The following is a 72,089-nucleotide window of genomic DNA, read 5'->3' on the forward strand; positions in this document are numbered from 1 at the left end:
CAAGAACAGCAGCTGTTATGAGGTCAATTCTCACTTATTACGAATAGTTTATGCAGCCATGAACCTGCATGAAAAAGTAAGCTGAATCACTCTGTTTTCATGTGACATCCTAAATCACTTAAATTATTTCCCTCATCTTCATATTGTTATTTCCTGTTATTATTTTGTTTTGTACAATATCTGAAGTATTATAATGACATATCAAATATTTCTTGAAACATAGATTAAGTTAATTGATGAAGTAGTGAAACTTTCTGTGTTCTGACAGATTTTTGGTAAACTGAGAGACTATAAACAATGATATTGAAAGCAACGTTGAACCTATCATGTGTCTCTGTCATGTTAATACATTCACACAACTCTATAATTGTCAATGAACTTACTTTCAAATCCTACGGTGCCTATAATATATTCATTAATTGTACATCTATACTATAAATTTTGTAGATATTGTAGAATTAGGTTAATAAATGCTATGTCCAACTTTATTTGGAATGTATTCTTTCTTTCTCACCCTACACATAACGAAATGGCATATATTTTGTCTTTGGTACTAATTTATATAATTTAATATACATACTCCTATTGCCTTTCCTCTTCTGTCTCTCTCTTTGTGTTACACACACACACACACACACACACACACACACACACACACCACACACATATACATATATATATACATATATACATATATATATGTATATACATCAATGTACAAATACAAAATATAGAATCCACAAATGAAAGAAATGATCTTTAATAAATGACAGAAATTAAGTTATACATTTCTTTGAAATCAATAATCAAGTTATGATTTTCAGTTCTATACATTTTTCTCCAAAGGACAAAATTTATTTTTCTTCATGTTTTTAAACACTGCAAACATATCCATTGTGTACCTATGCTATATTTTTCAGGTGATAGGTTTCCAAACTTACCTATTATGAACAGTGCAGCAGTGAATGATAATGTAATAGTACCTCTGTGATGTTTTGACACATGAGCATTTAAACACTATGCTTAAGTGTCACAGCTTGATCATATCGTTGATCTATGTTCAATATGGATACAGTTTAATACTCATTTCCATAGAGGCTAGATTGGTTTGCATTCCACAAATTATTCTCTGTCTCTCTGTGGGTGTCTCTCTGTCTCTCATTCTCTCTGTCTCTATCTCTTTGCTCTCACCAGCATTATGTATTTCTTTTCTTTATTTTTATGTTTTCTTTATGTCTATTTGTGTATATTTTTGAGTTTATGCACATCACACGAGGTAAGGAGCCAAGGGAAGTCAGAAATGTTGATAGATACTTTTGGACATTTCTTGGAACTATGGGAACTTATTTTTAATTGCTATGTTAACACTCTATGTGCTATTTATTTTCTTAAATGACTAGAATTCACACTACAGCAAGTTAAAATCTCAGTGTAGTTTTTAATCTATGTTTCTTTGTCACAATTCAGGTTGCTTATATTACTGAATGAGAGCTGGACATCAGAATTTTATATTTTTGTAATCTCTTTTATCATTTTTTGGAAATTTTTTTATTTCATATAATTTTAAATATTTAATTAATAACTTTCTAAATTATTTGTTTGAATATATTCTATATATTTTTCCTATTCTAGACATAAACTAGCAAAGATCTCTTACGTTCTTCGGTTGATAATTTGCTATAGAGACACATTTTCATATCGTGAAAGCAATTTTCTTCTCATTTTTATAGGGTACCAATGAGAAAATTATACCCCTTTCTTGGTCTATAGTATCTTATAAATTCTTGGACATAATAATTTTGTCTTATTTTACTGATAGAATTTTAGCAAACCAATGGATCCATATAATCCCAATTCATGCCAATAAATTTACTGAATGGTACATTTTCTAGGCCCAAGGACCAGTCATTAAAGAATCTGTGCTAAATATGGTTTCAGACAGGTGGTAGCATTTAAATAAACATCAAGGTACACAATCACTCTGCATCATAAATGGAGTCAAATCTGCCTTTAAAAATTTTGTCTCTCAGGAGAAAGCATTTTCTGGAAAACCAATACTGTGCCCAATATAGACTAAGAGTTTATGGGACAGATTTATATTAACACTTTTATATTTCTGTCTTGTACTACTTATAATAAAAATTAAATTGAAATATAAAAACACAAAGAAAACAAAGAGAATTTATGAAAAGCCTATGTGACTTGCAAAAATTAGTAACCAAAGAAAACACCATTTGTGTATAGTAACACCATTCCAAAGCTGAAGGTTTCGCTTTACAGAAAAGAAGAATCAATCTTTCTAAAGGGCTTTTCAAACACTAAAATTTGCTTAAACTATAAAATGTCATTTCTCCAGAATTGGACTATGTATGCTATATTATTAGCTTGCCAGGTGAGGGATGCCCACTGTACAATAGCAGCATTACTCCCATGAGGGTAATAACTGACTTATAATTACATTTCAGACATGCTCCAGAGGAGGCAATTCATGTCTGTTACTATAAACCTGGTCAAAACCTAATGACTAAAGCAGTCATAGGCACTGGATAGGGATCATCTTGATGTTGATGATTTAAGAGATCAGGTAGCTTAACTGCCTTTTAAATGTTATGACTCTTGTGTTCCCAAAGTTGCTTAGAGTAAAACATCTTTTATAGTTTGCAAAGATTTCTTTTATTAATCTTTTTTATTGGATATTTTCTTCATTTACATTTCAAGTGCTATCCCCTTTCCTAGTTTCTTCTCTGAAATTCCCCTACAACCTCCCCCGGCTCTGCTCCCCAACCCACCCACTCCTGCTTCCTGGCCCTGGCATTCCCCTGTACTTGGGCATATAATGTTCACAAGAACAAGGACCTCTCATCCCACTTATGAATAGGCCATCCCCTGCTACATATGCAGCTAGAGACACAAGCGGTGTGTGTTGTGTGTGTGGGGGGTGTACTGATTAGTTCATAGTGTTGTTCCTACTATTGGGTTGCAGATCCCTTCAGCTCCTTGGGTACTTTCTCTAGCTCCTTCATTGGGGGCCCTGTGTTCCATCCAATAGCTGACTGTGAGCATCCACTTCTGTATTTGCCAGGAACTAGAGTAGCCTCACAAGAGATAGCTATATCAGGGTCCTGTCAGCTAAATCTTGCTAGAATATGCAATAGTGTCTGGGTTTTGTGGTTGTTTATGAGATGGATCCCCGGGTGGGGTAGTCTCTGGATGGTCCTTCCTTCTGTCTCAGCTCAGAACTCGGTCTCTATAACTCCTTCCATGGGTATTTTGTTCCCCATGCATACTTTGATCTTTCTGCTTCTTGAGTTGCATGTGTTTTACAAATTGTATCTTGGGTATGCTAAGTTTCTGGGATAATATCCATTTATCAGTGAGTGCATATCATATGTGTTCTTTTATAATTGGGTTACCTCACTCAGGATGATATCCAATATATACAAATAACTCAAGAAGCTGGACTCCAGAAAATCAAATAACCCTATTTAAAAATGGGGTACAGGCCTAAACAAAGAATTCTCAACTGAGGAAAACTGAATGGCTGAGAAGCACCTGAAAAAAATATTCATCATCCTTTATCATCAGGGAAATGAAAATCAAAACAACCCTGAGATTCCACCTCACACCAGTCAGAATGGCCAAGATCAAAAATTCAGTTGACAGAAGATGCTGGCTAGGATGTGGAGAAAGAGGAACACTCCTCCATTGTTGGTGGGATTGCAAGCTGGTACAACCACTCTGGAAATCAGTCTGGCGGTTCCTCATAAAATTGGACATAGTACTACCGGAGGATCCATCAATTCCTCCCCTGGGCATATATCCAGAGGATGTCCCAACTTGTAATAAGGACACATGCTCCACTATCTTCATAGCAGCCTTATTTATAATAGCCAGAAGCTGGAAAGAACCCAGATGTCTGTCAACAGAGGAATGAATACAAAAAGTGTGGTACATTTACATACTGGAGTACTACTCAGCTATTAAAAACAATATATTTATGGAATTCTCAGGCAAATGGATGAATCTGAAGTTTGTGATGATTAATGCAGATGCTTATCTATTAAAGTGCAAAGAGCCAGTGACTAAATGCTCAATTGCACATGTCTCATCTTTATCAACCTCCTTCATCACAACTTTCAAAGAACATCTTGAAAAAATTGATATAAAAATTAAAAAAAAAAAAGTAAAACCAGACGATGGGCAAGAGGGGTATTGAAATATTGAAATGCACTTTTTACGGACATATATGACTGCTGCATATAGCAATTCACACCAGCCATGCTGTTTACACTAGCTCAAATTATACAATTCCAGTATTGATTTGGGGAAGGATTCTTACACGCGTTCTCGCGACCGGCCAGGAAGAACGCAACAAACCAGAATCTTCTGTGGCAAAAGCTTTATTGCTTACATCTTCAGGAGCAAGAGAGCAAGAGAGCAAGAGCAAGAGAGCAAGAGAGCAAGAGCAAGAGAGCAAGAGCAAGAGCAAGAGAGCAAGAGAGAGAATGGCGAAACCCCGTCCCTTTTTAAGGAGAATTATCCTCCGCCTAGGACGTGTCGCTCCCTGATTGGCTGCAGCCCATCGGCCGAGTTGTCGTCACGGGGAAGGCAGAGGACATGGAGTGGAGAACTACCCTTGGCACATGCGCAGATTATTTGTTTACCACTTAGAACACAGGATGTCAGCGCCATCTTGTAACGGCATGTGAGGGCGGCTCCCCACAAAGGATCATAAGGCCCCACTCCAGGTAAATATAAACTAGTAGTCTATTTATGCTGCTGCTGCAGGGATAATCACTTTGTTTTAGAGATGTGCTCACTAGTACATTAACCCCAGTGGCTGTCTGTGTTCAAACCATAGAATTAGGTTGGCTCAATAGGAAAAATAAATTTTCAAAAAAAAATGACATGAAGTTGGTTTGAATGGAGCAGTGCAATTTTTAAGAAGTAGAGGATTGTCGTGAGCACTGAGTATGATCAAAAACCATGGTATACATGCATGGAAATTTCAAAGAACACCCAAAAATATGTTAAAAGGAAAACACAATACTGATCTATAAAATAACTGTCTTAACAGCTACTTACCTTTGCTTTGGTAATTGCTGTAACCCAATAATCATTTAGGCTACACCTTGGTGAATTTTTTTGCATGTTGTTGTAAAACTTCTTCATATATGTGTGTGAATATATATATATATATATATATATATATATATAATTTTATTTAAACTTTTTTACATTCCAGATTTTATCCCTCTCCAGGTCCACCTTCCGACTGTTCCACATCCCATACCACCTCCCCACACCACTCCTGTCTCCACGAGGATGTCTCCACCCTTCTACCCACCAACCCACTAGATTGCCCCAATCTCTGTGGCCTCCAGACTCTTGAGGGTTAGGTGTATCTTCTCCGACTAAACCCAAACCCGGCAGTCTGCTGTATATGTGTTGAGGGCCTCATATCAGCTGGTGTATGGTCCCCGGTTGGTGGTCGAGTGTCTGAGAGATCTCGAGGGTCCAAGTTAACTGAGATTGCTGGTCCTCCTACAGAGTCGCCTTCCTCCTCAGCTTCTTCTGCCTTTTTCCTAATTCAGCCACCAGGGCCAGCAGCTTCTATCCATTGGTTGAGTGTAAATATTTGCATCTGACACTTTCAGCTGTTTGTTGGATCTTTTGGAAGGCAGTCATGATAGGCCCCTTGTTGTGAGCACTCCATAGCCCCGAGGGACAATAGAAAAAATGAAAACAGGCAACTTTAGGAGGTATGAGGTGAGGTGAACCTCCAGAATGTACCCAAGACCTGTGAGGTGAGAGACTCTCAGGACTCAAAGGGAGGAACCTTAGATGAAATGCCCTACAGGGGGGAGAGGGAACTTGTAAAGCTTTTTCTTGATCCATCCCATAATCAGCCACCAAACCCAGACACTATTGCATATGCCAGAAAGATTTTGCTGAAGGGACCCTGTCATAGCTGTCTCATAGGAGGCTATGCCACTGCCTGGCAAATACAGAAGTTGATGCTCACAGTCATCTAGAAGATGTAACACAGGGCCCCCAATGGTGAAGCTAGAGAAAGCACCCAAGGAGCTGAAGGGGTATGAAACCCTATAGGTAGAACAACAATATGAACTAACCAGTACCCCCTGAGCTCATGTCTCTAACTGCATATGTAGCAGAAGATGGCCTACTTGGCCATCACTGGGAAGAGAGGCCCCTTGGTATTGAAAACTTTATATGCCCCAGTACAGGGGAATGTCAGAGCCAAGTAGCAGGAGGGGGGAGGGAGGGGGAGGGGGAGAGAAGGAGGGGGGAGGGGAGAGGGGGAAGGGGGAAGGGGGAGAGGGGTATATACAATGATATTCTATGACAACCAATGGAAAGCAAGGAGGTAGATGTGCTCAAAATGTTCTATAGACATGAAGAAAATCAACTTACAAAACAGCTATATTCAAGGCATATGCATGAACAGATACTTAAGATAAATTTATGAAACAATAATACAGATATTAGTTTTACTTTGGTCAGTTTCAGTGATCCAATGAAAAATATCTTTTCTATTATGAATATCAGAAAATATTACCATTGAGATTTTCGCAAAATTTTGCTCAAGCTCTTTTAAGAACTTTTGTGCTTTTGTATGAGTGTGATTCATATGTATATACATGTTGGTATGCACATAGGCAGAGATATCAGAATGGCCAAGATCAAAAATTCAGGTGACAGAAGATGCTGGTGAGGATGTGAAGAAAGAGGGACACTCCTCCATTGTTGGTGGAATTGCAAGCTTATACAACCACTCTGGAAATCAGTCTGGTAGTTCCTCATAAAATTGGACATAGTACTAGGGGAAGATCCATCAATTCCTCTCCTGGGCATATATCCAGTAGATGCCCCAACAATTAATTAGGACACATGCTCCAGTATGTTCATAGCAGCCTTATAATAGCCAGAAGCTGGAAAGAACCCAGATGTCTGTCAACAGAGGAATGGATAAAAAAATGTGGTACATTTACATACTGGAGTACTACTCAGCTATTAAAAACAATAAATTTATGGAATTCTCAGGCAAATGGATGGATCTGAAGTTTGTGATGATTAATGCAGATGCTTATTGATTAAAGTGCAAAGAGCCAGTGACTAAATGCTCAATTGCACATGTCTCATCTTTATCAACCTTCTTCACCACAATTTTCAAAGAACATCTTGAAAAAAATGCATATGTGCCTTTGTGTGTGGATGGAGATGTTGACAATGAGATGTTTTCCTTTACCACTCACCACTTTATTTGCTGATGCTGATGCTGATGCTGATCTGTCCCTATATCTGGAGCTAGTTTATCCTGCTTGCTTCAAGAATGAACTTTCTCTAACTACCTAGCACTGGGATCACAGGCAGCCTGCGATGCCCACTATGGCTTTTTGAGAGGAGTAATGGAGATAAGAGACCAGGTCTTTACATTCATGGGACATCTCAACTCTGTTCACAGTCTTTAGAATAAATTCTTAAACATTACTATATTAAAAGAAAGGTTATGTATAAGTAGAGGAAATATAGATAATGAGAAAAGAAGTTACATCATGATTTATTCATAGAGAGTGGAAATTGTGATAACAATGTTATATTATTGTTTTATGATATGTTCTGGAAAAGCTCATAAAGAGAACAAACCAAAATAACTCATTATATATTTGAGATAAAAAAATATTAATTTGCTACTGACCATTGTATTGGAGATTATGGTCTCTAATGTTAAAACACTAAAATGTTAAATATTGGAAATGAATAATTCTAACTAATGGTAGGATTAGTAACATAAAGAACATAGAATTGAAATAAAATCACTGGATTAAAAAAGATAAAACAAATGCTGTACTGTGTAGTTGGATACTTTCTTCTGGTGATAAAATGAGCATCCCTTTGATCATGGCTTTGAGTACAGAAAACTCCCTACTGACTTCTCATGCACTGCTGGAATATAACAGAGATAGAAAGTTGATTGTTACCATGCCTGACCTAAAGCTTTACTACAGAGCAATTGTGATAAAAACTGCATGGTACTGGTATAGAGACAGACAAGTAGACCAATGTAATAGAATTGAAGACCCAGAAATGAACCCACACACCTATGGTCACTTGATCTTTGACAAGGGAGCTAAAACCATCCAGTGGAAGAAAGACAGCATTTTCAACAATTGGTGCTGGCACAACTGGTTGTTATCATGTAGAAGAATGTGAATCGATCCATACTTATCTCCTTGTACTAAGGTCAAATCTAAGTGGATCAAGGAACTTCACATAAAACCAGAGACACTGAAACTTATAGAGGAGAAAGTGGGGAAAAGCCTTGAAGATATGGGCACAGGGGAAAAATTCCTGAACAGAACAGCAATGGCTTGTACTGTAAGATCGAGAATTGACAAATGGGACCTAATGAAACTCCAAAGTTTCTGCAAGGCAAAAGACACTGTCAGTAAGACAAAAAGACCACCAACAGATTGAGAAAGGATCTTTACCTATCCTAAATCAGATAGGGGACTAATATCCAACATATATAAAGAACTCAAGAAGGTGGACTTCAGAAAATCAAATAACCCCATTAAAAAATGGGGCTCAGAACTGAACAAAGAATTCTCACCTGAGGAATACCGAATGGCAGAGAAGCACCTGAAAAAATGTTCAACATCCTTAATCATCAGGGAAATGCAAATCAAAACAACCCTGAGATCCCACCTCACACCAGTCAGAATGGCTAAGATCAAAAATTCAGGTAACAGCAGATGCTGGCGTGGATGTGGAGAAACAGGAACACTCCTCCATTGTTGGTGGGATTGCAGGCTTGTACAACCACTCTGGAAATCAGTCTGGCGGTTCCTCAGAAAATTGGACATAGTACTACAGGAGGATCCAGCAATACCTCTCCTGGGCATATATCCAGAAGATGCCCCAACTGGTAAGAAGGACACATGCTCCACTATGTTCATAGCAGCCTTATTTATAATAGCCAGAAGCTGGAAAGAACCCAGATGCCCCTCAACAGAGGAATGGATACAGAAAATGTGGTACATCTACACAATGGAGTACTACTCAGCTATTAAAAAGAATGAATTTATGAAATTCCTAGCCAAATGGATGGACCTGGAGGGCATCATCCTGAGTGAGGTAACACATTCACAAAGGAACTCACACAATATGTACTCACTGATAAGTGGATATTAGCCCCAAACCTAGGATACCCAAGATATAAGATACAATTTGCTAAACACATGAAACTCAAGAAGAATGAAGACTGAAGTGTGGACACTATCCCCCTCCTTAGAATTGGGAACAAAACACCCATGGAAGGAGTTACAGAGACAAAGTTTGGAGCTGAGATGAAAGGATGGACCATGTAGGGACTGCCATATCCAGGGATCCACCCCATAATCAGCATCCAAACGCTGACACCATTGCATACATTAGCAAGATTTTATTGAAAGGACCCAGATGTAGCTGTCTCTTGTGAGACTATGCCGGGGCCTAGCAAACACAGAAGTGGATGCTCACAGTCAGCTAATGGATGGATCACAGGGCTCCCAATGGAGGAGCTAGAGAAAGTAGCCAAGGAGCTAAAGGGATCTGCAACCCCATTGGTGGAACAACATTATGAACTCACCAGTACCCCGGAGCTCTTGTCTCTAGCTGCATATGTATCAAAAGGTGGCCTAGTTGGCCATCACTGGAAAGAGAGGCCCATTGGACTTGCAAATTTTATATGCTCCAGTACAGGGGAACGCCAGGGCCAAAAAGGGGGAGTGGGTGGGTAGGGGAGTGGGGGGTGGGTGCGTATGGGGGACTTTTGGTATAGCATTGGAAATGTAAATGAGCTAAATACCTAATAAAAAATGGGAAAAAAAAAGAAAGTTGATTGTTGTGGACTCTGATACATGTTGTCATCCTCCATGATGATATAGGACTTCAAAGCTCTTTTGGGGTCATTCATCCTCAAGTAAGCCATTTTTCACTTTTGCACAGTAAGTACAGGCAAAAATATGGTTAATTTGCAAGCTGAATACTGGTATACATTTTTAAATTCAACTGTCTTTGGTTTTTTATTGGAAAATAGAACCAGATAGGTAGAGGAAGAGAAAGATAGATGAATATATATTTGCTTCTGTCACCAGACTGATTACAATAAAACTTTAGTAATATTATACATTAGGACACATAGTCTTTATCAAAATTGTACAATATATAATATTAGAGACTGGGTTAACCATATCAACTAAAAAAGAACTAGAAAAGGCAATATAAAATAAACATAGTGGAGCATGTGTCCTTGTTATACATTGGAGTATCTTTTGGGTATATGTCCAGGAGTAGTATAGCTGTGTTCTCAGTTAATAGTATGTCCAAGTTTCTGAAGAACTGACAGACTGATTTCCAGAGTGGTTGTAGCAGATTGCAGTCCCACCAGCAATGGAGGAGTGTTCCTCTTTCTCCATATTTTCTCCAGCATCTGCTGTCACCTGAGTTTTTGATCTTAACCATTCTGACTGGTGTAAGGTAGAATCTCAGCGCCATTTTTATTTGCATTTACCTGATGACTAGGAATGTTGAACATTTCTTTATGTGTTTCTAAGTCATTTGAGATTCCTCAGTTGAGAATTCTCCATTTAGCTCTGTTCCATATTTTTAATAGGGTTATTTGGTTCTCTGTAGTCTAACTTCTTGAGATCTTTGTATATATTGGGTATTAGTCCTTTATTAAATGTAGGATTGATAAAGTTCTTTTCCCAATATATTGGTTGCCATTTTGTCCTATTGACAGTGTTCTTTGCTTTATAGAAGCTTTGTAATTTTATGATATATTTTATATATTAAATATTATGTATATTACATATAACTATTACATATATATTTATATACTATATATTTATATGCATTACATATTTTATGATATATTTTATTTACAATAGCTGGAAGCTGGAAACAACCCAGATGTTCCTCAACTAAAGAAAAGATATAGAAAATGTGGTACATTTACACAATCGAGTACTGCTCAGCTATTAAAAACAATGACTTCATCTTCATGAATTTTGCAGGCAAATGGATGGACCTAAAAATATCCTGAATGTAATCTCCCAGTCACAAAAGAACACACATGGTGTGCTCTCACTGATAAGTGGATATTATGGGGGAAAAGGCTTGGAATACCAACAATATGAGTCATAGACCATATTCAGCTCAAGAAGAAGGAAGACAAATATATGGATGCTTCAGTCCTACTTTGAAGGGTGAACAAATAATCATAGGAGGTAGACGATGGGAGGGACTTGAGAGGAATAGAGGACTTGGAGGGAAAAGGGAGAGCTGATCCGGTATATATATACAGGTCAGATGTACAGAGGGTCAGGAAATTGAACAGAGGTGTGTAGCAAGGGAGAGATGGGGAACTGGGAACTGGGGGTAGCCACCAGGAAGTCCCAGATGCCAGAAAATCAAGAGGCTTCCAGGACACAATGAGGATGACATTGGCTGAAACACACAAGAAAGAAGAGAGATAACCTGTAGAGACCATATCCAGAAGTTAGGCATTGTCCCCATTTGAGGGATGGGGCCACCCACCCATCTCAAAATTTTAAATCCAGAATTGTTCCTGCCTAAAATAAATACAGGGACAAAGAGTCGAACAATTACTGAAGGAATGGCCACCCCATAGACTCTTCCACCTGGGGATCCATCTCATATGCAGCCACAAAACTGTGGCAGACACTATTGATGATGCTAGGAAATACTTGCTAAGAGGCGCCTGATAGACTCTCTCTCCTGAGAGTCTGTGCCAGAGCCTGACCAATACAGATGTGGATGCTTGCAGCCAGCCATCCGACTAAGTACAGAGACCCCATTAGGGGAGTTAGGCGAAAGACTGAAGGAGCTGAAAGAGTTTGCAACTCCATAGGTAGAACAACAAATCAACCAACTAGACCCTGGAGCACTCCCGGGGATGAAACCACCAACCAAAGAGTACACATAAAGGGACCCATGTCTCCAGCCACATATGTAGCAGAGGATGGCCTTATCTGGTATCAATCAGAGGGAACTCCCTTGGTCCTATGAAGGTTCAATGCCACAGCATTTGGGAATGCTAGGGTGGTGAGGCAGGAGTGAATGGTTGGGTAGATGATCACCCTCTCAGAAGCAGGGGAGTGGAGATGGGACAAGGAGTTTGAGGAGAGGAAACTGGGGAGCGGGGTACATTTGAAATAAAATAACTAATAAAAAACCAACAGAAGGAGACATAGAGAACAGACATTACTACAGAAATACGGGATGCTCAAATAGTTTTCTTTTAGCTTTGTTTTGGTTTTGGTTTGTTCTGTTTTGTTTTTTCCTACAGGAATTTTCTGTGTAACAGCCCTGAATGTCCTAGAACTTGCTCTACAGACCAGGCCTGCCTCAAATGCACATTGATCCACCTATATCTGCCTCCTAATTGCTGGAATTAAAGGTGTATGCCACCACTCTTGACTGTTAAAATATTTTTTAGAACATGAACCAAAGATGAGAAAATTTGGGAAATTACTAAAATGTGCTTGTATGCATAAAATAAATAGTTATAATGCATCAAAAGAAAGTATTGTAATTACTATTTATAAAGATGGAAGTGTAAAAACCTGCAGTAAATAATATAAATGTACCCAGATAATTTGAGGTTAGATGAACAAAAAATTTGACTAATTTTAGTTTCTCAGAAACTCATTATAAAGAGACTTCTGAAATTAAGTTGATGCACAAGAGAAATGAACCCCAGGGGTTTCACTGTTCCTATTTAGTAGCAATTCATTTCTAAAACCAAAATAATTGCAATGCAATCTGTGGCTGCCTCAGGAAAACAAGAGCATATAAAACACTAAAGATAAAATTCCTGTTTGGTTTCATAGACGACTTCGTGTGGGTGTGTACAGGTAAGCTTGGGTCCTTTCCTTACACTAAGAAAAGATCTGAGCAATTCCAAAAGGCACTAAAAGCACCACAGACATGTCTAAGATTATAATTTTAAAATGACGGCCCCTAAGTGGGTCTTATTTACTCTGTTGTCCTTACTAAGTGAAGTTAGATATTTATCAAATTGTGTGAATGATACTATTGTTAAAAACATCCATTTTTAATGTAGTGTAAACAAACACAGAAGGAATTTGAAAACACAAGACCATATAATAATATTTACTTATCAATGTGCTATTTTTACATTTCTTTTATGTTTTCTGTGTTTGAATGGGTTTCTTGCATGTATGTCTGCATACCACATCCAGGCCTGGTGTCTGTGGAAACCAGAAGAAGATATCACACCTCCAGGACTTAGCATTAGAGTAGTTTTTCAGAAACCATCTGAGTGTTAAAAATGGCATGCATGTCCTCTGAAAAAGCAGGCAGTGCTCTTAATTGCTAACCATAAATTCAGCCACCTCAATACAGTAATTTAAAGACATCACTTTAAAGTAATTTAAAGTCTAGAAGTAATAGAGTACTACTACAGTGAAAAATGCATAAATACTATGTCCTGGCAAGTACTGTGACATTTGCTAAGCTATTGTTGGAATGTTCCAATCATAAAGAACTTTTAGTAAAAATGAGGGGTGCATTTTATTTGTTAATCATTTTGGTCACATTCATGTGTGTTGGACAGTCCTAGTTTTACCATAAACAGAAATGAAGGAAAAATAGACAAAGCACACATATGCTATAAGTGAAGAATATAACAGAGAAATTTGACATGACAAGTGAAATATGAAATAGTTTTAAAGGAGAAATTTAGAGAATCTTTTTGTATTCACATGTACCATAATTTCTACAACTGATAGATTATTCAGATAATATAATAATCTACCTCTTATCTCTTGCTAGGAAAAATCTACCTTAAGATCTGCTAGGACTTTTAATTTCCCACTTTTAAGGTGTGTTTGTTGTCTTTTTTCTTTTGTTTATGTTTGTTTCTTTTCGCTATCTGTAGATGTGCATACTTGTAGAGACTAGAGATTGATATCAGAAATAACTCCAAATCAATCTTCTACTTCTGAAGATCAAACCCAGCACTCAGCAATGACTAGTCTAGACATCAGCTGGCTGTAAACCCTAACTCTGTCTATGACTGGAGGAATCATAGGTGAGCTTCCACACCCTATGTATTTACTTGGATTTCTAGAGACATGAACTTTGCTATCCAGTGGGCAACCTGCTGGCTGAAAGCTGCAAGCATTTAATTGTGGATCCACCTCTCTAGGCACTCAGTAGCTCATCCTGTGAATATTGTAATAAGTGAATTAAAATTTTTTTTGGAAAAAGTTAAGGAAAATCTTGAAATAAAATCTGCTGATTTGAAGCTTTTGCACTGATAAAAATGAAAAAAAAAGGTAACATGGAAACACAAAAATTGTTTTTAGTAAAATCTCAATTTTAACTGCAAAATACAATTATGTATATTTTCCTTACAATATGTTCTTATTAATAATGTATACATCTCAAGACCTTACTGAAATATAGCTAAAACTAGAAAAATAAATCTTATGTCCTGGGTTCATTTTAATCACATAATAGATTTTTAATGTTAACAATCTTATGTTGGAGTTAAAAGACAAAATTATGGTAAATGACTCTTTAAAAGAACATATAGACATACCCGTTCATCTCATCAGGCCAGCAAAGAAGCTGGGAGATTTTAAGAAGTAAATTCACTAAACACATGGAATTTGTTTTATCTGCAGATAAAAAAGAAATTAAATCAAAAAATTTAAACATTTCAATTACAGAATTTGTTCTCTTAGGGTTTTCTGATGTCCCTCAACTCCAGTGGATGCTTTTTGGGATATTTTTGTTCATGTATTTGTCTATTCTGATCAGCAACAGCATTATAATGTTAATAACAAGAACTGACTCTGCTCTGCAGACCCCTATGTACTTTTTCCTTAGCAACTTTTCTTTTGTGGAAATCTGCTATGTAACAGTCACAATCCCAAGGATGCTCATGGACCTTTGTACCCAAAAGGGAACTATTTCCTTGTTGTCCTGTGCTGTACAGCTCTGTTTTGTCATCATGCTTGGAGGCATGGAGTTCCTCCTCCTGACAGTCATGGCCTATGACCGTTATGTGGCCATCTGCAATCCTTTGCATTATCCCTTGGTCATGAACAATAAGGTCTGTGTGCAGCTTGTGGCTGCTTGCTGGATCTGCATTATTCCAGTTGTGACTGGACAAACTTACCAGATTTTCTCTTTGCCTTATTGTGGCTCTAACAAAATTCATCACTTTTTCTGTGACATTCCCCCACTACTCAAGCTTGCTTGTGGTGACACATTTGTGAATAATTTAGCCATCTATATTGCTTCAGTAGTGTTTATCATGGTCCCATTTCTGTTAATCCTTGTCTCCTATGGCAAGATTATCTGCAACGTTCTAAAACTGGCAACATCTGGAGGGAGGTCTAAAGCCTTTTCCACATGCTCATCTCATCTAATAGTTGTGGTGTTGTTTTATGGAACAGCTACTATCACATATGCACAACCAAAAGCATATCAGTCGGAAACCTTGGGAAAGCTGCTATCTCTTTTCTACACCATTTTGATTCCACTGTTGAATCCCATTATATATACACTGAGGAATAAGGATATCATGGTAGCATTGAGAAAATTACAAACTAAGTTATCAACATATGGGAACACTTAGAATTACAAAAATAGCTTCTTTGTATATTTTGCATGCAGGTTTAGCACAGAACTGTTAACTTTATTTCTACAGTATCCAATTATAGTTATTAATAATGAAGCTCATATAAAGTGACCTTTGTATGACTAAGTACAGTTAATGGGCCCTGTGGCAATCCATAAAGAAATTATAACAATCTTTTCTCTCAGTAGTCAATATTATAGCGCTAGGGAGTAGGGTATAATGAGCATTCACTCCTAATTGAGGAGCTATTTATAATTGACATGTCCTGGGAGATAGAAAAAATGGTTTTATTTAAGAGTATCATGGTGGATCTAACCAAGCTATGGTAGATGGCCTTGTTAGAAGGAGTACATAATTGGCTACATGGGTTTAGAATTTAAATGTTATCAAGTAGTGGGCAGGTAATAAAATAGGTATAGAACTTAGAGGAGTTGGGAAGAAGTTAAGTGGTAAATGTGATAAAAAATACATTGCATTTCTCAAACCATTATGTAAAATGAGTTTCATGCATGCCTTTGTGCTGTGTGTATTGCTGAGTTACAATTCTCAAAGTCTTATACAATAAAACTATAAACAGGGATAATGTGGTCTTGGAAAAAATTTAAAATTGGTGAATTTATTCTGGTAAATTGCAGTTTCAAACCCCGTTGGTAGAGTTACAGAAGATGGAAACAACTACTCATGTCAACAAATACCCAAAGTAGAATTATCCAGCTCATGGCTGAACTGGGGGGCAGGGGGAATATCCAATATATATATATATATATATATATTAAAAAGGATGGTCTTTTAATAAGATTTCCCTATTGGTAGAATATTTATATGTAAAGTGAACAAATCTCTGTCAACATTTGATGTAACCTAAGATATAAAACACAAGAACTAAATGTAGGATTTGCTAGCAAAGGAATTATTCCATCCCCCAAAAGGTTAAGGCATCAGGATCAAGAAATCAAGACGAAGGTTGAAACTATACTCTGGGTTGGTGGCCAGTATGGTATAAAGTACACTTTGTTTCAAAGACAAAATAAGTTAATTAATTAATAATAAACTTTATTCATATACTTTCCCTTGAACATAATATAGGTAGCTTGTAGCTCATAAAATAAGGTGTATGTATTTATATGGAACATACACGATATATTAGCCTTGCTAACAAATTCTTCTTTTAAAATTTATGTTTTTTTCACCTTAGGTTATATCAAATGTTGACATAGATTTGTCCACATTAAATATGAATACATACATGTAGAATGCATATTTTAAAATATGATGTATGTAATCTTCCTGAGTTTAGTTTGAAAAATGTTTTATTATAATTATTTCATGAATCCATTATAATTTGGCAACCTTTCTTAAATCTAAACATACTACTCGTATAGAACTTCTGAAGAACATGTACTAATACAAAAAAAAAGATTATATATATCTATAATCATTTATATTGAATGCCTAGTAAGGAAATACTATTTATATTAAAAAAAAAAAACTAGGATTTAAAACAAATTCTGCTTTCTACTATAGTTATAATACGTCATGAAAGAGGGAAAACTATTTAACAGATATTTGAATCAGAAATGTTTATGACAGACATATATGCAACTATAACTTTAGAAAATCAAAAGGACACTATTCTTGCTTCTGACATAGATAGGTCTGACCAACTTGATTCTGTTATGGACACTTCCAGATTTCCTTGGATTTTCTTTCTCATCTAGAATAACCTCCTAAAAAGAACACCCCAAAAAGAAAAAAAAATCATTCCCAACAAGTTATGAAATGAAATTGTTATAAAAACAGAAACAAATTTTAAAGGAACCAAGGTTGATTATATGCACACAGTTTGTAATAATACCATGAATGAGGTCACCAATGTTGAAAGCTGAAACTGAAATTCCAGAAATTCCAACTATCTCCAAATTAAAGACACAGGTATATGGGTAGTGGTGGTAATGTGAAATAGTAAGACCATATCAGAAAACATTTTGTTTTTTCATTATACAAAAATATGCAAATAAATATTTATTAAGTATAAAATAAATATATAAAATAAATGTAAAATTGTTCATAGAGACATGTGTTTATTAAATAAAATCTAAAATGTCAGAAATTGGTCAGATGCTAATAGTTAAGAAAATCATGACTTATTAATCCACGAAAATTAAATTCTGCCATGATCATTAATGAAATAATGAGACAGCAATCTAACATGAATCTTAAATCTGTATTCATAAGAAGTTTTCTACACACTAGAAATTGAACTGCTGAGACCTCAGTTATTCTGGTACAAGGGAAATTACTATTGAGTAGAACCATTTTCCTTTAGAGTCTAGAAAATTCTCTGAAGTGGCTGTAGAGTCAGTATTGACAGTACATGCAGACAGAAAGAAAAAAATAGGGGCAGAAATAGAGGTCAAACTGGCAATAAAACAAATAATTGTAGTAGCTAAACAGCAATAGCTGTATGTCTAGTAGCATCACTGGAAGCAGCTCCAAAGGCAATTCCAATTCCAGTCCATGTGAGAACAGCAAGAGACACAACACAGAAAGCTGAGACAGCAGTGACAGCAATAAGCAAGTGTTTTGAGTAGAAGCCAGAGGATGTGCCATAGTCAAAATAACAAGCACAGAAAGAACATGGACAGAAAGTAAAAGAGTAAAAGGATACTTAAGGCCTGGGAAGAAGTCACAAACTTTCTGAAGGAGGTACTAGAGAAGAAGAAAAAAAAAAGAGTCAAAAGATAAAAATTCTAGATCCAATACAAAACAGTCTGTTAGAAAATAGCTGATGAAACAAAAAGATATACAGGAAGGGAAAGAGATGGAAAATCTGACAGGAAAGAAGAAAGTGTTAATAAAAGAAGTCAAGCTTTGTTAACATATTTGCAGATGATTTGTTTGATGAGTAAAAGGATTATCTTACAAAGAAGGAGCTACTAACACAGAAGTGGATGATCACAGTCAGCTATTGGATGGATCACACGGCCCCCAATGGAGGAGCTAGAGAAATTACCCAAGGAGCTAAAGGGAACTGCAACCCTATAGGTGGAACAACAATATGAACTAACCAGTACCCAGGAGCTCTTGTCTTTAGCTGCATATGTATCAAAAGATGGCCTAGTCGGCCATCACTGCAAAGAGAGGCCCATTGGACTTGCAAACTTTATATGCCCCAGTACAGGGGAACTCCAGGGCCAAAAAGGGGGAGTGGGTGGGTAGGGGAGTAGGGGGGTATGGGGGACTTTTGGTATAGCATTGAAAATGTAAATGAGCTAAATACCTAATAAAAAATGGAAAAAAAAAAAAAAAGAACTGCATGCTGCATGCTGCATGCTGCATCATACCTATCATGCCCACAGGAAATTTCCTACCAGGTAACTCACAGTCTGCAAAAATCCAGAGAGGAAACATAAAAGAGAAAGAAAACAACCAGCCAACCAAAACAAACAAACCAAAACAAAGTAAACAACAACAAAAAGAAAACAAACAAATGAACAAAAACATAAAACAGATATCAGCATGAAGAATTATAAACTTTCTAATCACTGATGGCTAGATACAAGTGGAAAAACATCATCAATAATAGCTAGAACAATATGTCTCCACTAGTCTCTAGTAAACCTAACACAGAAGGTCCTGAATATTCCAACTAGGTTGTAGCAGATGACAAGCTCTTTAAAACTGTCTCTGTGAAAATGATAGAGATCATAAGAGAAGAAATGTATAAACGCTTAAAGAAATCCAGGAAAATACAGTAGAAGAAAATGAATAAAAATATTGAAGATGTGAAAATAGAAATAGAATCAGTAATAACATAGCAACTCAGGAAATTCTGGAGATGAAAATTTAGGAGTGTTAACAATAATGATAGTGGCAGGCTTCTGAAAGTGAATATATGAGGAGAAAGAGAGACTCTCAGATCTTGTAGCTACTATAGAAGAAATGGATATATTGCTTAAAGAAAATGATAACTGTCAAAAGAAAAAAAAAAAAAAAAGAAACTACTAACACAAAACATTCAGGAATACTGGGAAACAATAAGAGACCAAACTTAAGAATAATAGGAATGAACCAAAGGAGTAAAAACCCAGCAAAATGCTCAGAAAATATTTTCAACAAAGTCATAAGAGAAAAAATCTTTAACCTAAAGTAAAAGATTCCTATAAATGTATAAGAAAAGTACAGAATACAAAATACAGGAGAAGAAAGTCCCCTCAACACATAATAATCAAAACACTAAAACTACAGAAAATAAATAGAATATTAAAAGCTGCAAGAAAAATCCCAAGTCACATATAGAGATCTATTACAATTACACCTCCTTGCTAAGTGAAGACTCTAAAAAAGCAGAAAGGCCTGGACAGGTAAACTTGAAATTCTAAGAGACCATAGATGTTATCCCAGCCAAACTTTCAGTCACTATAGATGGAGAAAATGATATTCTATAATAAAACAAAATTGAAGAATATTTATTTGTAAATATGGCATTCCAGCAGTTTTTAGAAGAAAACATTAACTTAAAGAAGTTAACTACCAACAGGAAAAGACAGGGAATTGTTGTGGGTAGCCCTGGGGCTAATTATATTTGATGTTAATTCCATTCTATTGTGAGTGGTTGTGAAGAAGGAATGAGTCAGCACTCAGGTGATTTCCTATAAACCTGCTTCTGACCTTAATTTGTAAAATAAAGGAGAGCTGATGATTGGACAGATAAAACGGAAGGTGGAACAGAAGGTGAGAGAGAGAAGGAGAAAATGGAAGAGGGAGGACTCGCTGATCTCGGGCTGGGCGGCAACATGTCTGTGGTTCGCAGCCCCAAGGCAGCTGGGCAAGGGCAAAATCACGCCCACCACCATCCAGAAGATGCTGGATGAAAACAACCATCTTATTCAGTGTATAATGGACTATCAGAACAAAGGGAAGGCCTCGGAGTGCTCGCAGTATCAGCAGATATTGCATACAAACCTGGTATACCTTGCTACAATAGCAGACTCTAATCAAAATATGCAGTCTCTCTTACCAGCACTGCCCACACAGACTATGCCAATGGGTCCTGGAGGGATGAGTCAGAGTGGCCCTCCACCCCCTCCCCGCTCTCACAACATGCCTTCAGATGGAATGGTGGGTGGGGGCCCTCCTGCACCACACATGCAGAACCAGATGAACGGCCAGATGCCTGGGTCTAACCATATGCCAATGCAGGGACCTGGACCCAGTCAGCTCAGCATGACAAACCGCTCCATGAATATGCCTTCAAGTAGCCATGGCTCCATGGGAGGTTACAACCATTCTGTGCTGTCATCCCAGAGCATGCCCGTGTAGAACCAGATGACAATGAGTCAGAGGCAGCCAATGGGAAACTATGGTCCCAGACCAAACATGAATATGCAACCAAATCAAGGGCCGATGATGCACCAGCAGCCTCCTTCTCAGCAGTACAATATGCCACCTGGAGGGGCACAGCATTACCAAGGACAGCAGGCGCCCATGGGGCTGATGGGCCAAGTTAACCAAGGCAGTCACATGATGGGCCAGAGACAGATGCCTCCCTACAGACCTCCGCAACAGGGCCCACCACAGCAGTACTCAGGCCAGGAAGACTATTATGGGGACCAATATAGTCATGGTGGACAAGGTCCTTCAGAAGGCATGAACCAGCAATATTACCTTGATGGAAACTCCCAGTATGGCCAACAGTAAGACGCTTACCAGGGACCACCTCCACAGCAAGGATACCCACCCCAGCAGCAGCAGCAGTACCCGGGACTGCAGGGATACCCAGGGCAGCAGCAGAGCTATGGTCCTTCGCAGGGCGGTCCAGGTCCTCAGTATCCTAATTATCCTCAGGATCAAGGTCAGCAGTATGGGGGCTATAGGCCAACACAGCCAGGACCACCCCAGCCACCCCAGCAGAGGCCTTATGGGTACGATCAGGGACAGTATGGAAATTATCAGCAGTGAAAATGTCCTTACATTCCAATAGCCAGTACCTATTAGCAGCCACGTTGTCACAGCACTGCACCATGGACACCCCCCCCTGGGAAGACTCCTTCCATTCCAGCTAGGTTTTGGGAAAACCTTTGGCTAAGTGGCTGCTTCGTCAGCAAGTAGCTGTTATGGTTTAGTTTGTAAAGGCTCCGTAGCTACCGATGCACCTGATTTCACGTTTCTACTCTAGATGGCAACATTGGACAGAAAATGCATTGACATAAGGAATTTGCAGCGGTTTCAGAACTGTGTTCCAAATGGACTGTCACAGCCTGAAAGGTGTGAGCAGCTGGGTGTGTGTTCACAGAGCTTCAGGGAGTTTCATAAGTTTCCACCGATTATTTTGTAAGGGGAAGGGGGAAATGTACACTTTTTACAGCAGCAATATTTTGTCTATTATGTTTATTTCATGTGATAAATATGCAAAGCGGTACACTACACACTGGGCAGAATCAAAACCCCTGTTAGTGTGGAGTGTGGTAGATGCTCGGTGCTGTGGTGCTCTGAAGACAGGCGAGGGGAGGCAGAAGCCCACCACAGACCCGCTGTTAGTTCTTAGAGGAAACTCCTCTCTCTTATCTACCAGATTAGCAAGGGCGCTGTGATACAGTTTTTGAGTACAAAGACATTTTTTAAAAAGTCTTCCAGTTTTGTGCATTAAATCCTTTTTGTAAATATGATTTATAATACTGTTTTCAAACGCACGGCAATAATTATGTTGCATCTGTGAACTTTGGCAGGTTTGTGTAAAAAGAGGGAAGCCTCTCTTAAAACAGCAATAACAGAAAAGGAGGAAGCGGGAAGTTTTTACCTTGTCTTGTAATCAGGGAGCTCTCACCACGTCAGAGAGGAGTCAGCATTGATCTCATCTTACTGTTTTTTAACATTACCATGATTGGTTCATGGAGCAGGGAAGAGTCCAGGAGACTTCACACACTTGTGCTTTAACTTTCTTAACTGGGTATAAGCAAAGGGCGCCTTTGTGTTCCTCTCTTCATCTTAGTTAATGCGCGAGGAAAATGCTTTGATGGGCATTTCTGATTCGCACTGAAAGCCGAGAGGTGACATTTTACGGTTTCTTGTTTTTAAGCACAACACACTTAATCATTATTTGAGACTGATTATTTTAGCTAAATTTGGGGATATGCCATGGGGCAAGAAAACATGTACTGAGAGATTTCTAACACATCTATTTAAGCATACTTTAAAAATATCTAGCCCAAAGGTAAGTTGCTGTATCCTCACAGTTGTCTGCATCCAGGGAATATGACTGAATATAACATATCTTTGTAATTGAATTAGTTTTTGCCACTTCTAACTGAAAACAGAACAGAAGGAGTGCCATAAATGCAAAGAAGCAAAGTGTACTGTTGTCAACATACCGTAATCAGAGGAGGGGTTTCAATGTGTCTGGATGAGAGTGTGTGTGTTTTTAAAGTCAGAGTATAGGGTGTTCTTCAACTTGGACAGTAGAAAATAGGCATCAAGTGTGAACTGGTGAGGTGTGGACAGCCTTTTTGTGACTGAGATGCTTGTAAGTTCTGTGCCAGGTTCTCTACCACTGTGTACTTTATTGCTATTTAAAACTGTATCAACTCTAACGAAAGAATAAATTATTTGCGATTTAAAAAAAGAAAAAGAAAATGGAAGAGGGAGAAGATGCAGAGGAGGAGGAATACGGAGAAAAGCAGAGCAGAAGCACATGGCCTGGAGAAATTGCAAGTTCTAAGCTGTGGAAGACGGTAGTGTAGCAGTGGATCTTCCCAATCTGTGTGCACAGCATGTAATCATATTAAATGTGTTGTGTTTTCATTGCCGGGTCATATTTGGGTTGGACAGATTTACCTCCACAGGGAATAAATAATATCAAAACAGCAACACAAAATCAAAGGATGCATAACACACACACCACTACCACCACCACCACCACTAACAAAATAGCAGGAATCAACAATGAATAGTCATTGCTATCTCTCTATACCTCTGGTATCAATTCTGCAATAAAAAATAAATAAACTAAAAGAAATGGGACCCTGATATAACTGTCTCTTGTGAGGCTATGCCAGTGCCTGGCAAACATAGAAGTGGATGCTCACAGTCAGCTATTGGATGGAATACAGGACCCCCAATGGAGGAGCTAGAGAAAGTACACAAAGAGCTAAAGGGGTCTGCAACCCTATAGGTGGAACAACAATATGAACTAACCAGTACCCCCAGAGCTCGTGTCTCTAGCTGCATATGTATCAGAAGATGGCCTAGTTGGCCATCATTGGGAAGAGAGGCCCCTTGGTCTTGCAACTAGGGCCAAGAAGTGGGAGTGGGTGGGTAGGGGATTGGGGGTGGTGAGGGACTTTTGGGATAGCATTTGAAATGTAAATGAAGACAATACCTAATTTTTTAAAAAGTGAAAAAAAAAAGAAAATGATTGTTTTTCTTTTATATAAGAATTTTAAAATTGTACATTTTTATGATGTCTGTGTATCTCTGGGTGTGTCTTCAAATTAGAAACACTAAAAACATCTTTTTAATTTAATTCATCATTATTGTGCGTTTCATAAACTTGTCTCATGCACTTGTGAAGGTCAGGGTTCAAAATTAGGCAGTGTTTCTCCAAAGTAGATGTCTGTTGGTACTAAAGATCATACTCAGGTGGAGATTCCTTGAATATGTAGCTTTTGCTAGCTGACCATCTTTTGAGCTCATGTGTAATTAATCATTAAATGAATCACTGATTTTAAAAAAAAAAGAAATGGATAATTTTCTCAGTATTTGCCACGTAGCAAACTTAAATCAATATCAGATCAGGAATATAAATGATAGACCTATAATCCCTAAGGAAATGTCAGTAGTAATTGAACCTTTTCCAACTGAGAAAACAATTGAGTGTTCACCTTGGTAGATTTTGTCTTTGATGAGTATAAATTGTCCTTCCTAATCTTTTTTGATAACTTTAGGTTGAAAGTCGATTTTATTGGATATTAGAATGGCTACTTCAGCTTGTTTCGTGGGACCATTTCATTGGAAATTTGTTTTCCAGCCTTTTACTCTGAGGTAGTGTCTCAATTCTGAACATCTATGTTCCAAATGCAAGGGCATCCACATTCATAAAAGAAAATTTACTAAAGTTCAAAGCAAACATTGCACTACACACAATAATAGTGGGAGACTTCAATACCCTACTCTCATCAGTAGACAGATCATAGAAAACAAACACTGAACAGAGACACAATGAAACTAACAGAAATTATGAAACAAATGAATTTAACAGATATCTATAGAACATTTTATCCTAAAACAAAAGGGTATACCTTCTTCTCAGCACCTCATGGTACCTTCTCAAAAATTGACCATATACTAGGTCACAAAACAGGCCTCAACAGATACAAGAAGATTGAAATAATTCCATGCATCCATTCAGATCACCACAGACTAGCTGATCTTTAATAACAATACAAATAATAGAAAGCCCACATATATGTGGAAGCTAAACAACACTGTACTCAATGATAACTTGGTCAAGGAAGAAATAAAGAAAGAAATAAAAGGTGTTTTAGAGTCTAATGAAAATGAAGCTACAACATACCCAAACTTATGGGAAACAATGAAAGCATTCCTAAGAGGAAAACTCATAGCTCTGAGTACCTCAAAAAGAAACTGAAGAGAGCATAAACTAGCAGCTTAACAGTACATCTGAAAGCTCTAGAACAAAAAAGAAGGAAATTCACCCAAGAAGGGTAGATGGGTAAATTAAGGCTGAAATCAACCAAGTGGAATCAAAAAGAACTATACAAAGAATCAACCAAACTAGGAGCTGGTTATTTAAGAAAATCAACAAAATACATAAACCCTTAGACAGACTAACTGGGCACAGACTAACTACAGGGCACAGAAACAGTATTCTAATTGACAAAATCAGAGAGGAAAAAAAATCCAAAAAAAATTCACCAGATCCTACTACAAAAACCTACACTCAACAAAACTGGAAAACCTGGATGAAATGGAAAATTTACTAGACCGGGTACCAAAGTTAAATCAAGATCAGATTAATGATCTAAACAGTTCCATATATATACTCAATAGTCTCCCAACAAGGTACTTACCCAATTCATTCTATGAAACTACTATTGCTCAGATACCTAAGCCACACAAAAACTAAACAAAGAAATAGAAGTTCAGACCGATTTCCCTAATGAATATCAGTGCAACAATACTCAATAAAATTCTTGCAAACTGTATCCAAGAACCCATTAAAATGATTATCCATCATAATCAAGTAGGCTTCATTCCAGGGAGTCAGGGATGGTTCAATATAAGGAAATATCACTATTTACAGATGATATGATAGTGTACATAAGTGACCCCAAAAATTCCACCAGAGAACATCTAAACCTGATAAACTTCAGTGAAATAGCTGGATATAAATTTAATTCAAACAAATCAGTGTCTTTTCTCTACACAAATGAAAAACAGGCTGAGACAGAAAGTAGTAAAACAACACCCTTCACAATAGTCACAAATAATATAAAATAACTTGGTGTGACTCTAACTAAGCAAGTGTAAAATCTGTATGATAAGAACTTCAAGTCTCTGAAAAAAGAAATTGAAGATCTCAGAAGATGGAAAGATCTCCTCCCATGCTCATGGTTTAGCAGAATTAATATGGTGAAAGTGGCTATCTTGCTGAAAGCAATATGCAGGTTCAATGCAATCCCCATCAAAATTCCAACTCAATTCTTCATAGATTTAGAAAGAGCAATTTCCAAATTCATCTGGAATAACAAAAACCCTGAATAGCCAAAACTACTCTCAAAACTACTCTCAACAATAAAAGAACTTCTGGTAGAATCACCATGCCTAACCTCAAGCTGTACTACAGAGCAATTGTGATAAAATCAAACAAACAAACAAACTGTGTAGTACTGGTGCCTTGACAGGTAGATAGATCAATGGAATAGAATTGAAGACTCAGAAATGAACTCTCACACCTATGGTCACTTGATCTTTGACAAAGGAGTTAAAATCATTCAGTGGAAAAAGGACAGCATGGTGCTAGTTCAACTGGCAGTTAGCATGTAGAAGAATTCAAATCACTCCATTCCTATCTCTTTGAACAAAGCTCAAGTCCAAGTGGATCAAGGACCTTTACATAAAAGCAGATACACTGCAACTTATAGAGGAGAAAGTGAGGAAGAACCTTGAACATATGGGCACAGGGAAAATATTCCTGAACAGAATAACAGTGTCCTGTGCTGTGAGATAAAGTATTGACAAATGGGACCTCATAAAACTGCAGTTTCTGTAAGTCAAAGGACACTGTCAATAGGACAAAAAGGCAACCAACTGACTGGACAAAGATCTTTACCAATCCTAAATCTCATAGAGGGTTAATATCCAATATATACAAAGAACTCAAGAAGTTAGACTCCAGAAAATCAAATAACCCTATTAAAAAAAATAGTATACTAAGCTAAACAAAGAATTCCCATCTGAGGAATACCAAATGGCTGAGAAGCAACTAAAAATGTTCAACATCATTAGTCATCAGGAAAATTCAAATCAAAACAACGCTGAGATTCTACCTCACACTAGTCAGAATGGCTAAAATCAAAAACTTAGATGACAGCAGATGCTGGCGAGGATGTGAAGAAAGATGAACATTCCCTCATTGTTTGTGGGATTGCAAGTGGGCACAACCACTCTAGAAATCAGTCTCGTGGGTCCTCATAATATTGGACATAGTACTACCTGAGGACCCAGCTATACCATGCCTAGGCATATACCCAGAATATGCCCTAATATGTAATAAGGACACATGCTCCCCTATGTTCATAGCAGCCTTAATTATAATAGCCAGAAGCTGGAAAGAACCCAGGTATCCTTCAACATAGGAATGGACACAGAAAATGTGGTACATTTACACAATGGAGTATACACAGCTATTAAAAACAATGAATATATGAAATTCTTAGGGGAATGAATAGATCTTGAGGATATCATATTGAGTGAGGTAACCAAATCACAAAAGAACTCACATGATATGCACTTATTGATAAGTGGATATTAGCCCAGAAGCTAGGAATATGCAAGATACAGTTCACAAACTACATGAAACTCAAGAAAAAGGAAGACCAAAGTGTGGATATTTTGATCCTTCTAAGAAGGGGAAACAAAACAACCATGGAAGGAGTTACAGAGACAAAGTGTTGAGCAGGGACTGAAGGAAAGGCCATCCAGATACTGCCCCACCTGGGGATCCATCCCATATAAAATCACCAAACCAAGACACTTTTGTGGATGCCAAGTGCTTGCTGACAGGAGCCTGATATATCTGTCTCCTGAAAGGCTCTGCCAGTGCCTGACAAATACAGAAGTGGATTCTCACATCCATCCATGGGACTGAGTTCCCAATGAAGGAGCTAGAGAAAGGACCCAAGAGTTGAGGGTGTTTGAAGCCATATGGGAAACAAAAATATGAATTAACCAGTACTCCCAGAGCTCTCAGAGACTAAACCACCAACCAAAGAGCACATGTTGTGGGACTTATGGCTCCAACTGCATAGGCTCTATGAAAGCTCTATGACCCTGTTTAGGGGAATTCCAGAGCTAAGAAGAGGGAGTGGGTGACTTGGTGAGTAGAAAGAGGGGGAGAGTATGGGGGGGCAGTTTTGGAAGAAGAAAACAGGAAGGGGATAACATTTGAAATGTAAATAAAGAAAATATCCAATTAAGTAAAAAAAAAAAAAAAGAAACAAAGAAATTGAAGAGATCTCAAAGTAGCAACATAAAAGCCCACTTGAAAGTTCTATCACAAGAAGAAGCAAACTCACATCAAAAGAGTAGATGGAAGGAAATAATCAAGCAAACAAAAATACCAAAAATAATAAAGGAAACTAAAAGTTGGTTCTTGGAGAAAATCAACAAGACAGACAACCCCTTAACAAAACTCACTAAAATATACAAAGTATCAAAAGTAATAAAACCAGAAAACAAATAGATGTGACAATTGGTATTGAGAAAATTCAAAGAATCATTGTGTCTTATTCAAAAACCTGTGTGCCACAAAATTGGAAAATTTAAACAAAATAGAAGATTTTTCTTGATAGATATCACTTACCAAAATTAAATGAAATCAGGTAAACAACTTAAGTAGTCCTAAAATCCAAAGGAAATAAAAAACAGTCATTACAATCACACAACCAAACAAGTTCAGGGCCAGATGGTTTTTAGCACAAAATTCTAGTAGACATTCAAAGACCACAATCACCCAGATACCTAAACAATACAAAGAATCTACAAAAAGGAGTATTTTAGACCAATTTCTCTTATGAATTTTGAGGGAAAAATGCTCAGTTAAAAACTAGCAAACCAAAACCAAGAAAACATCAGAAACATCAGCCACCATGAGCAAATAAACTTTATCCATGGAATGAAGGGGTAATTCTACATATGAAAATCCTTCAATGTAATCCACCATATAAAGTGAAAAAAAAATGACCATCTCATTACATGCTGACAAAGCCTTTGAAAAAATTCAACACCCCTTCATGTTAAAAAAAAAAAATGGAGATATCAGGCATACAAGAAGCATACCTAAACATAGTAAAAAGCCATAGAAAGCAAGTCATTTGCCAACACCAAATTAAATACAGAGAAATTTAAAGCAATTCCACTAATATCAAGGACAAGACAAGGCTTACCACTCTCTCTCTATCTATTTAACATAGTTTTTCAAGATCTAGATAGAGAAACAAGACAACTAAAGGAGATCAAAGGGATGTAAAGTGGAAAGGAACAAGTTAAAGTATCCCTATTTGCAGTTGACATGATACTATCAATATTCATTCAAAAATTTTATCTTAGAACTCCTACAGCAGATAAAAACCTTCAACAAAGAGACTGGACACAAAATTGGTAGCCCTTATTTATGCAAAAAATAAGTATGCTAAGAAAAAGATTAAGGAAACAAGACTCTTTTCTATAGTCATAAATTATATAAAATACATTGATGTAACTCTAACAGAGCAAATGAAAGACCTCTATGACAAAAAACTTTAAAGGCTTTGAGAAAAAAAAAAAAACTGAGGAAGATATAAGAAGATGGAGCCAAGCTGTGGTGGCACACACCTTTAATCCTAGCACCTGGGAGGCAGAGGCATGCAGATTTCTGAGTTCGAGGCCAGCCTGGTCTACAAAGTGAGTTCCAGGACAGCCAGGGCTATAAAGAGACACCCTGTCTCTAAAAAACAAAACAAACAAAACAAAACAAAACAAAACAAAACAAAACAAAACAGAACAAAACAAACATGATCATGGATTGGCAGGATCAACATTGTAAAAATAGCTATCTTGCCAAAAGCAATCTACAGATTCAATGCAATCCCCATCAAAATTCCAGCTCAATTCTTCAACAAATTAGAAAGAGGAATCTGCAAATTCATCTGGAATAACAAAAAACCTAGGATAGCAAAAACTCTTCTCAAGGATAAAAAAGATAAGATACTTTAAATACTGTACACAGTGTTTCAGGACTCCGCCTAAAAGTAGTCTGCACAGGTAAGAGTGTGCACACAGAAGCTGACTGCTTCTGGGACAGGCAGGAGCCACAGAGCTTCTGAGGCTCCTTTTCTGGCTCCAGAAATCCAACCACCTCCCAGGCCAGAGGACAGGTGTCCACCCGGCCCAGGAGGTTTTTGCCTCAGGAATGGTGGGAGCCATCTTGGTTCCGGGACAACACTGAAAAGTAGTCTGCACAGGTGAGAGTGTGGACACAGAAGCTGACAGCTTCTGGGATAGGCAGGAGACACAGAGCTTCTGAGGCAGTGCCCCTTTCCGGCTCCAGACATCCGACTACCTCCCAGGCCAGAGAAAAGGTGTCCACCCCACCTGGGAGGCTTATGCCTCAGGAACTGCGGGAGCAATCTTGGTTCCGGGACTCCTCTGAAAAGTAGTCTGCAAAGGTGAGACTGTGCACACAGAAGATAAAAGTTTCTGTGACAGGCCAAAGCAACACAGCTTCTGGGAAAGGTTCTGTTTTGGGGCGTCATCTTCGGCCAGAAGGGAGGTCTGAACGCCAGATATCTGTGCACCTTCCCTGTAAGAGGAGAGCTTGCCTGCAGAGAGTACACTGACCACTAAAACTCAGAGGAGAGAGCTAGTCTCCCAGGTCTGCTGATGGAGGGTAGCAGAATCACCAGAGGAACAATCTCTAAACAGAGACAACTATAACAACTAACTCCAGAGATTAGCAGATGGTGAAAGGTAAACGTAAGAATCTTACTAACAGAAACCAAGACCACTCACCATCATCAGAACCCAGCACTCCCACTTTGCCCAGTCCAGGGCACCCCAACACACCCGAAAAGCTAGACCCGGATTTAAAAGCATATCTCATGATGATGGCAGAGGACAACAAGAAGAAACTTAATAACTCACTTAAAGAAATACAGGAGAACACTGCTAAAGAGGTAGAAGACATTAAAGAGGAAGCACAAAAATCCCTTAAAGAATTGCAGGAAAACACAACCGAACAGGTGATGGAATTGAACAAAACCATCCAAGACCTAAAAAGGGAAGTAGACACAATAAAGAAAACCCAAAGTGAGGCAATGCTGGAGATAGAAACCCTAGGAAAGAAATCTGGAACCATAGATGTGAGCATCAGCAACAGAATACAAGAGACGGAAGAGAGAATCTCAGGTGCAGAAGATTCCATAGAGAACATTGGCACAACAATCAAAAAAAAAATGGAAAATGCAAAAAGATCCTAACTCAAAACATCCAGGAAATCCAGGACACAATGAGAAGACCAAACCTACAGATAATAGGAGTAGATGAAAATGAAGATTTTCAAATCAAAGGACCGGCAAATATCTTCAACAAAATTATAGAAGAAAACATCCCAAACCTAAAGAAGGAGATGCCCATGAACATACAAGAAGCCTACAGAACTCCAAATAGATTGGACCAGAAAAGAAATTCCTCCCGACACATAATAATCAGAACAATAAACTCACTAAATAAAGATAGAATACTAAAAGCAGTAAGGGAAAAAGGTCAAGTCACATATAAAGGCAGGCCTATCAGAATTACACCAGATTTTTCACCAGAGACTATGAAAGCCAGAAGAGCCTGGACAGATGTTATACAGACACTAAGAGAACACAAATGCCAGCCCAGACTACTATACCCAGCCAAACTCTCAATTACCATAGATGGAGAAACCAAAGTATTCCACGACAAAACCAAATTCACACATTACCAATACCAGGATGGAAACCACATCCTAGGAAAAGCAAGAAGGTAATCCCTCAACAAACTTAAAAGAAGACAGCCACAAGAACAGAATGCCAACTTTAACAACAAAAATAAAAGGAAGCAACAATTAATATTTCCTTAATATCTCTTAATATCAATGGGCTCAACTCCCCAATAAAAAGACATAGACTAACAGACTCGCTACACGAACAGGACCCCACATTTTGCTGCTTACAGGAAACTCATCTCAGAGAAAAAGATAGAGATTACCTCAGAATGAAACGCTGGAAAACAATTTTCCAAGCAAATGGTATGAAGAAACAAGCTGGAGTAGCCATTCTAATATCTAATAAAATGGACTTCCAACCCAAAGTCTTAAAAAAAGACAAGGAGGGGCACTTCATACTCATCAAAGGTAAAATCCTCCAAGATGAACTATCAATTCTGAATATCTATGATCCAAATACAAGGGCAGCCACATTCATTAAAGAAACTTTAGTAAACCTCAAAGCACACATTGCACCTCACACAATAACAGTGGGAGACTGCAACACACCACTTTCACCAACGGACAGATCATGGAAACAGAAACTAAATAGGGACACAGTGAAACTAACAGAAGTTATAAAACAAATGGATCTGACAGATATCTACAGAATATTTTATCCTATAAAAAAAGATATACCTTCTTCTCAGCACCTCATGGTACCTTCTCCAAAACTGACCACATACTTGGTCACAAAACAGGCCTCAACATATAAAAGATATTGAAATTGTCCCATACATCCTATCAGATCACCATGGACTAAGGCTGATCTTCAATAACAAAATAAATAATAGAAAGCCAACATTCATGTGGAAACTGAACACCACTCTTCTCAGTGATACGTTGGTCAAGGAAGGAATAAAGAAAGAAATTAAGGACTTTTTGGAGTTTAATAAAAATGAAGCCACAACATACCCAAACTTATGGGACACAATGAAAGCATTTCTAAGAGGAAAACTCATAGCTCTGAGTGCCTCCAAAAAGAAACTAGAGAGAGCACACATTAGCAGCTTGACAACACACCTAAAAGTTATAGAAGAAAGGAAGCAAATTCACCAAAGAGGAGTAGACAGCATGAAATAATCAAACTCACGGGTGAAATCAACCAAGTGGAAACAAGAAGAAATATTCAAAGAATCAACCAAACCAGGAGCTGGTTCTTTGAGAAAGTCAACAAGATAGATAAACCCTTAGCCAGACTCACTAAAGGGAAAAGGAAAGCATTCTAATTAAGAAAATCAGAAATGAAAAGGGAGACATTACAACAGATCCTGAAGAAATCCAAAACACCATCAGATCATTCTACAAAAGGCTATACTCAACCAAACTGGAGAACCTGGATGAAATGCCCAAGTTTCTAGACAGATACCAGGTACCAAAGTTAAATCAAGATCAGGTTAATGATCTTAACAGTCCTATATCCCCTAAAGAAATAGAAGCAGTCATTAATAGTCTCCCAACCAAAAAAAGCCCAGGACCAGAGGGGTTTAGTGCAGAGTTCTACCAGACCTTCAAAGAAGATCTAATCCCAGTTCTTCACAAACAATTCCACAAAATAGAAACAGAAGGTACTCTACCCAACTCATTCTATGAACCACAATTACTCTGATACCTAAACCACAAAAAGACCCCAAAGAGATAGAGAATTTCAGACCAATTTCCCTTATGAATATCGATGCAAAAATCCTCAATAAAATTCTCACTAACTGAATCCAAGAACACATCAAAACAATCATCCATCCTGACATTAGGTTTCATCCCAGGGGTGCAAGGATGGTCAATATACGGAAATCCATCAACGTAATCCAGTATATAAACAAACTCAAAGACAAAAACCACATGATCATCTCATTAGATGCGGCGAAAGCATTTGACAAAATCCAACACCCATTCATGATAAAAATCTTGGAAAGATCAGGAATTCAAGGCCCATACCTAAACATGATAAAAGCAATCTACAGCAAACCAGTAGCCAACATCAAAGTAAATGGTGAGAAGCTGGAAGCAATCCCACTAAAATCAGGGACTAGACAAGGCGGCCCAGTCTCTCCCTACCTATTCAACATTGTACTTGAAGTCCTAGCCAGAGCAATTTGACAACAAAAGGAGATTAAAGGGATACAAATTGGAAAGGAAGAAGTCAAAATATCACTTTTTTCAGATGATATGATAGTATATATAAGTGACCCTAAAAATTCCACCAGAGAACTCCTAAACCTGATAAACAGCTTCCATGAAGTAGCTGGATATAAAATTAACTCAAACAAGTCAATGGCCTTTCTATACAAAAGAATAAACAGGCTGAGAAAGAAATTAGGGAAACTACACCCTTCTCAATAGTCAAAAATAATATAAAATATCTTGGCGTGACTCTAACTAAGGAAGTGAAAGATCTGTATGATAAAAACTTCAAGTCTCTGAAGAAAGAAATTAAAGAAGACCTCAGAAGTTGGAAAGATCTCCCATGCTCATGGATTGACAGGATCAACATGTTAAAATGGCTATCTTGGCAAAAGCAATCTACAGATTCAATGCAATCCCCATCAAAATTCCAACTCAATTTTTCAACGAATTAGAAAAAGCAATCTGCAAATTCATCTGGAATAACAAAAAACCTAGGATAGCAAAAACTCTTCTCAAGTATAAAAGAACCTCTGGTGGAATCACCATGACTGACCTAAAGCTGTACTACAGAGCAATTTTGATAAAAACTGCATGGTACTGGTGCAACAGACAAGTAGATCAATGAAACAGAATTGAAGACCCAGAGATGAACCCACACACCTATGGTCATTTGATCTTTGACAAGGGAGCTAAAACCATCCAGTGGAAAAAAGACAGCATTTTTAACAAATGGTGCTGGCACAACTGGCTGTTATCATGTAGAAGATTGTGAATTGATCTATTACTATCTGCTTGTACTAAGGTCAAATCTAAGTGGATTAAGGAACTCCACATAAAACCAGAGACCCTGAAAAGTGTAGAGGAGAAAGTAGGGAAAAGCCTCGAAGATATGGGTACAGGGGAAAAGTTCCTGAATAGAACAGCACTGGCTTGTGCAGTAAGATTGAGAATCGACAAATGGGACCTCATAAAATTGCAAAGCTTCTGCAAGGCAAAAGACACCGTCAACAAGACAAAAAGACCACCAACAGATTGAGAAAGGATCTTTAACTATCCTAAATCAGATAGGGGACTAATTTCCAATATATATAAAGAACTCAAGAAGTTAGGCTCCAGAAAATCAAATAACCCCATTAAAAAAAGGAGCTCAGAGCTGAACAAAGAGTTGTCACCTGAGGAATACCGAATGGCAGAGAAGCACCTGAAAAAAATGTTCAACATCCTTAATCATCAGGGAAATGCAAATCAAAACAACACTAAGATTCCACCTCACATTAGTCAGAATGGCTAAGATGAACTATTCAGGTGACAGCAGAAGCTGGCAAGGATGTGGAGAAAGAGGAACACTCCTACATTGTTGGTGGGATTGCAAGCTTGTACAACCACTCTGGAAATCAGTCTGGCAGTTACTCAGAAAATTGGACATAGTAATACCAGAGGATCCCCCAATACCTCTCCTGGGAATACATCCAGAAGACATTCCAACCGGTTAGAAGGACACATGCTCCACTATGTTCATAGCAGCCTTATTTACAATAGCCAGAAGATGGAAAGAACCCAGATTACCCTCAACAGAGGAATGGATACAGAAAATGTGGTACATTTACACAATGGAGTACTACTCAGCTATTAAAAAGAATGAATTTATGAAATTCCTAGCCAAATGGATGGACCTGGAGGGCATCATCCTGAGTGAGGTAACCCAATTACAAAGGAATTCACACAATGTGTATTCACTGAGAAGTGGATATTAGCCCAAAACCTAGGATACCCAAGATATACAATTTGCTAAACGCATGAAACTCAAGAAGAATGAAGACCAAAATCTGGACACTTTGCCCCTTCTTAGAATTGGGAACAAAACACCCATGGAAGGAGTTACAGAGACAATGTTTGGAGCTTTGATGAAAGGATGGACCATCTAGAGACTGCCATATCCGGGGATCCATCCCATAATCAGCTTCCAAACGCTGACACCATTGCACACACTAGCAAGATTTTGCTGAAAGGACCCAGATAGAGCTCTCTCTTGTGAGACTATGCCAGGGCCTAGCAAACACCGAAGTGGATGCTCACAGTCAGCTATTGGATGGATCACAGGGCCCCCAATAGGAGGAGCTAGAGAAAGTACCCAAGGAGCTAAAGAGATCTGCAACCCTGTAGGTGCAACAACATTATGAACTAATCAGTACCTCTGAGCTCTTGACTCTAGCTGCATATGTATCAAAAGATGGCCTAGTTGGCCATCACTGGAAAGAGAGGCCCATTGGACTTGCAAACTTTATATGCCCCAGTACAGGGGAATGCCAGGGCCAAAAATTGGGAATGGGTGGGTATGGTAGTGGGGGGGGAGGTTATGGGGGACTTGCATTGGAAATGTAATTGAGGAAAATACATAATAAAAAATATGTTAAAAAAAAGAAAAAAAGAAAAAAAAAAGAAGAACAATATGGAAAGTGCTCCCATGCTCATGAGTTGGTAAGATTTACATAGCAAAAATTGGTATTTTACCAAAAATCAATCTACAGATTCAATGCAATCCTCACCAATAATCCAGCACAATTCTTTACAGACTGTAAACAGATATTTTTCAGCTTCAAATGAAAAAACAAAAAATCAAGTGTAGCTTTTTAAAAATCCTGTATAATAAAATAATATCTGGTGCTACTACCATCCCTGATTTCAAGCTATACTACAGATAAATAGCAGTACAAATCACACGGCGTTGACATAAAAACAGACAGTCTGTTCAGTGGAATAGAATCAAAAACCTAGACGTTAACCCACACAATTACAGGCACTCGATATTTGACAAGAAAAGCCAAAATTATATAATGGGAAAATAAAATATCTTTAGCATATTGTGGTGATCTAAATGAGTGTCTGCATGTAGAAGAATGCAAATGGACCCATATCTATTGCCCTGAAAGAAACTCAAGTCGAAGTAGTCAAATACCTCAACATAAAACTGAAAACATTAAATCTAATAAAGGAGAAAGTGGGGAACATCCTTGAATTCATTGGCACAGGAGACAAATTTCTGAACAAAATACCAATAGTAAAATCAACAGTTAATAAATGGGATCTATTTTGGGATATACCCAGTTACAGTTGTTTGGACCCACATGAAGACCTAGCTGCTCACAGAGACCCTCCTCTCCCCCCTTCTCCTCTGAGAGGTTAGGGACTCAATGGATATACCTCCATCCTGGAACATCAAGTCTCTGCCATATTAGGCAGACCCTTTCCCGCCGAGGCCAGGCAAGAAAGCTCTGTTAGTGCTCTGATACCATAGTCACGTTACAGTTTTATGAAGAACCTCTGTTCCATTTGTTCTGGGAACCACATGGAGACCAAGCTGCACATCTGCTACATATGTGTGGAAAGGCTAAAGTCGAGCCAGTACATGATCTTTAATTGGTGGTTCAGACTCTGAGAGCCTCAGGGATCTAGGTTAGTTGATTCTGTTGGTTTTCCTGTGCATTTTCTATCCCCTTCAGGGTCTGCAATCATTCCTACTATCCTTCCATAATAATCCTCAAGCCCCATTTTCTGTTTGAATCTAGGTGTCTGCTTGTCAAAGTCAGTTGGGATGAAAGTTTTGTGGGTGGATTAGTGTCTCTATCACTTCACTGGGGGTCCTGCCTGTCTATAGGAGGTGACCACTTCAGGTTCTGTATACCCGTTGTTGTGAGTCACAGCTAAGGTCACCCCAGTGATTTCTTGGATTTCTGCCTTATCCCAGGTCTCTCTCTTGTTCTAGAGCTTCCCCTATATCCTTGTTTCCATTGGTTACATATTTCATGGCCATCTATCCATCTATTCTGATCTTTCTCACATCTGATTCTGAACTCCTTATTCTTCTCCTTCTCCCCCTTCCCTTCTAGTTCTCTTCCTTCATCTATCTCTTATGACTATTTTATACCCCCTTCATGAATATGTTCTTCTCTCTGGGCTGCCTTGTCTGCCCTCAGTGGGAAAAGAAGTGCCTAGCCTCTCAGACTTGAAGTGCCACGGCGGGGGAATACCAGGGGAATCCCTCCGGATCAGAGAAGGGGAGGGGATATAGGGGAAAGATTTTGGGAGGGCATAAGATTGAATGCAATCATTGTGCATAACCAAAACTACTCTACATTGAAATTGAATTATTTTATTTTAAATATTCACATTACAGTAATATATTTGGCCAAAATAGAACATAATTATCTACACATTCAATAGTTCCATTGTGTTATATCAGTGAGGTACTTACATTCAATATAGTAAATGTGACATAAGGAATAAACTTCTTATGAACAGGCTCAAATTCTTTATTTACTTCTACCTTGAAATTGTTGTTCAGATTATTAAAATCATTAATTGCTAAACAAAATTTCACAAAGCAGTAGTAGTCACATCATATAATTATAAGCCTGAAAAGACAATGATAAACAGGAACATACATTGTTATGGCATATTTTTCAGGGAAGGAAATTTCAAAGGGAACTCCAGTTTAATTTATGGAAAGCAAAATTTCTCCAAATAGCTGAAAGTACAGACTTCCTATAATATCTTGCCTTTCATGGCTTATTAAAATATTTGATTAGCTGTCACTAATTCTTATTATTTTCAGGTTAATTAAATGAAGGGATGCATGGAGTGCCAAACTGAGAGCCCAGATCAAATGCTTGCTGAATGTTACACACCTATAGTACTATGAATGATGTAGCCATTTCACATACCTACAATGTCATGAATGATGCAGAAATTCTTTATGCTGTTCACACCTATGATATCATGACTGCTCTAGTTGCCCTTTCCATGACGGGGCAGGCTGCTCATCATTTGAATCAATGCTTTACTTTTGTACTGCAGCAAGACTCTACTTCAGGATAGTGACTTGAAATAGTAACTAGAGTCAATAATATAATGCTAAGAATATTTAATGATGCTAAAATTAGACTTGCATGAAGTAATCTTCTATAAATAAATATGTAAAAAAGCAAACAAACAAACAAATAACTAGGGTTTCCGTTGCTTTAATAATATCACAGATAAATCACCTTCTAACATTGTGACTGTTTATACTGGTGATTTGAATGACTGACTAAAAACTATGTTCCACCCATTATGTGTTATAGTAAATGGTTTATCACTTGGTCTAAAATAAATAATAAATAAATAAGCAAGTAAATAAATAAATAAATAAATAGTTCCTCTGAAACTATAAACTGTTTGCAAGGCTAAGGACCAAATCAATAGAACAAAACGTCTGTCTAGATACTGGGAAAAGAACTTGACCAACCCTATTTCCAACAAAGGACTAACATTCAAGATATATAATGAACTCAAGAAATTAGAGACAAATAAATCAAATAACCAATTAAAAATATGGTACAGAGCCAAACAGAATTCTCAACAGAAAAATCTCTAATGGCACAGAATCACTTCTGCTCAACATACTTGGTCATTAGAGAAATGCAAATCTAAAGGACCCTGAGATTCCATCTTACACCCTTCAGAATGGCCAAGGTCAAAAACTCAAGTGACAGCACATGCTAGCAAGGATGTGGTAAAAGGTGAATAATCCTCCATTGCTGATAGTAGTGCAAACTTGTACAGTCTGGCAGTTTCTCAGAAAATTGAGGATAGTCCTACCCAAGGACCCAGCTATACCATTCCTGGGCAAATAGTCCCAAAATGCCCAGGAACACTTGCTCAAAATGTTCATAGCCACTTTATTTGCAAAAGCCAGGAACTGGAAACAGCCTACATGTTCCTCAACTGAAGAATGGATGAAGAAAATGTAGTATATTTATACAATGGAAATTTATACAGCTACTAAAAGCAAAGATATCATGAAATTTCTGAGTAAATGGATGGAACTTAAGAATATCATCACTTAAGAATATTCTATGCTACTGACTACAATGTATAGAAAGCATTCTACCATTACCCTCTTCCATTTTTCTAGGGTTCTCACTGATAGCTTCAACGTGATAGTTTTTGCTTTACCTTATATTTTATGTTGTATTAAAAGGGGAATTTTACATTGTAAAAATTCATTCTGGAAAATACAATGTGTTTATCAGACATTCTTGCATTTCTTTTTTTTCCATTTTTATTAGGTATTTAGCTCATTTACATTTCCAATGGTATACTAAAAGTCCCCCATACGCACCCACCCCCACTCCCCTACCCACCCACTCCCCCTTTTTGGCCCTGGCGTTCCCCTGTACTGGGGCATATAAAGTTTGCATGTCCAATGGGCCTCTCTTTCCAGTGATGGCCGACTAGGCCATCTTTTGATACATATGCAGCTCTAGAAAAAAAGGAAGCAAATTCACCCAAGAGGAGTAGACGGCAGGAAATAATCAAACTCAGGGGTGAAATCAACCAAGTGGAAACAAGAAGAACTATTCAAAGAATTAACCAAACGAGGAGTTGGTTCTTTGAGAAAATCAACAAGATAGATAAACCCTTAGCTAGACTCACTAAAGGGTACAGGGACAAAATCCTAATTAACAAAATCAGAAATGAAAAGGGAGACATAACAACAGATCCTGGAGAAATCCAAAACACCATCAGATCCTTCTACAAAAGGCTATACTCAACAAAACTGGAAAACCTGGACGAAATGGACAAATTTCTGGACAGATACCAGGTACCAAAGTTGAATCAGGATCAAGTTGACCATCTAAACAGTCCCATATCGCCTAAAGAAATAGAAGCAGTTATTAATAGTCTCCCAGCCAAAAAAAGCCCAGGACCAGACGGGTTTAGTGCAGAGTTCTATCAGACCTTCAAAGAAGATCTAACTCCAGTTCTGCACAAACTTTTTCACAAGATAGAAGTAGAAAGTACTCTACCCAACTCATTTTATGAAGCCACTATTACTCTGATACCTAAACCACAGAAAGACCCAACAAAGATAGAGAATTTCAGACCAATTTCTCTTATGAATATCGATGCAAAAATCCTCAATAAAATTCTCGCTAACCGAATCCAAGAACACATTAAAGCAATCATCCATCCTGACCAAGTAGGTTTTATTCCATTGGATGCAGGGATGGTTTAATATACGAAAATCCATCAATGTAATCCATTATATAAACAAACTCAAAGACAAAAACCACATGATCACCCCGTTAGATGCAGAAAAAGCATTTGACAAGATTCAACACCCATTCATGATAAAAGTTTTGGAAAGATCAGGAATTCAAGGCCCATACCTAAACATGATAAAAGCAATCTACAGCAAACCAGTAGCCAACATCAAAATAAATGGAGAGAAGCTGGAAGCAATCCCACTAAAATCAGGGACTAGACAAGGCTGCCCACTTTCTCCCTACCTTTTCAACATAGTACTTGAAGTATTAGCCAGAGCAATTCGACATTCTTGCATTTCTAGTAAAATTTTTAAGAACTATCTATCAAAATTGTGTGAGGCGTTGAAACATGAAAAAAATGAAAACTATTAACATCCCATATTATCATTTCTATTATTAATTTTATTTGTTTATATTTCATATGATATTCCCCCCTTGTTACTCCTCCACAAAACCCATCATATCCCCCCACCCCCCCTCCATTTTTCCCCTATAAGTGTGCTCCTCCACCTATCCACCGATTTCTGCCTCACCCCTTTAGCATCCCCCTACTCAGAGGCATCAAGTATCCCTCCCCGTCTCATTGATATCAGATAAGGCCAACCTCTGCTACATATGTATCTGGAGTCCTGGCTCCCTCATATATACGCTTTGGCTGATGGTTTGGTCCCTGGCAGATCTGAGTCATCCAGTTAGCTGAAATTGTTCTTATAGGGTTTTAATCCCCTTTATCTCCTTCAATCCTTCCCCTAGTTTTTCTATTGGATTCTCAGAGCTCAGTCCTATGGTTGGGTATAAGTATCTGTATCTGTATTGTTCAGATGTAAGTAGAACCTCTCAGGGAACAATCATACCAGGCTCCTATCAACAAGGCATCTTTTTAAATTACCTACTATTACTATTCACCCAGTGTCCTTATATTTCAATACACAAATCTTTACATCCTTTCCCTTCTATTATGAATCATTTATCACTTTTGTAGCAATAATATGGACCTTTCATTATTGTTGGATTATCCCTTGTTGACACTTGTATAATGGGTATCTTAACATCATTTTCTCCTTTTGTCATAAGATACTGAACATTTTTAGGTTGTTTTTGTAGGTTTCATAACTTTTATTTACCTGAAAACAGTTATTTTGTGTTACTAGCTCTTTATAATTGTGGAGAACAGTTTCCTTTTAAAGCATTTAAATATTTCCTATACTTTAGCTTTATTATAAACATGCTTCAGTTTTAATTAAAGGAGTTCAATTGGAAGATAATGCAAACAATATGATTTAGTTGTCATTTCATACTTATAAAAACACCTTTCCCTTATCTTCACATCTAGTTTTATGATATTAACATTGAATATAATCTGTGAAAGTTATCAGTTCTTGGAGTTAGAACTGGTTAAAGGATATTCTAATTTTTTTTAATTTGTGATATTGTTTTTGCTGTTGGCTCTAATTGAAACAAGTCAATCCACATTTTCAAAAATTTTTGTTAGAGGGACTATTGTACGGAAGTTCACAAAATGAAAAAAGCTCATCTAAACTTGAATATGAAACCAGATAACACACAAGAAGGCCAAATGATTATTATTAATTTTGTTTACAGATAGGTATGGGCTTGAAGGACCTTTGCTTATTACTATACATATTCAAATAAATATGGCTTATACATGTAACTGCTAAAGTTATTAATAATAAATAATAGAATAAACTCAGAATAGGATGTTATAGGGCTCTGATTTTTCAGTATACACTTTTTCTGAGAACATGAAACAAATAACAGATTTAAGTATGAATCCTATAGGAGGACATAGAGTTGGGTAAAATTCTCTTCTATGGAAGGGAATGGGAAGAGTCTGATGGGAGAATGAGGGTTGATATCACCAAAATCATTTTTATACATGTAAGGCATTTTCAAATAATTCAAAAAATAAAATGAATGTGCACACAATAAAAACAAAATTGTGGACTTTCTCTGGCCTCTATGCGGATATCTCTAAAAATCTACACAGTGAGAGTGCTAGTCTTTTCAAGAGCACACTGGAACATTCACAGACATTTACACATACTCATTTATGCACATATGTGAGTACATAGGCTCCATGCTCTCTGTCTCTCATATATCTCTGTCTCTCTGTGTGTGTGTCTCTCTCTCTTTCTGTCTGTCTCTCTGTCTGTCTCTGTCTCTGTCTCTCTCCCTCTCTGTAACACACACCCACACACATGCATGCCCATACACAAAGTTGGGAAAACTCTATGAATTAGCTTGATTAATGATGAGTATGGAAGTGAGGGACTTGTCCATACAAAGAAGAAAGTTTTGAAAAGTGAACTAGAATCATTGCCAAACAGAAGGTTTATTGCAGGTAAATTGTTACGCAGGGGATGCTGATCCCTAGGGCAAACATCAGCATTCTTATTTAAAATGAGTTGGTGTTCAAAGCCAGCAGAACAAGTCTTGTAGAAGCTGTGTGTCCTATTGAAAAAAAAAATTAAGAAGCTATAAGTAAACAATCACCTATTTCATTAGTGTCTTCATGAAAAGGTACAAAGGTAAGATACAACATTGTTGTTTATAGTTTACTTAAGAGTAGTTATAAATTTAAAAAAAAAAGAAAAGAAGTGTACTTTACTTAAATGTGGGACTTAATCATAAACATTTTAGCTTTATTATTTATAACAAGATGTTTCAAAAATAAAAACTTACATTTGAAATTAAAATGAGATTAATTTTAAAACTAGTACTAATAAAATATAAAATAGGAGATAATGTTTGAGCACTAATTTACCATTATGTTAACTGAGAGCATCAGTTTATTAGTCTGGAAGGTATGAGCACTTGAAGGTTACTAAACGACAAAGAACAGTTTGTTTTGCAAACTTAGAAAATATTCATGAAGAAAAGGGGAAGCAGATCTTTAAACAGTGCTAACTTCTTTGCATTAGATTATTGTAGTATGAAAATGTATGAAATTTTCTGTTTGTTTACTTTTGATTTTAGGACTCCTTTTTATATTTGATCAATTTAAGGCCCTCAGCAATCTGTAACTGTATTTTAAAAAGCTGTACAGTAAAAATAAAAACATTATAAAGAGAATGAAGAGAGAGAAAAGTAAATAAATTTGAAAATGAGGTAGCAGTGTCAAAGAAAATCTTCACAAAGAAATTTTTAAAAATATGAAAATACTATAAATGGAACTTATTTATCTATTGAAATGAACAGTTTTAAATATTTAGAATATACTTCCCAGTAGCTAAAGGGGAAAGTTAATTTTACAAAACAATAAAATTGATGAAATAATAAAGCAAGACAACAGGAAAATAAATAAAACTTAAGTGCAATATTAATAATGAAACAATAAAATTTTGATATGGAATGGTCAGACAAGTAAAACCAAGGTCACTAATTGTCGGGGAATCTTATTATTATGTACAATGCATATATATGGAAGAGGCATCTCAGTTTATTATTTTGTAAGCTCTCCCTTCAAATTTGTCTCTTTCTTTCCTTGATACACACAATTTAAGATTTATTTTACTCCAAATGTGAATCTTATTTTCTAGATCTAATATATGTTAAGCTGCTTGAGCTGACAATGCTCCCAACAAGATGCATAGATTAGTAAATATAGTTGAAATGGTAATGGCCTCCACTCAATATCTACATATCATTGTTTCCAAATCTGATAAAATAGTATAGGTCTTATTACTTGGATATAATTCATGTTTACTGTTTGTGTGTGTGTGTTTGTGTGTGTGTGTGTGTGTGTGTGTGTGTGTGTGTGTGTGTGTGTGTGTGTACATGTTCTTCATTCAAGTCCAGGAACATGGCAATGTTAATTGTAGGTATAAATTAATGCACCATGTTTTATTTACTGTCTGTAGATGAAGAGAAAATTAAAGCAGAAAAATCGAATGCCTCTTCGCTGATTGAATTTATCCTACTTGGTTTTTCTGATGTCCCCAATCTCCAATGGATTCTGTTTGGGATTTTTTTGATCATGTATTTGACTATTCTGATGTGCAACAGTACTATAGTGCTCATAACAAGAACTGACCCTGCTCTGCAGACCCCTATGTATTTTTTTCTTAGCAACTTTTCTTTTGTGGAGATATGTTATGTAACAGTCACAATTCCAAGGATGCTTGTGGACCTGTGTACTCAGAAAGGAAATATCTCTATACTTGCCTGTGCCACTCAAATGTGTTTTATCCTTATGCTTGGAGGCACAGAGTGCCTCCTCCTGACAGCAATGGCCTATGACCGTTATGTGGCCATTTGTAATCCTCTACACTATTCTTTAGTCATGAACCACAGGATCTGTACACAGTTAGTGGCAGCCTGCTGGATCAGTGTCATACCAGTTGTAATTGGACAAACATACCAGATTTTCTCTCTGCCTTTTTGTGGCTCTAACAGAATTAATCACTTCATTTGTGATATCCCACCAGTACTCAAACTTGCTTGTGGTGACACATTTGTGAATGAAATAGCAGTCTACGTAGTTGCGATGGTATTTGTCATGGTTCCCTTTATGCTGATCATTTTCTCCTATTGCAAAATTATCTGCAGTATTCTGAAACTGTCATCAGCCAAAGGAAGGACCAAAGCTTTCTCCACCTGCTCCTCTCACCTCATAGTTGTAGTCTTATTCTATGGAACAGCTGGTATCACATACTTACAACCCAAGCCAAATCAATCAGAAATAACTGGAAAACTGTTGTCTCTTTTTTACACCATTTTGATACCAACTCTGAATCCCATTATATATACTCTGAGGAACAAGGACATCATGGCCGCTCTGAGAAAACTCCTTAGTAAGATACTAGTGTGAGGCAAATGCTTGAATGGTGGATTTTTGTTCATCATTTAGACAAAAAGTATTTTGTTCTAATGTTCTTTAAATGCTGATTAAAATTATGGTAACCGCCTACATTTTGTCTTACAACATTAATTTCACACTTTAATACAGGGCTTCCATATTTCCAGATTACATATTAAATCAGCTGCCCATGTCTACGATAAAGTTTTTTTTTCTTCTCTCTCTCTCTCTCTCTCTCTCTCTCTCTCTCTCTTTCTCTTTTTTTTGCTATATACTCTGTTCAGCATGCCTAAAGAACTTCATGGCAACTAAGTAATTGTGTGCTAAAGTCAGAGACTATTGTCATGTTTTGAGATAGATTTGCTTTTGATTTAATTTAATATGCTTGATGCTTTCATTCTGTACTTAGGATCAGTCAATTGAAAGGTTGAAAAATAGCTAATGTAGTGGGAATATAAAGGTCAGTCATGGGTAGAAGAGGAGCTCAAAAACACTGTTTCTCACTAATGATTTCTTTTGTCATTGATAGATTTCAGGTGAATGGGTCATTTTCTCCAGACAAGCCCTAATAGATAACATAGATGACATAGATAACATAGATGGCATAGTCAAGCCCTAATAGATAAACCTGACCTATACCCACACAGATGGCTCTGTTGTACTCAGTTGTAGAACAAAACAAAAAGACAAGAATCTGAAAATGGAAGAGATAGAAAGAAGGCAGGATTAATAGGGCTCAGAGACAGATAAGAGAAAGTGGGAGAAAGTACACAGAACTCATTATATACATGCACTGCAGGTAAAACTTATAAATACACATATAGTGTAACCCAAACTCATTATACACATGTATAAAAATGATGATGAATTATCTTGACAGAAAGCAAGTCATAATATTTTAATAGTTAAAATTATATTAAAATATAATTATATTTTTAATATTAAATGAAGGGATACCTCAAATCATTCTTGGGTATAGCATTAGGAGATGAATCTAGTGAAGGACCAAAATTTTTGAAGCAATACTGGCGTTTTGTTGACTATAGTCATACCAAAACATACATAAATAAGAGTAAAAAGATAATGATATATTGAGAATAAATTTAGCGGGTACATTTTATGAACTTCCAAGAAAAATAGAAATAAATTTATAACAACTCATTAAAAGATTGTGCATCAATGTGCTTAGTCCCAAAATATGAAACTTTTATGAAAGTATGTTTATTCCCTTAAATTATTAGATTTTATGTACATATACCAATGTATTTTAGGAACTGGAGAGATGGCTCAACAGTTAAGGGTAAAGTAACTGCTGCTCTTGCAGAAGACACAGCAGTCACATGGAGCCTTATACCTGTCTTTAGCTCTAGTTAGATGGGATTTAATGCATTATTGTGGTCTCTGTGGGCATCAGGAATGCATATATATTAAATACAGAAACTATTTCAAACTTATCAAAATATGCATTAAATGTTGATATAAAATTTATTGACTAAAAACGTGTAACATATCTGCTATTATACATGTGAATGAATAATTTATTTAATATTTGTTGTCTTTTATAAACACATACAAATTTATTACTCAGAAGAAAAAAGCACACAGTATTTTAAGAATATTTGCATAGAATGACACCCTGAATTACATATAAATACAGTCACAATTATAGCAGAAAAACCACAAGATTTCCAAGCAACTTTAATGTACTATTTACATTATTACAATTAAAATGAAAGTGTGTCTCCTGCTCATGTCTGAAGCTAACCTGCCTAAAATCAAACCAATATTACTGGCTATACATGAACTAAAAGAAGCCACCAATGCAAGAATGGATGAGGAAAAGCCCGTGGGACCTTAACACTACACAAAGTCTATGGACAACTAAGAAATGTGAGGGAAGGATAGAGTATCTAAAGGGAAGAACATAGTAACTGGCTGTACAGTACCAAATGGTAAATCCTGAAAAATTATATGCAACAAATCAAGAAGTTTGGTAAATACAAAGGATTATGGAGATGTATGAAATAAATATAAGCACGTTTGAAAAGGAAACAAACAATCATACTACAAATGTACCTAAAAGTAAATCCAAACACCCATATCACTGTTAATTCTACATATAAATATACAATATAGTTTTTGTTTGTTTGCTTTTGTTTACTTATTTGAGACAGGTATGCTCTACTATGCAGTTCTGGACATGCTAGGATACACTATATAGAACATAAAGATTTAATTAACTTTTCTCATCTGGGCTGACATTGCTCCCCTCACGTGCCAAAGATCACCTAACAAAACCAGGCTTTAGAAGCCCTCTTTTAAATCATTGCCCTGGGCAAACCAAGAAAGTCCTAAAAAAGAGCTAATTGCTAGTGTCCCTTTTTTATTCTGAGGAAGAGAAATATGAATCCCTATTGCTAAGGTCATGGACTTCAGAAACAGAGCATAAAGACTCCTGAGCTGGAACTGACCTAAATGCCCACTCTCTGATACTAGCTTTCATTGTAGCACAAGGTGCTATGTAAAGAAGGAGGCATCCAAGATTTCAACCACATTATGATGCCTATGAAGCATATGAAAAACTATCATGGCAATGTAGCCCTAGGGTGCAACACTGGCATACATTCTTCAGTGGCAAACCTCAGCTCACTAAATGGAATTAACATGCAGGATCCTGCTCAACAAGTGAGAAACCTATCTAACTACTCAGTGCAACTGAAGTCATAGTTATTGGAGGAAAATATACAGCCACTAATTACTAAACCTGTATAATGCCTATCATCGCTCTATAAGCAAATAAGTTTAGTCTTCAACCTTCGGATAGGAAAAATAATTTTGCTACAGAAGATCACTACAGAAAACGACAACCCATCAAAATAAGATTTATGAAGTCCAGCCCCAGTGGAAATATCTACAAAACACCTAAAGATATATGGTCCAGGGAATATTGAGTAATATGTGGTTAAAGGATTGTAAGAGCCAGAGGATCCGGAAATTTGATGTGAACTTCTTTATCCTAGAAACATCAGGATACCGATGTCTATAGAGTTTTAGAAATATAATGACCAAACATGAACTGAACAAAAATGACACCAATGGACATGCCGTAGTGGATAGGAAAGACTTCTTGAGGCATTAACCCTACACAAAAACTGTAGGACCTGAGAAAAACAAAGAAAGAGAGAGGTGGTGTTTTCCAGGGCGTTTTCAAGGGCAAGCAGACAGTTCTAAAAATATATGTACAATATATGTCACAGTATATAGACACATATATATATATATATATATATATATATATATATATATGTCACAGTATCGAGACTGAACAGGTTACTTAGGACTATATGATAATGAATACATGAGAATGAACATAATAATCATTAGTGGCAAAAGGGGCCATACATTTGAGGTGAATAGAAAAGGTTTTATGGAAGGGTTTGGAAAAGAGAAAAGAGAAGGGAGAAAGGTTGAAATTATATTAAAATGTCAGAAATAAAATTAAAATATACAAAACAATACTGAAAAACTGCAAAATGTTATGACCCAGATTTAGGAGATGATTCAGCTAGCAAAATGTTTGCTGTTCAAGCATGAGAATTTCAGGTTGAGTCATGGAAAGAACCTATAAATTCTAACAGACTGGCACAAGCTTGTTATCTTTTGTTGTCGTTGTTGTTGCTTGTTTGTTTGTTTGTTTTTTTAAAACGGGGTTTCTCTGTGTAGCTCTGGCTGTCCTGAAACTCACTTTATAGACCAGGGTGGCATTGAACTCAGAAATCTGCCTGCCTCTGCCTGCCTCTGCCTGCCTCTGCCTGCCTCTGCCTGCCTCTGCCTGCCTCTGCCTGCCTCTGCCTGCCTCTGCCTGCCTCTGCCTGCCTCTGCCTGCCTCTGCCTGCCTCTGCCTGCCAAGCGCTGGAATTAAAGTCACGCACCAACACTGCCCCCGCAGGTTGTTAGTCTTTCTAGCACAGTAGTTTAATTACATTATTACAAACAAGTTTCAGTAGAAGAACATGTCTCAGAAAATAAGGGGGACCTCTGGGTTCCACTCAGGTATAAATATGCATATGTACAAATACACCGTATCTGTAAATAAGAAATACACAAATGTTACAGGAAAACATTTAGAGTATGTAATTATAGACATTTGATCAGACAATTTAAAAATGGAAGCAATACTGCCTGAAAGCTGTGTAAATAAGTGTACTCATATACATAAAATAAATAAATTCTTAAAAATATATGAAATGAAAAATATTAAAGCATAAATATAATAATTAAAAATAGAGCACTTAAAAGTTTGTATGTGGCCATCATTGGAAAGGGAGGCCCCTTGGTCTTGCAAACTTTATATGCCTCAGTACAGGGGAATGCCAGGACCAAGAAGTGGGAGTGGGTGGGGAGGGGAGGGTATGGGGAACTTTTGAGATAGCATTGGAAATGTAAATGAAGTAAATACCAAATAAATAAATACATAAATAAATAAAATAAAATAAAAACACGCGATCATCTAAAATGATGCAGGAAAAAAGCTTGTATGATTTTTTTTTTTAATTTAGCTTATATCCTTGAGATTGGGTACTTTCGGGGAAACTGAGGAGTGATGCCTACTCAGGAGATAGGGAACTTTTAACAAATATATGCTTCATAGTGTCATATAAAGTAATTATCAGGTTTCTATTAAAGCAAAGTCATTTTTATAATTAAAATATATGTCTGGGGCTGGAGAGATGGCTCAGTGGTTAAGAACACTAACTGCTCTTCCAGAGGTCCTAAGTTCAATTCCCAGCAATCACACCGTGGCTCACAGCCACCTTTAATGGGATCTGATGCCCTTTTCTGCTGTGTCTGAGGACAGCTACAGTGTACTCCCATACATAAAATAAATAAATTAAAAAAAAAGAATATGTGGATTTAAGAGTGTCATGAATAAAACATCCAGGGGATATTCTTTTTATTTTAATTGGTTATTTTATTTATTTACATTCAAATGTTGTCTCCTTTCTTGGTTTCCCCTCTGCAAACCTCCCACTCCATTCCCCGTGTCCCCTGCTTCTATGAGGGTGCTCCCCCACCTACCCACCCACTTCTGACACCCCTTCCTAGCCTTCTTCTATGCTGGGGCATCGAGCGTCCAAAGGACCTCCTCTCCTCACTGATGCCAGATAATGCAATCTTCTACTACATATCTACCTGGAGCCATGGGTCTCTCCATATGTACTCTTTGGTTGGTGGTTTAGTCCCTGGGAGCTCTGGGAATATGGCTAGCTAATATTGTTGTTCTTCCTATGGGGTTGCAAACCCTTTCGGCTCCTTCAGTCTTTCCCCTAACTCTTCCATGTGGATCCCAATGCTCAGTCAGATGGTTGGCTCTGCAAGCATCAACATCTGTACAGGTGAGGCTCTGGCAGAGCCTCTCAGGGGATAGCTACACCAGGCCTCTGTCAGCAAGTACTTCATGGCATCAGAATAGTGTCTGGGTTTGCTGTCTGCAGATGGGATGGATCCATAGGTGGGGCAGTCTCTGGATGGCTTTTCCTTCAGTTTCTGCTCCACTCTTTGTCAGGGGATATTCTTTTTTTTAATGGATATTTTATATATTTACATTTCAAATGTTATGCCCTTTCCCGGTTTCTTCTCCAGAACCCTCCTCTCCTTGCTTCTATAAGAATGCTCTCTCTCCCACCCACCAACTCCAAACTTGCCCCCCTGGCATTCACCTACACTGGGGCTTAGAGCCTTCATAGGACCTAGGGCCTCCCCTCCCATTGATACTAGACGATGCCATCCTCTGCTACATATGCAGCTGGAGCCATGGGTCCCTCCATGTGTACTCTTTGGTTGGTGGTTTAGTTTCTGGGAGCTCTGGGTTGGTGGGGGCGGGGGTTGATCGGTTGATATTGTTGTTCTTCCTTTAAGGTTGCAAACTCCTTCAACCCCTTCAGTCCTTTCTCTAACTCCTCCATTGAGAACCCTGTGCTAAGTCCAGTGAAAAATTTATTTATTGTTTTTTATTACGTATTTTCCTCAATTACATTTCCAATGCTATCCCAAAAGTCCCCCACACCCTCCCCCACCTCCACTCCCCTATCCACCCATTCCAATTTTTTGGCCCTGGCGTTCCCCTGTACTGGGGCATATAAAGTTTGCCTGACCAATGGGCCTCTCTTTCCAGTGATGGCCGACTAGGCCATCTTTTGGAAAATACGTAATAAAAAAACCAAAAAAAACAAAAAAACAAAAAAACAAAAAACAAAAAGAAAGAAAGAAAGAAAGAAAGAAAGAAAGAGAAAGAGAAAGAAAAAAGAAAAAGAAAAAGAAAGAGAAAAAGAAAAAAAGAAAAAGAAAACAAACCAAATAAGACGTATTTGGAGCTAGAAGAATGAATAAAAGCAAAAGCAGTAATAGACTTAATGTTTTCTTTGATTGATCTACTTATATCTTTGACCTTGTCTCTGCAAAATGGAATTTTTTCTTCCATGTTGTTTAAGCTATATGTATTCCTTACCTTATCTATCATGTCTGAGTGTTTTGATTGACATCCTAAGTTTTTCATTTCTAGTTTTATATTAGCTTTGGTTTTCTTTAGTGACTGTGCTCTTTTGTTTTGGTCAAATTAAACTTTTATGTCTTGAGAGCTTTTGCAATTCATGTGTGTTAGAAAAGGTACTTTCAGTTTTCTCCAATGGAGTGTCATACTCCAGGGAAGACCTGGTGCCCAGAAGTAGTTGGCCAGTAGAAGATGGACTTATCTTTTTCCCCATGGTCATTTGGGAGGGGGGGTTATTATTCTTTTATTTGTTTATTTTGACTTTCATTTGTTCGGTTTTTTTGTGATATAGAGGAAAGAAAGACAAGGACAGGGAGATGGAGAGAGAACAGAAAGTTAGGTAATGGGGAGGTGAAGAGGAGAGGACTTAGGAGAGAAAAATATAAAATCAAAATATGTTTTCTGAAAACATTTCAATTAAATGAATCAATATTAATAGACTAACTAGAATATGTCCATAGAAAATGGGAAATATTGGATTTTCCTATGCTGTGCTACCATGGGAAATAAGGCACCACTTTAACAAATAGCCTGGCCTCATTAAATACTAGCTGTATTAGGCTATTACAAAATAATTTACAAAAATGCTCCTATGAGTGATCAACAGTAAAATGTTCATCCTAGTATGATTCAAGAAACCATTAAAAGCATTTATTTAGAATTTATATAACAATTATAATTCCACAAATGGAACACTAGATTACCAGAAGAATAAACAAATAAAATCCAAGATGAATCTGGTCCAACCAGTCTTAAAATCAATCTGAAGTTTTCTCAGAAAATTGGAAAACTGATCTCCCAGAAGACCTAACTATAATCCTCTTGAACATATATCCTAAAGATGCCTCACCATGCATAGGGACACATGCTCCACTATGTGCACAGAGGCCTTATTTGTAATAGCCAAAAGCTAGAAACAACCCAGATGTCCCACAAAGAAGAATGGATACAGAAAATATGGTACACATGGAGTACTATTCAGCTATTAAACACAATAACTTCATGAAATTCACAGGCAAATGGATGGAACTAGAAAATATCATTCTGAATGAGATCACTCAGTTCCAAAAGAACACACATGCTATGTACTCACTGATAAGTGGATATTAGGAATAAAGGTCAGAATACACACGATACAACTCACAGGCCATATGAATCTCAAAAAGAAGGAAGACCAAAGTGTAAATGTTTCAGTCCTACTGAAAAGGGGGAACAAAATAGTCACTGGAGAATGAAAGTAGGAGGGATCTGGAAGGAAAGGAGGAGGAGGAGGAGGGCAGGATCAAGTGTGGGAAGAGACAGGAGAGGTGTACTTAGGGTCAGGAAATTGAACAGAGATGTGTACCAATGGGGGGTGGGGAACTGGGGTTAGCCATCAGAAAATCCCAGGTGCAAGGAAAGCAAGAAACTCCCAAGACACAAAACGAATGGCATTAGCTGAAATACCCAACAAAAGAAAGAGAGAACCTGTTTAAACCATATCCAGAAGTTAGTCATGGCCCCTGGTTGAGGAATGGGGCCGCCTACCTATCTCAAAAAATGTTAAAGCAGAATTGCTCCTGTCTAGAGGAAATACAGGGAAAAAAGAGTGGAGCAGAGACTGAAAGAAAGGCCTTCCAGAGACTGCTATACTTGGGGATCCATCCCATATGCAGATACCAAACCCAGACACTATTGCAGATGCCAAGAAGTGCTTGTTGGCAGGAGCCTGATAGAGCTGTCTCCTGAGAGGCTTTTCTGGAGCTTGACAAATACAGATGTAGATGCTTGCAGCCAACCATCTGACTGAGCATAGGGACCCCAGAGAAGAAGTTTAGGCAAGGACTGAAGGAGCTAAAAGGGTTTGCAACCACATAGGAACAACAATAATATCAACCAACCAGACTCGCAAGACCTTCCAGGTACTAAACCACTAACCAAAGAGTACACATGGAGGGACCCATGCCTCCAGCTGTATATGTAGCAGAGGATGGCCTTATCTGGCATAAGTGGGAAGGGAAGCCCTTGGTCCTGTTGATACTTGATGCCCCAGTATAGGATAAATGCTTGGACAGTGAGTCAGGAGTGGGTGGGTGGGTGGGTGTGGGAGCACCCTCATAGAAGCTGGCAGGAGGTGGGTGGGATAGAAGATTTGCAGAGGAGAGTCTTGGAAGGGGGATAACATTTGAAATGTAAATAAATAAAATAACCAATAAAAAAAAGAGAGAGAGACACTTGAGGCCTCAGGGAGTAGGAAAGCCTAGCAGGGGGGTGTGGGAACAGCCTCTTGGAGACATAGGGAAGAACAATGAATGGGGTGAGGAACTGTTTCAGGGGCGACCTGCAGGGGAACAATGGCTGAACTGTAAAAGTTAAAAGTAATATATAAAGTATAAGATGAATAAACTTTCTATAGAAAAACAGAGTATAATTAAATGTTATGAAGCTCTATAATCCTACTGTGTACAAATTTTTCTGTTTAAAAGACACATATCTAGGATTGTCTTAACAGCTAGATGCACAGTATAGTTATAGATGTATAGATATAATATAGATAGTAGAAATATAAATCCTTGCTCTTAATATAGAAAAAATACAGTTGATTATTTTGTTGCCATCTACTATTGCACATTAAAGCTAAGTAAACTAATAAGTTGGGAAATTACTTTTATGTAGTAATTAATAACTTTAATAAAAATGACTCCAAGATAATGATACTAATAAACTAGAATTTTCAAAAACTGTTTTCTATTGAAGAAGGGTATGCTACTCCGATGGTTTAGAAGAGAATACAAGATAAAATATATTTGAAATATCGTCATAGACAGCCAAATATATGATGTTTCACACCAAGTTTACTGTACAAAATTAGAGAAAAACTCTCTTGATATTGAGAACGCTCTCATTCACATACAGGTTAATCATTGAATCAGTTAGTTTCAGTGACATTAGCTTTGTATCCTCATGTAGAATTTAAACAAGTAATATAAGAAGTTTTAAATTATTGGTAAGACCTTAAATGATCTGATTTGTATAACACTGTTAGATATCTATTCCAATACTTACAGGATTTCTTCCCCTTCTTTTTTGTCATAAAAATTGTTAGTTTTATTTTGGACTTTGCTTTTATATGTAAAGTTCTGTCTATTACTAAGGGGAAGTAGCACTTTATTTGAGACATGAATTTTAGTGTTTTCTTATTTATCAACAGTGCTTTGCATAATGTGAAAATTGTTTATTTTGTACATGCAGAGTTATTTTATATTATAGTTTATTTTAAGTTTTATTTTGCTTTATAAAAATTTAAGTATAGCTAACGTAAACATTTAAAAAATAAAATATTAGATGAATTAATTTTACATTTTAAAGACTACTATACATAATTTAAGATGAAGTTCACTATAATTTGAATTATTAATAACATCTAATTTCTTTCATTAAAATTATTCAGCTTTCTCAATTATTTGGTTTTAAATTTTCATATGTTATGAATTTGTCTTACTGTGTTTCATATAATTTTCATTTATACTTGAGTGGTTTGCAGGATATTCTCTTTTCTACCATCAGAAGATCTCTCTGTCCATTCTTTTGAGGGCTTATCTCTCACCTAAGCTTTCATCTCACCCTTTACCTAGCTAAGGTTTGGAGGTACACCTAAAAGAGCTTATTCTTGCTTAGTATCTCACTTTCATCCTGAGCAATGCCACCCCTGGTCCCACAGGAGGCCTCATTGTTGCTCCTCACCACCTTTCCATGGCTTTTTATGCCTTCTCACCCTCCAATTAACTTTACTAAATATTGTTTGCTCTCAGTACCAAGACATAGGAAGTATTATCAGGAATCATTTTCTAATAATCATCAGAATTGTTAAAGTCACTATTTAATGAATAATATTAATAGTGTTATATTAGAGTCATAATAATTTACCCCCAGTGAGATCCTTTCACAAATTCATTTTTATTTATTTTTCTTGCAGTATACTTTGATTATATTGTTTCCCCTATTCATTGAAGAAGATTCTTAAGCTACCTAAAATGTTAGAAGTAATTGTCATTCTCAGGAAAACTCAGAAGCTTGGAATATACAGACTTTGTTCTTCATGGACTTTTTTTTTTTAATTTATTTATTTATACGTAAGTACACTGTAGCTGTCTTCAGACACACCAGCAGAGGGCATCAGATCTCATTACAGATGGTTGTGAGCCATGTGGTTGCTGGGATTTGAACTCAGAACCTTCAGAAGAACAGTCAGTGCTCTTAACCACTGAGCCATCACTCCAGCCCCCCTTCATGGACTTTTTAATTATTGCAGCTAAACATACTCCAGACTTTCATTTCCCCCTAAACAAAGCTTGCTTTTGTTGTTCTTGTTATTAAAACCATAGCACAGTCTTTCCTGTGAATACAGGACACAGAATCCATTATAGTATACTGACTGGAGAAAAAAATAAAATATATGCTTACGGAATCAGTGTACTGTGAACCAAGACAATACCTAGTGCCTTCACAATAGAGAACATCACAGTTGTAAATTTGCCAAAATAGATAATTAATGTCAAGGTGTCAAATTTGGACTATCTCTCCTACTGTTGGTCTGTAACCTGTCAGTGTCTGGGAAATAAACCACACTGTGCTTTCAATTCCACTGGGGGCTAAATTACACTTGAAGGTAGAGTAAATATAATCTGGGAAAAAATAAAATAGGCAAACAGGTAAATATAAAAGACATTCCCTAATGTAGAAATTGAGATCTGTGGAGAGATAGTTAGTAGGGAACAGAGCTGCATTTACTTTATTCAGAATAAAAATTACTTAACAGAAGGTTACAAACTTTTGATGATACCAGTAGTTCTACTTAAAATAAATGAAATGTCTAAATTATAGTGACAAAAGTCAAAATAATTGTGTAAGAAAGGTAAATATGAACTATTTTATACTGTTATCCATTATAGATCAATGCCAAGTCATTCCAAACTTTATAATTCTCCATTTAATATTCTAGCTATTGTAGAAAACAAATTAATTTAAAAGTTAACAAATGTTTAACTACATAAATATAATGTATATTGTGTTTGTCATAGTAAGCAAAAATGTTGAAATACCTCAAAATAGAGAAAACTGTACTTATGATAATTTTTCAAAGCATGGTTTTAAAGGAAATTTTAAAGTAGCACATTTTAATAAATTATAAATAAGTGACAAATTCATTTGTTCATTTTAATCTTATTTTAATAGAAAGCTAAGAAGGAAACAACCAATGGAATAGTTTTACAAAACTGAATAATTAAAAGAATGATTATTTTAAAAGAAAGATCATAGAAATAAGGATGTTTGAAAATAATGAAAATTATTTTCAGTTCAATGTAGTAATTTAAATTCATTAAAGCATTTATAGTCCTTATGTGTCGTAAAATACACTCTAAAAATGGAACTTCTGATCTTTGGATGATTTAGAATACTGTTAGAAATTCTTTGTAAGTCTTTGGATTTATTCAGAAAAAGGAGGCTTAAAATAGAAATAACTTGGCTTCATTTTTATTGTTGTAAACCTAGTAGAAATTAAACATTTACTACAAAGAAGAATGCAATTTGAGTAAAGCACACTGAATACTTTATCATGTTTGTAGCTTATTCTCCTGTGGAATAGAAGATATATCAGTGGTCTGAATGTCATTTAGTAAATAGATTTTGTATTACACAACTTTAAACTGTAGTTTTAAGAGTTGGGAAATATTTATAGGAATATATTACATTAATCATTGAGACTTAAAAGTATGATGTAAAAATATTTATTGCTTTCCCTCCATATTAATTATCATCTTCTGCTGCTTGAAAGTGAAAATTTTCTTTAAACAAAGCCACATTATTTCAAATCAGAATAATTAACACCAGATGATGCAGTGGACCACTAATTGAAGAAAAATCAGACTAAAGTAGGAAGATAGTCATAGCCTCTTCTGACATATCACTTAAGATTTGTGTGATAAAGGCCATGCTTAACTATAAGGAAAATTTCACCAAAATATTCTCATGTGGAGTCCTCATATTTGAGTCACATTAAGGAGTGGTAAAGGAAAGAAAAAATGTAAAAACATTCCTGGGTATGTCACCTTTAGAAAGGCTTAAGGACTTTCTTTACGATGTTATAATTCTAGGGAAAAGAGATTCATTTTCAAAGTAAGTGTCAAACAAAGGGAGAGATTCACAGAATGTCTTTGGGCGGAATTTTGTTTAAATCATTTGGACTAAGCCAATGTGAAAATGTAGAAGGATCAAAGGTAATATTTAAAAACAAATATAGACAATGTTTGAAGAACATGACTATCTCAAGCATGTTTTGTTTGTCTGTATTAAGATATGTGAGTCACACAATAATCTTAAGTAGTTTTAGAATTATTAAGTCATTGGATAGCTTAACAAATTATGCCCAAATGCTACATTAGAATACATGTTACACAGTAGAAGAAAATCTAAAAATATATTCAGCTATATAACATTTTAACAGGACTTTGTCCTATATTGCTAATTCTGTTACTACCCTTTTTTTCTGGACAAGGTCCAAAGCATGGCATTGAAGAGATGAAAGGCAAATAGGTGCACATGAAGAGTCAGAGATCATCTGAGATGAAATAGCTTACAAAGCATCCTCTTCAGGACTGAAAAGGTACCAACTGATTCCTTACCATCGATAGGACCTCTTTGTCTCTTATATGAAAACACTTCCTCTGAACATACCAAAGTACTGAGCAAGAAAACAAAATGTTTGAAAGAAAACTATTTTCAGTAAAGTAAATCAATAAGGCCATTAGATAAGATTTTACTTAGCAGTGTGATATATTCCTGGAAGATAATGACCCAGTGGTAGAAAATATCTAGAAGTTTAGGTAAGTTGCAAAACATGACAAGAGTCACTTTGAGTAACTAAATGATATTTTAATATTGCTTGTTTAGCTCTCAAACAAAAATGATTAAATTATTTTATTTTATTAATCATTTCATTTATTTACATCTCAAATGATATCACATTTCCTGGTTACCCCTCCAGACACACCGCTATCTCACATCTGTAATCTCTTCTCTACCCTTTGCATCTATGAAGACTTTGGAATGAAACTCTAGGCTAATGTTGAAAATTTACTATGAGGAACAAACATAAAGCTCTAGTTGAAATTATCACATTTTCAAATTTTTCTATCATAATAATTCTTTTAAACAGTGAAGCTAAAATGCTTACCTGAATTTTTGGTTACTGGTTAAGTAAAAGTTGTGATGGTTCGCAAAGTCCTGAGAGTTTAAGTGAGTCTACCCCTTGCCCTGCTTCTCCTCTATTAACTTCTAAGTATATCCTGATAGGAAATAGATTGCTAAGCTGGTTTAAATGAATGAAATGTCCTAAAATCTCTACTTAATATAATTCAGAAAGATATTTCTTTTAACTATGCTCTTCATTTTTTTCTGTCATTATTTTTAAATTGCTTGTAATTATGAACTGAAAAATTAGGGAAATATCCACAAATTTTAAGTCCTAAAACAAAAGGAACCCTTGAAATAAATATGTTGTACTTCTCAAATAAGCTAAGAGAAAATCTTTGAAAATTTTAACCATAAAACTAGGAACCCATGTCATAAATAAATAAAATATGTTGTAGTTCTCAAACAAACTAAGAGAACAAATGAAATTTTAATCATAAAATTATAATAAAATCTTTGAAGAAATAAATAGTAATATGCATTTTGGAATGCAGTATTCTAATGCCTTGATACATACAATTATATATTTTTGAACTTTTATATTTTTTATTTGAAATTAGTTTTTGATAATGCTATATATTCTGATTATTGTTGCCCCTCACAGAAATCTTTCGACACATATCCATACACTTTTCTTTCTCTCTAGAAAACAAGAAGTACCTAAAAAATAATAATATACACAAACAGACCAGATGAAGAAAAAACAGAGAAACAAAGAGAAGAAAAAATATCCAGAGAAAAGCACAAACACCTATCACAGAGTTACATATACTTAGAAACTGAAATCCCCCACATCATAAAACTAGAAATCATAATGAATATGCAAAACACTGGTATTGTGGAAAAATAATGCCTTGACAAAATATTATGGGACAAAGGACCTTCCAAAATGCCATTGATTTTGTGATAGCCATCTAATCCTGGTCATAGGATCTGCCCTTAAGAGTGGTTTGTATACCCAGTGAGACTATGTTGATAAAAACTTGTGTTTTTCCCAATAGTTATCATTTGGAAATGACTTGTGGATTAGAGTGGGGACAATTTTATTTTATATTTCCAGTAAATGGTTTAAATTTTATATTTAGAAAATATGAATGATACAGTTTGTGTGATACCTTAAAAAATTCACATTAAGTAAAAAGGAATTTTTAAAACTTTTGTTAAATATTCTTTAATGTGTACAAGTATTTGACAAGCAAATGTAAATTCCAGATCAGACTATATTGAAGTTACAGGCAGTTGTGAGTTGCCATGTGGGTGCTGGGAATAAAACCTGCATCATTTGTAAGAACAACCAGTGTTTTTAACTGCTGAGCCAACTCTCCAGCCCAATGAAAAGATTGTCAGGATATGTGATGAATGATATCAGAAATTTAAAAAAAAATCTGTTGGTTTGTGTGCCATAAGTGGTTTCTAATAGTTACAAGGCCTCTGCTGTCTGGAACATAGTTCAGAGTATACCCTGATCTGTAGACAGAGGCAAGTTAACATTAATTTTGAAAGCATTCTAGAAAACCTATACAGCCATAATACATTTGGTCTAATATCACTGACAGTAAAATTTGTAATCTGCAGTACTTTTATAGTAGATGAAGTATATCAGGTAGGTAAAATTATTCAGGGTGACTCTATATTAGAATAAAAGCCTCTCACACTAGAGGAAAAGTGAAAACCCACACTGACTGAATCTACTTCACAGATGAACCATCAACAAAAACCACAAGAAGGAAATCTAACCAATCTGAAGGAATTTGTTCTTCTTGGATTTTCAGATGTTCCTGATCTCCAGTGGGTTCTATTTGGACTATTGATTGCTATGTATTGTTTCATCCTATTAGGCAATGGCACCATTGTACTAATCACAAACGTAGACTCTGCTCTTCAGACCCCTATGTACTTTTTTCTTGGTAACTTTTCCTTTTTAGAGATATGTTATGTATCAATTACTCTTCCAAGAATGGTCTTCAACCTTGGAACACAAAGAAGGACCATCTCTTTCATTGCCTGTGCTACACAAATGTGCTGCATTCTTATCCTGGGAGCCACAGAATGCTTCTTGCTGGCTGTGATGGCCTATGACCGTTATGTTGCTATCTGTAACCCCCTGCATTATCCTCTAGTTATGAACCAAAAGGTGTGTTCACAACTGGTGATTGGCTCCTGGATAAGTGGAATCCCAATTCAGATAGGGCAGACATCACATATCTTTTCTCTGTCATTTTGTGGTTCCAACCAGATCAACCACTTCTTCTGTGACATTCCCCCAATACTTCACCTGGCCTGTGGAGACATCTTTATCAATGAGATGATGGTTTTCCTAGGTGCTTTCTTATTTGTCTTGTTTCCATTCCTGTTAATAGTATTTTCCTATAGCAAAATCATTTTTACAGTCTTAAAGCTATCATCAACCAAAAGTCGAGCCAAAGCCTTCTCTACTTGTTCTTCTCATCTTGCAGTAGTGATATTATTCTTTGGATCAGGTATGATTACATATTTTAGATCCAATAGTAGTCATTCAGGTGAGACAGATAAAGTTCTTTCTCTTTTCTATACCGTTGTGACTCCTATGTTTAATCCCATGGTATACAGTCTAAGAAACAAGGATGTCACAATAGCACTGAGAAAATTCTTATGCAAACAATTTGTGAAAATATAATATGAGCCGGGCGTGGTGGCGCACGCCTTTAATCCCAGCACTCGGGAGGCAGAGGCAGGCGGATTTCTGAGTTCGAGGCCAGCTTGGTCTACAGAGTGAGTTCCAGGACAGCCAGAGCTAAAAGAGAAACCCTGTCTCGAAAAACCAAAAAAAAAAAAAAAGAAAGAAAATATAATATGAATTATATTAGAGGTATACCTTTGTATGTGTCTAAGTTTGCAGAAATATCTATCTTCAATTATGTATCTTACCCATTTCTATATGTGATTACACGAAAATAAAATTTATTTGTGATATTGAGAGACACATATCTCTTAGTTATGTTAAGTAATATATATTACCAAGTTAAAAATACTTCATTTTTACATATATATTTATTGTGAAACATCATTCTCAAAACAAAATATATGATACAGTTGACTTTATTTTAACACATATTCTTAAATACTAACTACTAAAAATTATATATAATTCATTTCCACATTCAGTTAGAATGATTTTATCACATAATAAAATTGGTTTCAATTGGATCTCTTGTGTCTCTAAGGTTATTTCGTGTATAAAGGCCCTTGCTGTCAAATCTCATAACTTGTATCTTATCCCAGAACCAACAATATGACAGAAGAGAACCTACCCCTTCAAGTAGTCCTCTGATCTTCAGACAAGTGCTAGAGGATACATTTTCTCACAAATGCACCCATACACACAAAAACACACATACACAGAGGCAGGGGATACAAACACACATATACACAGTGTTTCAGAAAAAGTTCCATGAGGTGCTGTGAGGAAGGTTTTTTTGTTTGGTTGGTTGTTTGGTTGTTGTTGTTGTTTTTTTTTTTTTTTTCTTTTTTTCTTTTTTTTTTTTTTTTTTTTTTTTTGGTGTTTTGGTGTTTTTGTAAAATGTTCTGTAATTATAATTTAAGTATACTTGGTTTATGATGTCATTTGGTTCCAGCATTTCCCTATTTAAGTTTTGTCAGTATGATCTGCATCTTGGAAAGTAAGGAGAATTGAGATCATTGCTCTCACTGTTATAAGGTCATTATGTGATTGTAGCTGTAGAAGTGAATCTCAGTGACCTGTTTTGCTTGCATACATGGTTAGAGATGGGATATATTTTTTGTGGATTTCTCTTTGTTTAACATATGTTATATAGTGTATAATTCCCGATTAATTTTGGTTTGAAGTCTATTCGTCAAATATTAAAATGATTACATGAGTTTGTTTCTTGTGTCCATTGTTACATATGGCTTAAATAAAAGCAATTAGTAAATCTTCATTTGTTGTAAATGAAGATATCATTAACCATCATTTTAAGTATTTTTATTTGAAATTAGACTACCTTTACACCATGTTCCCTCCTATGTCCTCGCTTCTTTCCTCTCTCCACCCATTCCTATATATGCCTGTTATTCTAATTCATAACTTCTATTTCTCATCACATACACTCATAACATATACATGTATATCATATATGTATACATATGTGCAAATTGTTCAGTTCATATAAACTTACTTGTACAATTATGGAACTCTCCATGTGGTATTGGACAATAATGTGATTACCATTCATCTGAGGAGACTACTTCTCATGCTTTTAGCATGCGTTAGTTTCCTCTTTGTCTACGCATAAAGCGCCATGAGGTTGTCCCCTTATATGTTACCTTGTCTATTTGCATGTCTTTGTTTACCCTGTCATTTTTCTTAGACTCTGTGGGTATATTTCTGATTTTTAGTGGACATTTTAATGATATTTCCATCTTCTTATTTATACAGTTAAACCTGAATTTTTAGTATTTTGTTATTACCTAAGATATACTTTGCATTGTGGTGAAGTAAATTCAGACACATGGTGACTTATCAATGAGATTTATGTATCCGACATATGGTGAAACTTGTATGTGCTTTGAAAAGGTTTTGTCAGTCCAGGAAATCAGCCAGTTCGAAACCTATTTATTCATAGATTCCTAAGTTAGACTAGAGAACACAATGTGTTACTGCTTTTCTGAATAAAGACAGCAGAAATATGGGTGAGTTGCCCAAATACCAAGTGTTACAAAGTCTACCGTGGGTGACATCAAAGTGAAAAATGAATAAATCAATAATTTCAGACAGAGCAGTACCTGGTACTACTAAAATGTAGTACAATGGTTAACAGCATGAAGCAAATAAAACTAGAACAAAACTCAGTCTGAAGATATCCAGAGACCTTCTAGCTCCAGCTTGCACAGGAAAGGAAGGCTAAGATGAGTAGGAATGTGGTGGAGAGATGTGTCCCGCGCTATTGTCTCGCCAGCAAGAACGCACAAGGGACACCAGGATCCTTCCGCAGCAAAGCGTTTATTGCATCTTGAAGAGGAAGACGCAGAGCCCCAAAAGGACGCTGTTTTTCACCCGATTGACTGCTTGCTCATTACCTCATGCTTACACCCCGGTATGGGCTGTGACTTGGCGGGAACATACTCTTGCACATGCGCACACAGCTTGTTTCCTGAAAAAAGGTCGAGCTGGCACAGCGGAAGCTGGTGCCATCTTGTGATGGTGAATGTTATCGCGGCTCTCCACAGAGATGGGAGAGAAAGGTGAGAGAAATGGTTTCTGCATCATGAAGAGGGGTTGTGAGGACAATGTGCTACCATTTGAGGCCATACTGATATACTCCGATGCTGCTGCGAAAGGCCACATCTGGGTCCTTAACCCTGCTATTGCAGGGGGCTATGGCATTTTCCATGGCCCATGTTACCATCAAAGAACATGTGGATATCTATGGTCTGGGCTGCAACCTGGGTCCATTTTGATATCAAATGGCTGAGATAAGCTAGCCCTGACACCTCTCCCTGCTTAGGAATGTGGGAGAGATAACTTTGCCCTTTACAGGCTGCCAGAGGCAGCACAAATGTCTGGCTCCTCACCTAGGCAGCAGGGGAGAGAAGGGTCCTGTGATTTGAAGGTGGTAGAGCTAAAATCAGGGAATAGACAAGGCTGTCCACTCTCTCCTTACCTGTTAAATATAGCAATTAGAGAACAAAAGGAGGTAGAAGGGTTGCAAATTGGAAAAGAAGAAGTCAAAATATCACTATTTATAGCTTATTGGATAGTATACTTAAGTAACAACAAATTTCAACCAGAGAACTTCTAAACCTGAAAAACAATTTCAGCAAAGTAGCTGGATATATAATCAACTCAAACAAATCAGTGGCCTTCCTTTACACAAATGATAAACAGGCTGAGAAAGAAATTAGGGAAACAACAACCTTCACAATAGTCACAAATAATATAAAATACCTTGCTGTGACTCAAACAAAGCAAGTGAAACATCTTTATGATAAGAACTTCAAGTCTCTGAAGAAAGAAATCAAAGAAGATCTAAGAAGATGGAAAGATCTCCCATATCATGGATTGGCAAGATTAATATAGTAAAAATGGTCATCTTGTGGAAAGTAATCTACAGATTCTATGCAATCTCCATCAAAATTTCAACTCAATTCTTCATAGATTTAGAAAGAGTCATTTCCAAATTCATCTGTAATAACAGAAAACCCAACATAGCAAAAACATTTCTCAACAACAACAAAAAAAAGAACTTCTGCTTGAATCACCATTCCTGACCTCAAACTGTACTACAGAGCAAATGTGATAAAAGAAAAAAAAAAATGCATGGCATTGGTACAGTGACAAGCAGGAAAATTAATGGAATAGAATTGAAGACACAGAAATAAACCCACACAACTATGGTCACTTGATCTTTGACAAAGGTGCTAAAACCACTGAGTGAAAAAAAGTGTTTTCAACAACTGATACTGGCTCAAGTAGTGGTTATCATGTAGAAGAATGCAAATCGTTGGATTCTCATCTCCTTGTACAAATCTCAAGTCACGACATCTACATAAAAGCAGATACACTGAAACTTACAGAGGAGGAAAGCTTCAAAATATGGGCACAGAGGAAAAAATCCTGAACAGAACACAATCTCTTGTGCTGTAAGATTAATAATCAACAAATGGAGGCTGGAGAGATGGCTCAGCTGTTGAGAACACTGACTGCTCTTCTGAAGATCCTGAGTTCAAATCCCAGCAATCACATGGTGGCTCAAAACCATCCATAATGAGATGTGATGCCCTCTTCTGGTGTGTCTGAAGACAGCTACAGTGTACTTACACATAATAATAAATACATCTTTAGAGAAAAAAAAGAATCAACAAATGGGACCTCATAAAATTGCAAAGCTTCTGTAAGGCAAAGGACAATGTTGGGAAGGCAAAAAGTCCACCAACAGCTTGGGAAAAGATCTTTGCAAATCACACATCTGATAGAGGGCTAATATCCAATATATACAAAGAACTCAAGAAATTAGACTTCAGAGAAACAAATTACTCTATTAAAAATGGGGTACAGAGGGCTGGTGAGATGGCTCAGTGGGTAAGAACACCTGACTGCTCTTCCGAAGGTCCGGAGTTCAAATCCCAGCAACCACATGGTGGCTCACAACCATCTGTAACAAGATCTGAGGCCCTCTTCTGGAGTGTCTGAAGACAGCTGCAGTGTACTTACATGTAGTAAATAAATAAAATCTTTATAAAAAAAATGGGGTACAGAGCTAAACAAGGAATTCTCAATTGAGGAATATTGAATGGCTGAGAAGCACCTGAAAAAATGTTCAACATCCTTAATCATCAGGGAAATGCAAATCAAAACAACCCTGAGATTCCACCTCACACTAGTCAGAATGGCTAAGATCAAAAATTCAGGTGACAGCAGAGGGAAACTAAGCTCGGAAAAAAAAGCAAGAAAGTAATCTTTCAACAATCTGAAAGAAGATAGCCATATAAACAGAATTCCAACTCTAACAACAAAAATAAAAGGAAACAAAAATGACTTTTCTTTAATATCTCCTAATATCAATGGACTCAATTCCCCAAAATAAAAAGTAGACTAACAGGCTGGTAACATAAACAGGACCCAAAATTTTGCTACATAAAGGAAACCCACCTCAGGAACAAATACAGACACTACCTTAGAATAAAAGGCTAGAGAACAATTTTCCAAGCAAATGGTCTCAAGAAATAATCTGGAGTACCCATTCTAATATCGAATAAAATCAACTTTCAACCTAAAGTTATCAAAAAAGATAAGGTGGGTGTCTTAGTCAGGGTTTCTATTCCTGCACAAACATCATGACCAAGAATAAAGTTGGGGAGGAAAGGGTTTATTCAGCTTACAATTCCATATTCCTATTCCTATTTATCACCACGGAAGTCAAGACTGGAACTCAAGCAGGTCAGGAAGCAGGAGCTGATGCAGAGGCCATGGAGGGATGTTCTTTACCGGCTTGCTTCTCCTGGCTTGCTCAGTCTGCTCTCTTATAGAACTCAAGACTACCAGCCCAGAGATGGTTCCACCCACAAGGGGCCTTTCCCCCTTGATCACTAATTGAGAAAATGCCTTACAGTTGTATCTCATGGAGGCATTTCCTCAACTGAAGCTCCTTTCTCTGTGATAACTCCAGGTGTGTCAAGTTGACACAAAATTAGCCAGTACAGTGGGACATTTCTTACTCAATAAAGGTAAAATTTTCCAAGATGATCTCTCAATTTTGAACAGCTATGCTATAAATGCAAGGGCATCCATATTCATTAAAGAAACTTTACTAAAACTCAAAGCATACATTAAACCTCACACAATAATAGTGGGAGACCTCACCAACCCACTCTCATCAATTGAATGATCCTGGAAACAGAAACTAAACAGGGACACAGTGAAACTAACAGAAGTTTTGAAACAAATGGATTTAACAGGTATCTATAGAACATTTCATCCAAAAACAAAAGGATATACCTTCTTCTCTGCACCTCATGGTACCATCTCCAAAACTGATAATATAATCAGTCAAAAACAGGCCTCAGCAGATACAAAAATATTGAAATTATGCCATGCACCCTATCAGATCACCATGGACTAAGGCTGATCTTCAATAACAACATAAATAATAGAAAACCCACATACACGTGGAAGCTGAACAACACTCTACTCAAAGATAACCCAGTCAAGGAAAAAATTAAAAAAAAGAAATTAAATACTTTTTAGAGTTTAATGAAAATGAAGCCACAACATACCCAAACTTATGGGACACAATGAAAGCTGTCTTAAGAGGAAAACTCATAGCTCTGAGTGCCTCAAAAAAGAAGCTGGAGCAAGCATACACTAGCAGCTTGACAGCATACCTAAAAGCACTAAAACAAAAGGAATCAAATTCACCCAAGAGGAGTAAACAGCAGGAAATAATCAAACTCAAGGCTGAAATCAACCAAGTGGAAACAAAAAGAACTATAAAAAGAATCAACCAAACCAGGTGTTGGTTCTTTGAGAAAATCAACAAAATAGATAAACTCATAGCCAGACTAACTGGAGGGCACAGGGACAGTATCCTAATTAACAAAATCAGAAATGAAAAGGTAGATATAACAACAGAATCTGAGGAAATCCAAAAAAAAAAAAAAAAAAAAATCATCAGCTCCTACTAAAAAAGCCTATATTTAACAAAACTGGAAAATCTGGATGAAATGGGCAATTTTCCAGACAGATACCAGGTACCAAAGTTAAATTAGGATCAGATTAATGATCTAAACAGCCCCATATCCTCTAAAGAAATGAAAATAGTCATAAATAGTCTCCTAACCAAAAGGGCTAGGACCTGGTGGTTTTAGTCAGAGTTCTATCAGACCTTCAAAGAAGACCTAATTCCAATACTCCTCAAACTATTCAACAAAATAGAAACAAAGGGTACTCTAGCCAATACATTCTATGAACCCATTATCACTGTGATACCTAAACCACACAATGACGCAACAAAGAAAGAGTACTTCATAACCATTTCCCTTATGAATATTGATGCAAAAATACTAAATAACGTTCTTTCAAACCGAATCCAAGAACACACCAAAATGATCATCCATCATGATCAAGAAGGCATCATCCAAGGGATGCAAGTATGGTTCAATATACAGAAATCCATCAACATAATCTACTATATAAACAAAATCAACGACAAAAACCACATGATCATCTCATTAGATGCTGAGAAAGCATTCAACAAAGTCCAACACCCCTTCATGATAATCATAAAAACAATTTATTTGGAAAAAAGAAAAATATATTTAAATGTATGTATTTCTTATTTTAAGGAATTTTAAGGTTTATGATTGTGACTCTGGCCTTGGGTAGAGAAATAACATTCTTTTTTACTAAATATTTTTGTTTTGTTTTGTTTTGTTTTCTAGACAGGGTTTCTCTATATAGCCCTGGCTGTCCTGGAACTCACTTTGTAGACCAGGCTGGCCTCCAACTCAGAAATCTGCCTGCCTCTGCCTCCCGAGTGCTGGGATTAAATGTATGTGCCACCATGCCCGGGCTAAAGATTTTATTTATTTATTTATTTATTTTATACACAAGTGTTCTATCTGAATATATGCTTGTATGCCAGAAGATTGCATTACAGAGGGTTGTGTGCCACTATGTAGTTGCTGGGAATCGAACTCAGGACTTCTGGAAGAGCAGACAGTGCTCTTAACTACTGAGCCATCTCTCCAGCCCTGATGTATATAGTTCTATTACACATGGCTGTATGTATTAAGAACAATACATGTTTCATTAAAGAGGAAGTTTTATGTGTGATAAGTGTTACTATTAAATAAAATAAATGTTATTAAGATGATAATATGAGATATCATCTTCTGGGATCCATATTCTACTTTATAACTCTTTCCCTTAGTCCTGCCTTCCCTTAAGTCACACAAGTAGGAGAGACTACATAAAGACCCTATGTTATGCCTTATCCCATATACCTACCAACTTCCCTTAAAGCACATCCAGAAGCTATAAACCATACCTCATCACATGGGCTTCGTATTTCAGTCCACACCTTCCTGCTATTCTAGAGGCCTGCCATGTTGGCATCAGGGACCACAGGCCAGCATCTAGGGAATGCAGAGGTAACATTAGCACCAAAAACTCCACTGATCCTATATGTAACAAAACAGCAAAGGGGAGACACCATACTGGGTCTGAAGACTTGCTATTCACTAGAGACCAAGACCACTCAGGCTAGAAGAACAGGGAGGAAGAAAAAACAAAGGGAAAAAACATGGAAAAAAAATATCCATTTAACAAAATCAGAGCCTAAAACATATAATAACACCAAAATACAAATAGCTACAGGCCAGCATAAAAAAAAAAAAATCAACAACTAGAGCAATATAATACTGCCAGTGCCCTGCTACCCTGCTACAGCAAGTCCTGGATATTCTAACATAGATGAAGCACAAGAAAATGATTTAAGTTCAATCTTATGAAGATGATAGAGACCTTTAAAGATGAAATTAATAAATCTCATAAATAAATAAAACCAGAAAATGATGTCAAACCGGTGAAGGAAATGAATAAATCTGTTCAAGTACTGAAAATGAAAAAAGAAGTAGCAATACACACACACACACACACACACACACACATGAATTATGGAAATCCTGGAGTCAGTAAATCTAGGAAAACCAACAGTAACTACAATTGCAAGCATCACTAACAGACTAGTGATGGAAAAAAGAATCTCAGTCATGGTGTAGCAGGTATCCAGAAGGAAGGCCTAACCTGATGTTCCCCTGTCCCTCTTAAGCATGACTCCTGTGGCAGCTTTGGACTAAAGGTACTTAGTGTAGATGAACCTAGATCTCCTTGTTCTGTGGGACCTAAAGAGGCCAGCAGAGCAGTGGCCAGAAAATGGAGTTCAGAAGGGAGGTTGCAGACAGCTCAGGGCAGCTGGGCATGCCCCTGCAAATAGACCCATTCCATCACCCTGAATAAAACTCATGTCCAAGTGGTCCAAGACCTCAACATAATTCCAGACACATTAATCCTGAGAGAAGAGAAACTGTGGAATAGTCTTGAACGCATTGGCACAGGAGAAAACTTCCTGAATAAAACACCAATAGCACAAGCAGTAAGACCAATAAATAAATAGAGCCTTGTAGAAATGAAAAGCCTCTGTAATCAAAGGGGCAAAACAGCAGCATATAGAAGTGGAAAAATACTCACCAATCCCACATCTGACAGTGGGCATGTATACAAAATATATAAAAAGTGAAAGAAACTGGACAGCAAAAAAAAAAAAAAAAAAAAAAAAAAAAAAATCCAAATAACCCAATTTAAAAATGGGGTACAGATGTTATAAGATAATTCTCAACAGAGGAATCTTGAATGCCTGAGAAGCACTTAAATAAATGTTCAACATCTTTATTCATCATGGAAATGCAAATGCAAACGACTCTGAGATTCTATCTTACACTGATAAGAGTGGCTTAGTTCCAAATCTCCAGGGACAGCTCATGCTGTAAAGATGTTGAGCAAGGGGAGCACTGCTCCCTTGCTGATAGGAGTGCAAACTTGTACAATCACTTTAGAAATCAATTTGGTGTTTTCTCAGAAAATTGTAAATAGCTCTACCTCAAGACCCAGCTGTACCACTCCTGGGGTTATACCCAAAAGTTGCTCAACCATGCCACAAGAACACTTGTTCAACAGTGTTCATAGCAGTTTTATTCATAGTAGCCAGAAACTGGAAATAAACTAGATGTGC

At 36.8% G+C, this 72,089-nt stretch overlaps 3 protein-coding genes and 1 pseudogene across 3 annotated transcripts; all 4 read left to right on the top strand.

Annotated features, from left to right (window-relative positions):
• Positions 1-14,719: 14,719 nt before the first annotated feature.
• On the top strand, positions 14,720-15,700 carry Olfr1122 (olfactory receptor 1122). The gene has a single exon (NM_147031.1). The coding sequence runs from the start codon at positions 14,720-14,722 to the stop codon at positions 15,698-15,700; it is 981 nt and encodes a 326-aa protein (NP_667242.1).
• Positions 20,470-23,317, top strand: Gm1826 (predicted gene 1826; annotated as a pseudogene).
• Olfr1123 (olfactory receptor 1123) lies at positions 45,063-46,034 on the top strand. The gene has a single exon (NM_146350.2). It carries the CDS (start codon positions 45,063-45,065, stop codon positions 46,032-46,034), a length of 972 nt encoding a protein of 323 aa, NP_666462.2.
• A 15,467-nt stretch (positions 46,035-61,501) lies between these two features.
• On the top strand, positions 61,502-62,458 carry Olfr1124 (olfactory receptor 1124). Its single transcript, NM_147028.2, has one exon. It carries the CDS (start codon positions 61,502-61,504, stop codon positions 62,456-62,458), a length of 957 nt encoding a protein of 318 aa, NP_667239.2.
• Positions 62,459-72,089: the final 9,631 nt, after the last annotated feature.

This window comes from Mus musculus, chromosome 2, assembly GCF_000001635.26.
Source record: "Mus musculus strain C57BL/6J chromosome 2, GRCm38.p6 C57BL/6J".
Taxonomy (NCBI): domain Eukaryota; kingdom Metazoa; phylum Chordata; class Mammalia; order Rodentia; family Muridae; genus Mus; species Mus musculus.

What these genes read in the sequence shown, in the direction of transcription:
- Olfr1122 (NM_147031.1), top strand. Translation starts at nt 14,720, where the DNA reads ATGGAATTTGTTTTATCTGCAGATAAAAAAGAAATTAAATCAAAAAAT.
- Olfr1123 (NM_146350.2), top strand. Translation starts at nt 45,063, where the DNA reads ATGTTTTATTTACTGTCTGTAGATGAAGAGAAAATTAAAGCAGAAAAA.
- Olfr1124 (NM_147028.2), top strand. Translation starts at nt 61,502, where the DNA reads ATGAACCATCAACAAAAACCACAAGAAGGAAATCTAACCAATCTGAAG.